General features: G+C 38.0%; 2 protein-coding genes and 1 pseudogene across 8 annotated transcripts; 1 reads left to right on the top strand and 2 right to left on the bottom strand.

Annotated features, from left to right (window-relative positions):
* Positions 1-32,770: 32,770 nt before the first annotated feature.
* On the top strand, positions 32,771-35,776 carry LOC147518512 (uncharacterized). 6 transcript variants are annotated; one of them, XM_086594778.1, is made up of 8 exons: positions 32,771-33,277; positions 33,370-33,612; positions 33,695-34,009; positions 34,158-34,433; positions 34,531-34,803; positions 34,958-35,227; positions 35,306-35,419; positions 35,508-35,776. In XM_086594778.1, the coding sequence occupies exons 1-4, from the start codon at positions 32,803-32,805 to the stop codon at positions 34,211-34,213; spliced, it is 1,089 nt and encodes a 362-aa protein (XP_086450904.1). In that variant the 5' UTR covers positions 32,771-32,802; the 3' UTR covers positions 34,214-34,433; positions 34,531-34,803; positions 34,958-35,227; positions 35,306-35,419; positions 35,508-35,776. The 6 variants fall into 6 exon arrangements, 5 of the variants coding, with proteins under 5 accessions (XP_086450904.1, XP_086450905.1, XP_086450903.1 ...); XM_086594779.1 differs by having other exon boundaries at positions 33,698-34,009; positions 35,306-35,776; XM_086594777.1 differs by having other exon boundaries at positions 34,531-34,757; positions 35,306-35,776.
* Positions 35,777-37,030: 1,254 nt separating this feature from the next.
* LOC147518511 (uncharacterized) lies at positions 37,031-42,106 on the bottom strand. Its single transcript, XM_086590326.1, has 8 exons — positions 41,991-42,106; positions 40,249-40,384; positions 40,076-40,171; positions 39,456-39,543; positions 38,272-38,335; positions 38,072-38,138; positions 37,894-37,983; positions 37,031-37,255 (listed from the first exon to the last, which is right to left on the bottom strand). Exons 2-8 carry the CDS (start codon positions 40,357-40,359, stop codon positions 37,208-37,210), a joined length of 564 nt encoding a protein of 187 aa, XP_086446452.1. The 5' UTR covers positions 40,360-40,384; positions 41,991-42,106; the 3' UTR covers positions 37,031-37,207.
* On the bottom strand, positions 40,891-45,334 carry LOC147518510 (pentatricopeptide repeat-containing protein At1g74630 pseudogene; annotated as a pseudogene). Its single transcript, XR_015211812.1, has 4 exons — positions 45,176-45,334; positions 44,684-44,810; positions 42,161-44,423; positions 40,891-41,135 (listed from the first exon to the last, which is right to left on the bottom strand). The product of XR_015211812.1 is annotated as a pentatricopeptide repeat-containing protein At1g74630 pseudogene (transcript).
* Positions 45,335-72,089: the final 26,755 nt, after the last annotated feature.

Here is a 72,089-nt window from a genome sequence, read left to right as displayed (position 1 = left end):
GCGTTATCTTTTACATTTTGGATGGGTGCCAATTTATAACAAGGATAGACACCTCAAAAATCTAACTTCCCTTTTTCAAAATAATCTTTTTCTTCACCACTCCATCTTTAATGGCCCTCACTCGAAGTTTTTAGGTGCCCGAGCAAAATTTTATGGAAAATTTCCAAAATGGTCTTTTTCATCCTTTTTTACACCGAAATATTACGTCGAGGATGGTACCCACTTTTACACCATAAGCAAGCATTTTATTCCGGAGAATTGGTATTGTTATTTTATAAAAGCGGTTATTTCCAAAGCGGACAATTCTTTTGTCCGTGCTAACGGATCTTGAGCATGAATTGACTATGGAAATCATCTCGAGGTACTTCAAATTCCTATTACAAACCAAGGAGTACACCTTCGGGATTCACCTTTCGATAATATCCGGCATCGATGTTTGCAACTATCCTTCACGGCGAATACAACCGAAAAACCGTATTGTTTTATCAGCGATCTTTGCAAAAGAACCAATTATATGTGATCCAATGGGTAGCTCATAATGTCCTCGGCACGTCTAAGACTTCCGAAATAACCAAACCCCTCCTCCATTTACTCTAGGTCTTGCAGAGTAACTGCAATGATTTTTGCATTATTAAATTTCTGCGGAATGCGATCGCGACGCGTGCGGAAAAAGGCAGCTCCTTTACCAACCATTGTGACACTTATCATGATACATTGGGGTTTTCTAGTACTTCTCCTCATACACCTCTTGAACGGCTAACATTCTTACCATTCACTCGGTATGTAGGAACAGGTTCTCGGAACCCCGCGTTGCAAAAGAACCATGTCGGTCGCGAGAAACCGGCGAAGATTGTTCTCCGACAACATCTTCACTGAAAATGCATTATGCAACGTATTTAATCCCATGGAAGGGCTTAAACTTAATTCAACAAGGACTGATGACATTATTCAAACGTCGAACATTATCATCACCGGCCTTCTTGAATTTCGGGACTGCGGACAATAAGCGAAGAGGAACAAGCACAATTCTTGCACAACCACAACCAATTCTTGGCAAATCACACTCTCATAATGGAGAACCACGCCGAGATTTTACCAAACGAGAAAGCAAAATGTTGCAACAGTACATTTGCCGGGATTGACGACATAGAAAATCTTATAAACGGATCCCTCCCACAAAAGATCCTCGCCGTTACTTGGGCCAATGAAACCATTTAAATTTTGCAATTTTATATTATTTATCATTTTCTTTTTAGTTTTTAATTTTCGTATGGTAATTTGTTTTTACTTAATTATTCTCGTCATACTCTAATATTTGTTTATCCTTGTCTAAACAGGTCACATTTTTTTTCACACATCTTCTACAATGGAAGCTCCAAAGATGATTCCAGAACAATCTTTCCATTCGTTGCAGAATTCTCCGGCATATGGACATCTTTTCAGAGACTACATAACTCAAGTTGGTTGGAACTCTCTTATTCTACACCTGGAGCAGACATACTCCCCAGGTTTGGCAACTTATTTTTATGATCACATGGAAGATCTACCAGCTGTCCATGGTTTCCCTTTGAATGGTTTTACACTACGTATTGGTAACACCCGACACGCTTTTTATGAGCCAACAGTGGGTATGGCTCTAGACCTTCCTCCTCTTCAGCCAGATCTCCCCATTCAATACATGATAGAGAATGACTTTAATGACTATTCTAGGGAAGATTTTGCTGCCGGTATGGCGATGGCCTTGCCCGTCAAAGAACGTGCGAAGGCGGCCGATAGCGGACTTCACTATTCCACTAGCCCGATATGACCATAAATGTTGGAACTGCCATGTTATTTATTCTTCCCGAACATCATGGGGATTGGCATTTTTCCACCGTGATCAAAGTCACGCGTGTAAGACATTCCATGCATTGGCCCAAAGAACATACCGCCTTCGACATTCTGGACCTAGTAATTGAGAATCTTAAGAAGACTTCGATCTTTTGGCAACACTATATCACCCCGCCCGATTCTGACATGCGGGATAGTGAGGGCGTACTTCCCTCGGTTGCTTCCACCTTCGGACCGGGTAAAGGTCTACTCTATGTGTCCAACAAACAAGATAATTCGTTCTTTGCGATTTCGACATGGCGGCATGCAAGGTATCTTAAGAAAGTTCGTTCTTTCCCTAATGATGATAAAATGATAGCTCATCTAGACAATGCAAAGAAGAGGAAGTGGAGTGAAGTCTGGAAAGCTATGATAGATTGGTGGGATGCAAGGGAATGGCATTTCTACAGGGACGAGGCAAGAATGGACTATCCCCCAGTTCAAGGTTGGGGCAATGTGAGTTGATGCATGTACATATTTGTTTTACGTTTTGATGTGAAATAAATAAATAACCTAACAGTGTGCTACTCTAACAGTGTGTTTCTACTTTTATGATGTATAATATATAGTGTGTTACAATAAATTTCTGTGGAAGATGTCAGCTAGATTTTTGCTCAAAGCCTCTCAGGTATACTCTTTCTTCCTCTTAACACTTTGAGGACCGCAGTCCACTTGTTTGGGGTGGTGAGAACCTTTCGCAAAAATTAGGCATGCATAGTTATATATAGTTTACTTGATATCTAACTAAACGTATTTAGTGACAAATTCTCGTTTCCCTTTCTATGATGAAAAATATTTAGAAATCTCACCCTAGGATCAGAATTAGGACTTGTTCTTAGAAACTTAATTTAATATTATGCAATAGTTTTTACATCTTTTCATGAGCATTCATGCACTGACTATCATTTAATGTACACAAAGATGAAGTTTAAGGGACCCACGGTTAGACAACTTAGTTTCCATATCCCGTAAGAATCTAACCAAAAAGCCTCAAAATGTGTGATATATGAGTAATGACACGGAGGAGTAGTTCTTCTGAATAGAGAGTTCACATGTCTACTTACTTGATCACTACCCAAATCCTAGGCGAAATTTAGGCCTTCTTTGGATCGATATAGCCAAAAATTCACACCTGTAAAAAAAAAATTACCGCTAGTTAAGCCCCCATGAACCTTTCATTAATCCTTTCTACTTTACCAAAAAATCATTACCCATCTAGTAACCACAAATAAATAAGCCTACCTAGATGATGAGTATGAGAAATAGGATGAAGTGCAGAAAAATGAAGAGAAAAACCTTGTCACAAATCAAAATCAGTTACCTGTTTCAGAAGAAAAGAAAAAGAAAAAAGAAAATAGAAATATGTTTCCAAAAATCAAAAGAAATATCAAGGTTAGAATTCTCCCCAAAAATCAAATCAAAAGGGAATACAAAAGCTTGAAAAATCCAAGTACGGAAACCCATGTTAGAAGCAGGAAATAAAATAAGGATTCTCTAGTATAAATATCTCGAAGACCTTATTCTCTCATACTTATCATTTTTGAATTTTTCATTCCAGTTTCTTTTACACTACCACCTAAGCCCCATAACACCTAATAAAGACCTCTAGCTCAATTAGGAATAGGATAGTATGATAATAAGTAGTAGTTGTGACTTCTCGACCTCGGTTCCTCTGACTGTCATTGAGTATGTGAGGAAATGTGTGCCCACCGCATTACACCGAGATATAGCAAAGCTTGAGTGGAAAAATAAGAGAGAAATTGTGTTTAGACACATACACCGCGGAGAACCTACTTAAGGACGCTATCCAAAGGATCTAGAAACGTCCCTGCTCGTACATTTCATTATAAGATCACTGCATGTATGCTCATACGTAGATGTTTTGATTATTGTATGTATATTAACTTGAAATTAGAAAGAATTAAATCCTTTTTTCCCCCGCTAGTGAGATGTCTAGATACCTGAGATTAATTAAGGAAACAAGCCTTTGTTACTAAGTCGTTGTAGTATAAATGAAGTTTGTGAGTATCTTCTCTGGAAAACTTTCACTAGGCTATAACTCGTCCACTAGGGAATTCCTAGTGGTTCAAGGCCTTGTTGCATACGGTCAATGCAACCGCACTCTGGGAAATGAGATTTAGCTTAGGACAATACATTTTTTACCACTTATCGTTTTAATGTCTCTTCTTTGCTTGAGGACAAGCAAAGTGCTGTTTAGGGGTGGTGTGATAAGCACCCAAAACTGTAATATTAAACCCCGAGAGATATAGCATTTTGGTCGATTATGTGTTTAATAATCATATAATAATTATATTTTCGTACTTTTGTAGGTTTCCACAATTAAAATGAATATAATGATAAAATATGCATCGAAGTAAGGGAATACTGGAATATTTGAAGTTTCCCACTCAACCCCCGTGAAGCCCAACAAAGTCTGACTAGAGCCGAAGTTTCCAAAAGAACAAAACCAGTGCAGAACGGGTCCACATATAAAGAAGCAGCAAACTTCCGAAGCTCAAATCGGATAAATCTAGATGCCGACGTTGGCTAGTGAAGCTGCCATAGCGACCCGGGCGACGAACTCTGCGCAAGGACAGAAAGTCGTAAAAATGCCAAAATCGGCGCCGCCACTGGACCCACTCTGCGGGCCCAAAGGCATGACGAGTCAGCATAGGCAGGTGGCAAGTGATGGGTTCAATTTGGTGCCACCTTGCAAGAGGAAAGACACGTACCAATTCAATGTTTGAATTAAATTGGGCTAAAAGACGAAAACAAAACATAAAAGGACGAAAACTTAATAAGTAAAAGACAAAAGTTATAACAGATGAAAACAAAACTTTGATTCTCAAAGTTTTGAACAATTCAATTAGCTAACGAACAAAACTCAATTAAGGCTTCACAAGACATCCGCCTATATATATGAAGGGGTCGCCTTCATTATTTCCCCTTCAGCATTTTCATGCTTTAGCATCCACTTAGCTTTAGTTCGTTTTCTTTCAGTACTTACATTATGTCATTTTCATTCCAAAGCTTTTAAATCTCGTAAGTTATTTTACCCTTAATAACATAATTTCTTTTCTAGTTTAATTCATGTCCTGCATTTATTTACTTAATGTATCTGAAAGAGTTTTATTATTCCTTCTATGATCATGAGCTAATCCCCCCTCGGGGAGGGTTATCTTTGCGTGTGAAAATCCGGATTGACTCTTTAATATTCTAGAATCACTACTTAGGATTTAGGCATAGATTAGACATCCGGTCCCAAAATGATCGAGGCAGACCAATTTGGAGTCGATGCTCGTATCAGCCTCGTCGCTGAATCTAAAATGTCTCGCGACGACTCTCGGTGTCGACATACTCTCCAATTTGTCCAGCTGATGTGAAATCGAGCCAGGAGCTGAAATAATATACCAGAGATGAGATATTAGTTAAACTCCTTATGCTAGTGCAATGCGGCCTAGAGATGTGGGCATCGCTAGGGGATCAATACTTCGGCGTCGTCTCGAACACGGTGGCGAATTAGAGATGTAGTGATGTGGTAGTAAACTGTTGAAAAACGATTCTTGCATGAGCATGATTAACTCTCTCCCTGTTTCTCCATCTTTGTTTACCTACATCAAAATCACCGTAGTAATTTACATTAATTGCATTACCGTAAAATTAATTAAACCAACTAAAAAAAAAACCTAAAAATCCTACTCACCAAAAGTTGTAATTCCAGTTGTGAACCTTTTCCGAGCCCTAAGGTTTGGACGATCCCTTACTCGACCTATCCTACCAAACCCACGTGAGTAAGGTAACTTGACGAAAATGTACGACTATACGGACTTTGGACTTGGAACTTTGGTCTTTGGACTTTGGACTTCGGACTTCGAACTGTGGACCTCGGACTTAATTAATCAAGAAAACCAATAAACGTGAAATAAAATGCGTGGTAAATCATAAAACAATATTAATCATCACATACGCACGGTAATAGTTCCTCTATATACAATAATATAAAAACGTGTATACGCAAGTATACACATCTCAAAAAGAATACACGTGTATACGCAAGTATACACATCTAAAAAAGAATACACGTATATTTTATTTATTATTCGGTCTATTTCTAACTAATCACCTCTAACAGATTAATCTCTTATACTTTAAAATATTATTCATCCATTAAAGTGTATGAGTGAGGCGAGATAGTTCCTCCAACACCGAGGCAATTAGTTCCTTACTCAGTACGTCACAAAGTCATCAAATAATATAACTCATTCAATATAGATGAAAATATCTCATTGTTTCTGGAATAATAACATAACACTCCAATACAAAGTTCACAAACATGTTGTCGTACTTAATCAATACTCCATGTGAAAATGAACACCAACAATAAAACAATATTATAGCAGTACACATCATTTTGATCAAATCCGTTAATAATTAACATATTACACATATAACCACTCCTCATATGATAAGGAAAAATAAAAACATTTCATATGCACTCCACCAGAGTAACTAATATAAATATACACATTACACGTACAAACAAATCAAGAAAAATATTGACTCTCTTTATTTCTATATCTCTTTCATTTTCTTTGTAAAAATAAAACAACTAGCGGAAATAGTTTTGAAAATATTACTTCTTAAACACTACCCATAAACCACGATCCGAGAATCACCTAGACTCACCTAAGTCTAAGCTAACCAAATGCTCTGATACCAAACTGTCACACCCCGAATTTCGACAGAATTTGAAAAAACATTATTTGTTCCCGACTCTTCGATCTCCGAGGTGTGACGCACTCTCCACTTCCAAAAACCCATAAACAGTTTAAATATCACGGATAATCAAAAACCAATAAAAATTTTAACTTAAACAAAAGTCCTCTTCATTACAAAAATTAACAAATGAAAATGCAAATAACCTTATCTCAACTGAAAATCTATATCACCTCAAAGGAAAACAAAGCCTATCTTGAAATGCGACGCTAACGCAAACCACAAGCAGCAACCAATCTTCTTCAACACTAAACCTGTCAATACTTATCAACTATGTTCATTTAATGAACACACCCGATAAGCAAACATGCAAATCGGGTCAACATTATAAAAATGCTGGTGTGAGTAGCTCTAAAATACAACATATAACATATACATACACAATCCATAAGGCATTTAGTTCCTCCACCGAGGCGCCTTAACTTCCAACAACTAATACAACACCCTTAAGTACAATAATTAAGGCAGGTAGTTCCTCTACTGAGGTGCCTTAACTTCCCACTAACCACACAACAAACTATACGCATAATAAATAAGGCAGGTAGTTCCTCCATCGAGGCGCCTTAGGTTCTAACTAAACAAAAAACCAACCAAGCATATTATATCCCTATTGCATTTCATGCTCAATTACAGAGTGGGTCGTCTCTGCCCAAGTAATTAGTTTGATCCACACTTCTGCAAAACCATATACAATCATATATTTAAAGATATATAGTTAACCAACATATTACCATAATTATATTATTTATGGCTTTCTTTGCATGTCCCTAAAATCACGTCGTATCTATATCTTACCTAGTTTCCCTAGCTACCACAATCGCTTCCCAACCCCGAACATGTACATCCACATGCCTCCCCTCACATAATGAACCACTCCGTGCGTAACTACCCTGAGCGGGATGCCGCACACCAGGTAACCCTCACATGAAAGCCATTATGCAAGTACTGCCACTATTCGGCATAAAATATCGGCGTCTCGCTCTATTTTGCAAACGGAATAATCAAGCCACTATTCGGCTCGCCGGGGCCATTCAACTTTTATTGAACGCTAGAAGAAGGGCCAATCAAATTACTTACACCCGAAGGCCATTCAGATTCACTGAAACGCCAGAAGGGCCAATCACATTACTTACGCCCGAAGGCCATTCAGATTCACTGAAATGCCAGAAGGGCCAATCACATTACTTACGCCCGAAGGCCATTCAGATTCACTGAAACGCCAAAAGGGCCAAATCACATGAGTTGTGGTAGCTAGGTTCTAGGATTTTCGTTACGTAATTTATTCAAGTGTCATCCATTTATGATTCATAATAATTCCACTATATCACGTGTAGGTCAAATACCTTATTGCACTAAGCCACAAAATTTAGAAATATATCAATATATCTCATAACCATTTTCATTCTTTCACGTGCCAATATATTATTGCACTAAGCCATAATCCCGTGGGAAAATATCCACACATACTATACTACCTCATAGTAGCATCTCACATATAAAATAATGGAGCGTTTATACATTTATTTCTCCAAAACTATTGCCTTTAATATATATATCCCAACATATTATATAATGTCACAATATCAACGTCAAATCTTAATTAGATAATGACAACCAAATTATACCCTTTTCGACAATATTTTATTACTACATTTGTCCATATTCTTAAATATATGAAAAACTGTAAAAAGTCAACATTCCACGGTCAACGGTCAAAGTCAAAGTCAACACATCATTGTCGAAGTCAACACATCATGGTCGAAGTCAACACATCATGGTCAAAGTCAAACTGTCATTGTCAAAGTCAAACTGTCGTTTCCATGTTCGACAGGTTCAGAGTCATAGCCATGGTTCATGGCTAAGGGCAAAGGTGCATGGCTCAAGGGCTCATGACTAAGGAAATGGTTCGGACCCAACTGGCCGAGCCCAAACCAAAAAAACCCGGCCCCAAAAGTTTAAACATTTAAAGACCCAATTAGATATATTTTAAGTTATATGACCAACCCAAAAACCAAAATTAGAAACTGGCTCAAAACACCAATGGGTTCGGCCCGAAGAATTTAACTGAAACTGACCCAACACTTAAACTAAAACTGGTCCACAACTTAAACTAAACTGGTCCGAAACAAAGGATTAATCCGGCCCAATAACAGTTTAACCTAACATGGACCGGCCCAAGCAATACAAACTACAATCGGCCCAACCAAAACCAACTAAGGAATTAGGCCCAAAGCCCAAACCGACCATCAAGTCTTCTTCCTCACCTGCTACCACCACCACTAGCCACCACCTGCTCAAGTCCGGCCACCACTCGTCCTCCCCCCTTAACCCACCAGTTTTAATCCCTATAAAAACCCCTTAAACTTTAATAAAACCAAAAATCTCACCTCCTTAATCCCTCATCTTCATCAAACCTAGATCTAGAAATAATTCCGCGCCATTAACGCTCGTTTCAAAACACCCGCACCATTGTCCAAAATTTACAACCACCACCAAACAATCCATTCCAAAATTCACATAAAAAAAAAAACATCAAGAGCTCAACCAACATCATATCATAACAGTAACGCCATTGATGAACAAAGGCAAGCTTTACCCGCCACCCCAATATCCATCCCGACATTTTAACCACCGATTTCAACCAACAAATACCCCAACACTTCACCACCACCACCCAACATCTTCAATCCTAACCACATCAGTACGGGTTCAAAACCAACCCAAAAGAGTTCAAACCAAAATATGGGACAATTTCTTGCTGTTGGGCTTGCACTGCCATTAACAGCTTCTCGAAGCTTCGACAGTTCAATGTCGATCTCCGAGTCTCAACAAAGTTTCAAAATACAGTTTAACCAATTTTTAACAGTATGAGCAGGACAAAATACAGTCTCAACAGTATGAACAGTATGAGTTTCAAAACAGGACGAATGCTAATAACAAAATAATGAACCGAAAATATGAGCAGAAACTTTTAACAAGATATCGCCAAGACATCTAAAAACTATAAATTCAGTGAAATAGCAAAAATAGCTACTCACCTGTATTAAAACTCAACTCGACGAATCCCTCCTCGTCCGAATCGTCGCGCTCCACCCTCCAGCAAATGAGTTTCGAGCTCTGCCTCCATTTTTATTATTTTTCCTTCTCTAAAAACCCTATTCTCTAGAACAATGTGATTATATACTTGGGTTTGAAACCCAAGCCCAAAACAGACTCGGGCCAAAAAATCAGGCCCGCGTATCCCAAATCCAATCCAGCGAATTTTAAATAAATAATTAAATTAATTAATTAATAAATAATTACGTATTTTAAATACGGGCGTTACAAAGAGTCAAGTTGTTCTTCTGGAAAGCTGTCACCAACAGTCTTCCCATAAGGTTGAACTTGAGGAATAGGACTATTACTAACTCTGCAACTTGCCTGCGCTGCAATAACTAGGTGGGATTTACTTCTCATGCACTTTTCCATTGCAATATGCTAATGCATATTTGGTATGCTTCTAAACTTTCCATTAGAACGGACCACTAGAACCAAACTGATTCAATCAATACTATTATTAGTAATATTTGCTCTAACTTACATGATAAAACCATTTTAAGGAACATTATAAGTAATTTCGCCACTACTATGCTTTCCATTTGGATTAGTAGAAATGACATTGTTTTCAACCAAAAACATACAAATGTTTTCAACATTATACATAGAGCTACAACTTTCATTACAAACAATGAAAAACCTTTCTCCAAAAATAACCATTTACACATGTGGCCACAAATAAACAACAATTGGCACTACCTCACCACAGATGCCTCTTGGGATTGTAACACAAACCAAGTAGGAATAGGTTTTTCCTTATGGAATAACTTTGGTTACTATATTGGTGCAGGACACAGTAAAGACACGGCCTCTGACCCAGAAGAGGCAGAGGCACAAGCTATTCGAGGAGGACTAGACTTGACTAGGTGATTGGAGATCCGATGTCTCACTGTTTTGACTGACTGCAAAAACTTAGCCGAAAATTTGCAACACAGGGGAACACGTTTATCTTGGGGAGCTACCTCAGTAGCACATGATATTTATGCTTGTACTTCATTGTTGAATGTCTGTACTTTTCACTTTATCCGTAGGGATTCTAATTTTGTTGCTCATGCTCTGGCTAGAAGGGGTAGGCGAGTTCCTCCTTATTTTACTTTAAATCCTGCTACAACAAGATCTCTGATTCAGATATGTGTGGATGATGTAAACTCTATAGGAAGCTCTTCCTTAATTTCGGAAATGCCTTCCTTTTATCTAAAAAAAAAAAATTGGAACAAGAGACAGTTTGGAAATATTTTTTGTGAAATAAGAAATGTGAAGAAGAAGTTGGAGAGTTTGATGAAACAAGAGATGAATTAGAGGAATTATAAAAGAATAAAATAGCTAACGGAGAAATTTTGTAGAGCTTTTTGAAAAAGAAGCTAGCATGTGGAGGCAGAGATCTAGTCAAGTATAGGTGAGAGATTATGCAAGAAATACCAAGTTCTTTCATATATCTACCATTTATAGGAGAAGAAAAAACAGGATTGAGAAACTTAGAGAGGATGATGGCTCATGGAAAAAAGGAAGAGAAGAAGTGGGTAAAACCATAAACAATTTCTTTACAAAACTCTTTGAAACGCAATACCCTCAAATTGATAATTATATCCTAGATTTTTTCCAGCCTATTATAACCAACAGGGAAAATGATTTGTTAGGAGTTTGTCCCTTTGACGAAGAGATATGGAGAATTATAAAAAAAAAAAAAGTTACATCCCTTGAAAGCCCCTGGACTTGATGGCTTTCAAGGGATTTTTTTATCAAAGATGTTGGGATATAGTGGGCATCACTATTATCAAAAGAGTGAAGGATTTTTTCTTATACAACACCCTTCCACCAGATCTAATTGAAACTTTAATTACCTTGATCCCAAAGATACCTAATCTAGATCACATATCCAAATTCAGGTCAATCAGCCTATGCAATTTCACATACAAAATCATCTAAAAAATTCTAACTAATAGACTAAAAACCCACCTACACAAAATTATCTCACCCTTTCAGGGAGCTTTTGTAAAGGGGAGATTTATTGGTGACAACATAGGCTTAGCAATGAACTATTTCACAATATGAAAAAGATGAAAAAGAAAAAACAAGGATGGTTAGCCCTAAAGTTGGATATGAAGAAGGCGTTTGATAGAGTCAAATGGTGTTTTCTGTATCAGATTTTTGAAAAAATAGGATAGCTATGATTAAAGTTTGTTTGGAATCAGTATCCTTCTGAGTTCTTTTAAATGGCTCCCCTTTAAGTCATTTGTTTCCACAATGAGGTCTAAGACAGGGAGGCCCCCTGTCTCCCTACCTCTTCATTCTGGTCACAGAAGCTCTCTCTAGAATCCTCAAACAAGTTGAGGATGAGAAAGTGATTAGTGCCATAAAAGTGAGAAGAGGATCACCCCCTATCAGTCATCTGCTATATGCAGATGATCTAATCATGTTTTGCAAGGCAAATTTGAATGAAATAAACAGTGTCAGTGATATCTTATAGAAGTATTGTAATGCATCTGGTCAAGAGGTCAACTGGGAGAAGTCTAGTGTTTTTTTCAGTAGGAATGTGCATAACACACATCAGAAAATTATTCTTAGGAGATGGAAGGTGATATCAACTTTTTACTACGTTAGAGATTGTCTCTCTAATTTTGCGAAAGAGCGAATTCAAAGTTTCCTTACTCACAAAATTTCGTGTTCATATAGTTGGAGTAAAGATTCGATCTAACCTAAAGTCTAGGACAACTACAATTTGGTTTTTACTCTTAGGGAACTAGTGAGTAAGTTAATACAAATACTAAGTTTCTTTCCTACACAAACATTAAAGAAAAACATTAAGATTAGAAATCATGAAAGTAAGACAAAATACAAATTGCTAAAGAAAAATGTGGAGAGCCAATCCTCCTCATGTGAAACTAACTTTTTGATGTTGATTTGAATAGGTTCATTTGATTCTTCCTAGACTCATAGACAAGCCATAATGGAAGAAAACTTGATCCCTAGCATGTATGGCTCATCTCTAAGCTCATACATGTTAGCAAGTGGAACCAAGCAGTGACTTATCTCTAAGCTCATCACTTTGATTCCTAACTAGACACTACACTAACTATCATTTTGGGATAGAATGTAGGTCTAGTTGTTCTTCCTAAACAACTTACCAACCCAACAACAAATATTTTCCCTCACATGAGTTGGATTAACTCCCCTAAAGGGAAGTTAGCTCATGATCCATGGGACAAAGGATTACTAGTTAGAAATACAAAAAGAGAGAGAGAAAGAGGAAAAAGAAAACTAACTATCTAAACTCACTTGATTTTTATTTATTTCCAACTAGAAGAAAACCAAAGTTTCCTCTATTAAAAACTATTACAAGCTTTCTTACAAAACTAAAACTAAATAATAAAAATGGCTAAGGAACTAAAATAATACAAGGTAAGGAAAAGAAGTCAAGGGAGTAAATGGAGTGTCCCCTCCTTGTTTTGTTTTCTTCTCCATTTGAGAGACATCTCATTTCCTCCCATGTGAAACATCAAACCACATTTACTTCATTTTTATCTACCACATTAAAACAGAGTGACACCTTGCCTTTTTTTCACTATTAACACCTAATCTAATTAATTACATGCAAGGTGTCAACTTTGCACCAATAATTTGTCATTTTTGTCTTGACATGCTCTATGATTGATGACTCATCCAATCTTGTAGGCTCGCATAGTGGGTCCTATGTGCAGTCCAGTGGCGGTCCGGTCTTTGGGCAATTTTACAACTTCCGCCTATCGTGAGAGTTCATCGCATACGATTGTCCGAAAGCACTCACTTGTCGATTTCGAGTCTTGGTTCAAAAGGTAGGAGCTTCGGAAGTTTGATGCTTCTGTGCGGATTTGGAAGAATTCATATATATGTCGTTCCTCGTCCTTTATCGCAGGTGTAAACCATATTTCCATGTTTACTGCGAATACCTACAAAAGTATGAAAACATATTTATTTCATGATTATTAAACACATAGTTAACCAAATTTATATGTCTCAACGGGGTTTCATAATACACTTTTGAGTGCTTATCACACTACCCCCAAACAACACTTTGCTTGTCCTCAAGCAAAGAAGAGACATTAAACAGATAAGTGGCAAAAAATGTGTAGTCCTAACTAATTCTCGTTTCGCAGAGTGCGGTTGCATTGACCATATGCAACAAGGCCTTAAACCACTAGGAATTCCCTAGTGAATGAGTTATAGCCTCGTGAGAGTTTTCCAGAGAAGATACTCACAAACTTCATTTATACTACAACGACTCAGTGACAAAAACTCGTTTCCTAAATTAATCTCAGATATCCATACATCTCCTTAGCAGAGAGCGAGGATTGATTTCTTTGAAACTCAAGTTAATATGTATTCAATAATTAAAACATCTACATATGATCATGCATGCAGTGAACTTTTCATTGAAATGTACTAGCAGGGTTGTTTCTGAATCCTTTGGAGAGTGTACCTAAATGGGTTCTCACAGTATGTGTCAAAAACACAATTTCACTTCGAGGTTTTGTTAACTCCAAGCAGTGCGGTGGGCACACGTTTCCTCACATCTCAATGACAGTCAGAGGAGCCGATGTCGATCAATCACATCTACTACTTATTATCACACCACCCTACTCCTAATTGAGCTAGAGGTCTTTATTAGGTATTGTGGGGCTTAGGTGATAGTGTACAAGAAAATGGAAATGGATAATCAAAATTTACGAGTATGAGAGAATAGGGTCTTCATATATTTAGACTAGAGAAATTCTTGTTTTCTTTCCTTCTTCTAACTGAGTTTTCCAACCTTGTTCTTAAGCCTCTAATGGATTTTTTTTTTTTTTTTTTTTTTTTTTTTAAACTATCTTAAGAACATGATTCTATTTTTCTTTCCTGAAACAAGTAACTAACTTTTATTTGGGACAAGTCTTTCTCTTTATTCTTTCCACATTTCATCCTATTTCTCATACTCATCACTTAGGTAGGTTCTTTTATTTGGTTTAATAGATGGGTAAGGATTTTTTTTTTTTTTTTTTTGAAAGTGAAAGGTTTTATGAAAAGTTTAGTGGAGTGACTAGCGATAAAATTTGTATCAGGTAAGAATTTTTAGCTATGTTGATCCAAAGATGGCCTAAATTCTCGCCTAGGGTTCGGGTGGTGATCAAGTAAGTAGATGCGTGATTTTCTCTAATCGGGAAAACTACTCCTCTATGTCATCACACACAAATCACTCATGTCAAGGTTTTTAGTTAGATTCTCACAGGATTTATAGTTTAAGTAACTAACCGTTGGTTCCAGAAACTTACTGCTATGTACAATCGATGATACTCAGTACATGAATGTTTATGAAAAGATGTATAAACTATTGCATACGTATTATCTTAAGTTTCTTAAAAACAAATCCTAATTCGGATACTAATGTGAGATTTCTAGACAATTTTCATCATTAAAAAGGAAACAAGACTTTGTCACTAAGTACAATTATTAACATGAAAATAAAAACTATATACAAGTTACAATTTGCCTAATATTTGCTCTGAGGTTAAAGCACCCCAAATGAATGATGCTTAGTCCTCGAAGTATCAATAATTAAAGAGAGAAAAGTACCCGAGAACCGCGGAGCAAAATTAGGGCTAGATTGTTGGAACAGAAAGGTTGGAGAACATAATATATTATTCAGAAAGAACAATAAAATGTTCAATAGCACACGAAATAATGAAAAACAATAGCACACCAAACATAAGGTTTAACTAGATATATGTACAATGGCAAGCTCAAGTTTACCATCCAGCAAGATATGAAGGTCTGGCGTCCTCTTTAAGGAAATGCATTTCCTTAGCATCGCGCCAAAAGATAATAGTCTGCCAAATTTCTGCCCATTCTTCATCTCCAGATTTCCTCAAATGTTTCTTCATATTTTCATCCTTCGGGTAACAACGAACATGCCTTAGGTACCGAGCGGGATGCTTCCATTGCCTAAACCTCAATGAATGAATGATTCTGTTTGCCGGGCACATAGAATCTACCTTGACCCAGTCATAAAAAGTAGCTGCAAACTCTGGGAAGTGCGTCTTCATGATTCGGCAAGCGGTGACTGGTAAAAGTATATACTGATCCTGAAAAGTGCGAGCTCGTTTCAGGTTGGAGATAACACAACCTAAGATGTTAAATAATGTATGACCTTGAGCTAGTGCACTGAAGACAATGCAGGCAGCCTCATTGGCAGTAGAAAAATGCCAATCTCCCATAATGTTCAGGAGAACAAATAACATCGCAATCCCCATGTTCATGGTCATGCTTGTTAATGGAATGGTGATGTCACGCCATGGCACATGGCCATTTCCTTCTCTTTTAATCTCAAGACCATCACCATAAGAGTCGCAAAATGCTTGCCACTGAAAGGAACGGTAAGAATTATGATAGATGTAATGCCATGATGCAGCAGGTTCGTGGTATGGAAGATCCAAAGTTAGGGCAAGTTGTTGTTCAGAAAAGATGTGAGGTGTGTCACCAACTTGGATTGTGAACCCGTGTAAGTAGAAACCATGCGCATGGTTGAATGCTTGTCTGTCTTCCATATTAGCATAAAAGTATGCAACCAAACTCGGAGAATAAGTTTGGTCAGGTTGAAAAATTAGGGAAGACCACCCGATGTTTGTAATGTAGTCACGGAAAAGATGGCCATAAGTATTGGAATCCAGCATAGACTGAAAGGATTGCTCAGGAATGAGTTTGGGAGATACCATGTTTGATGAAGATGCAATTGATGAAGATGCCATAGTGGATGAAGTAAAGAAATAGGTAACGACAAAGGCAAACTGGATGGATAAATAAGTATGTAAGAGAATAGACCCTCATGTAAGCACATGTTAAACTATATTAGTCACAACACAAATGATGACAATCCTATTAAGCATTTCATACAAAAGAAGACACAAAGGTAAGACAAAATTCATAATACGACGAAAAATGTAATAACATATACGATTATTTATTTATTGACTTAGTAATATTAGAAAATTATGGATTATTTTGTTGATCTTGGAGACGCATATCGTGCACCGTGATGTTTAGTTCTTCCATTTGTTGGCCGCATCTGAATGTCCCCTTGGCTGGCAGAGAGTGTAGTTTGATTCTCCATAAGGAGAGCGTGATTCTGCAAGGACCGATAATGATTTTCCAAGATTTCCTCCTGTTCAACATCATGCTTTGCTTGACGTTCTTGGAAATCCTTAAGAGTTGTAATGATGAGATTCTGTCGAGTGTGTAGTTCCCACATGCCGTGATGAAGAAATTGAATGCTTTCCATGGGGTTAAAAAACTTTAGCATGGCATTTTCATCAAAGAAACGGTCAGGGTTTGAGCTTGGGTCATTCTATTCATCTGTTAGAGTATCAGGAGTCCAAAAACCAGTGGAGTAGTCTATTTAGAGTACGCTAATATGTGCTCTTTGAAGTGGTGTTTCTGGAGAAATGACTGGATAACCCCAACGCATCATAATTTGCGTGACTAAAGTGGGTAGAGGTAGAGGTGCTGACCTTCTTGTTTTCCTGGTGATCACATTCCAGAGGTGTTGGATTAGACAAAAATCATCTCTTTAAGTCTGCAAAATCCAAAGTAGGTGAAGTTGAGTCTTTGTGACTTCTGATTGGTGAGATGTACCGATCACATTGTGTCCCAACCAGTGGAGCACGACTCGTTGATTCTGTTTCAAAGAGCGATGAAGAACAACGTGATGTCTATTTCCCACTTCGCTATAAGATATGGTAGCTCTTAGTAAACTTTTGACAGAAATAAATGATGACTCTAGAAAAAGGCACTCTTGGGTATTCATTGGTATTTGAAGTATGTCGGAGATAATTTCTCTAGTCAATTCCAATCGTCGTCCATAAGCATTGAAGTAGAATTTTCCATTCTCAGGCTCTATAAATTGGTAGAACATCAAAACCAATTCTTGGGAATAAGAAGCTATTGAATGATATAGAAGAGGTGTCCATCCCCGACGTATTATTTCGGTGTCAAAATAAGGATAAAACCGGCCATCTTCCAAAACTTTTAGGTAGTCTTTCTCGGGCATTATTTTTCTTGGTTGATCTATTGGTAGTATTACTGAGGGAAGGATAGTGAGAATTGTTTGAATGAGAATGGCTGAAAAAGAAGAGATTTATAGCCAATCTATGAGTCTGTACCAATCTAGATTCCAAGTGTAGTTAATGACCCATGTGATTATGAACAGCAACAATAGGGATCCATAGTAAGTCTTGTTATGTCAGATTTCCAAAAACAATTAATGAGATGTTTCAATGTTAGAAAATACGGAGGAAAATTTCACAGGGTAATTAGACTTACACGTAATTTTAGAAATAATTATCAAACCTCAGTAATAGCATATGGATAGAATAATCGAGCTGCATGTGTGAAAAGTGTTATGCGTACCTTGTAGCGTGCGCGATCTTCTCTGAACAGCATGAGTATCAATTAATTAATTTGGTGAGTTTTGGATGGTTTTTCTTTGTTATGGTTTTTTTTATTTATTTTTTATTTATTTTTATTATTATTTTTTATTTATTTATTATTTTTTTAGAGAGGAAAAGACAACTAATATACACAAATATTTAATACGATACTTCTCCATTTAATACGTAACCCGTACAAATGTGTGAGAATTATTTAACACACCATACTAATATACAAAATAAAATTCAGGTAAAAAAAAAAAATGGTTACATAGATCTAGATGTTCTGGATCATGTTATGCATGAGTGACAGGAGAATAATGATAAACACTGTTATCACCAATACTGTGATAGTCCATTCGCGTTGCTCCTTTTTCCATCGCTCGATAGGATTCATTATGATCAAGAAAATGAGAATTTGTGTGTGAAGTGTGAAGAGTGAGAGAAAGGGATGAGTGAAGGTGGAAAAGGAGAGTTGTATTTATATTAGATTTATGACCGTTGGGCTTTGAGAGTAGGCCCAATGCATCGAGGAAGAAAGTACAATAATTGCATAACATAAGTAATTTCTCATTCAAACCGTTTGGAGATACAAAATTATGAGAAATCAACCGATATATAATATTTTTATCACAATAGAACTAAAAATGCAATGCATAAGGGAAATAAATGACATAGTCATTTCTAAACTAAGGGAAATAAACAGTTACTGGGAATCTTCCGGGTTAGCAGAAGATGAACCCGGGTTTCTACGTCGTCGGCCACGACGAACTTCTGGCTGAGCTAACTGGTCTGGAATATGGCCTATAGACTGTAGCAATTGATCTTGGAATTGCCGCTGATTTGCTATCATCATTCTCTGGAAACGGCCTTGGCAATTGCGCATTTCTTGCTGGAAGTCATTTTGGGAAGTAAGCATCTCTTCCTGACGAAGAAACATCCTGCGCATACTAGTGTTCATGTGTCTCAAGGCTTCCATGGGAGTGTTGATTCGGTGCATGGTAGCCTCATTAAAATAGTCGGGTGGTGAAGGGGGAGGAGGAGGTACATTATCACGCTCAATATCATCTCGAGCTACTGGGTCCCAGTGGTTCAAAACACAAGTCTCGAAAATTCCAAAATTCTCAAAAGACCTTGTTGGAATGAAAGGAGTAGCGGACTGGAATCCTAAGTTAAGCATAAGCTGAGTAACAAGTACAGCAAGAGGAGCTGACCTATTTGACGTAGTCGTAAGAACATGGCCCAGGAAATGGACCATACAAAAAGTGTGCTTTTTCTCCTGGAGGATCCACAGCAGGTGCAAGAATGTCTTGTTCACGTCAGACGTCTTTGAAGTTCTAATGACGTTGCAAGCCAGCCATTGAGTGACGGCTAGTTAGTTTCGTCTGAGCGAGTGCTGGTACACACAGTTCGAGCCATCATTGTACTCTCCCTCGAGAAGCGTGTCAAACATTAAGTCCCTCGTAGTCGGATATTCTGACAACAACAGAGTCGGACTATCAGAGTTTATTGGAATATGTGCTGTATTCGATATTAACTCCAGCATGAGTTTACGTTCCAACCTATCCGCCGTAATCCAAAATTCATCACCTCGGAAACCTCCATTGTTGTAAAATTTCAACACCAAATCTTCGGAATAAACAGCTGGAATTCGATGCAAGAGATATTCCCACTCTCTACTAGCAATTTCCTCATCAAAAAATGGATGAAACATCCCGGAATTGTAGAGATTTTCAAAATTTCTCTCAACTGTGATTCTCCTTCGTGCTGCCATAGCAAGATCTAAATGAATTTGTGAGGGTGAAAATTGCTAGGAGTGATGGAGGAGATGGTGCTGGAGGGGTTCGAATTGGTGGAGTTTAGCCCACGTGCGCGGGTTGAATTCAGGTCTGTCTAGTCGCGTGCGCGAGGTGAGTGTGAGGGAGACCAAGATCCAGATTTTGGGGGGGAAGAAATGTGAGGGTTGGACGCGTGGGTGCCTCGCGCGTGGGTTTTTGTAACCGGGTTCGTGATTTTGGGTCAGGTCCAATTTTTGGCCCAAGCCCAAATGATTTCCAGAAATTCCCCTTATGTCCCGAAATGTTCTGAAATTTCAAACGTGGAATTTCGATTCGTTTTAATTCTAAATTGAAACAATGATATATCAAAACAATCGGGATTCAAAATGCCATTCACTGGAATATGACAAAATCACATTCAAACCTTTTTATTTATTTATTTATTTATTTTTATTTATTTTATTATTATTATCTCTTTTTTTTAAGTATTTATTTATTTACAATTTTTATATACAAATGTACAAGTCGAGAGGAACGTGTCAACAACACCGGCAGTCCAAATAAAACAACACATCACAACAGCTTAACTCATGCAACTTTCATATCGGCTCTGGGCGAACCCAATCCAGCCAGACTGTGGCTTAACCTTTATGTTTTGGGGGCCTAGGGTTTAGGACGGTACCATCCCTGACCAATATGCAATGGTCTAATAATAATATTACCCTTAGTACATATGGTATAGCCTCAAACCGCCCCTTGATATAGTCACATAGAAAACCGATCGGGGTTGGCCTGGTGGAATCCATTGCCCGCACGAACTAGGAAATGTCTGATGTTGCATATCACGACTCTCTTTGGGCACCATGCTTGGTGCCCAGGGAAAAATAAAAAACGAGTATATACATGTTGAGTCTTTTTACGTCAGATCCTCAAGACGAATGTGAGTCTTTTAACGTCAGATCCTCAAGACGAATCCCAACCTGTGGGATCAACGGGACGACAACGAAGTTTATCCTGCTAAGCTGGTGTCAGACAATAATATACCTTATACCGACTCATCTCGGATAGAAGATCAAGACCTGGACAGAAAGGAGTTTGACAATTCATACACCACCCCATCCTTTTCACTCGTCGCTTTCGAGCAAAAGTACTACGACCATTACCTATTTAAGATGGGTGAGATTTGAACCAAATGATGAGTTGGAGTTCGCGAGGAAGAGAATAGAAAAGGGAGGAGAAAGAAGGAGTTGAAATTTTTGGTACCCATTGTTTTCTAGGAGGCACGTTTGCTCGATTATCAGAAGACATTTATACTCAATTCTGAAGTAGAGTTTTTGTGGACTATCCGACGCTTGCAACCACACACTCTAGGGATGTTTAGGAAAGAAAATAGAAGAGGGCATGGCTACCCAAATGGCGTACTTTCTCTGTTTAAACACATGGAAAGAAGTACACCATCGAATCTATTAGTATATGTAGACTGGATCATTGAGAAGAGTCTCTTCGACATCTGGAGAGCGCAACTCATGATAATCTTTAAGGCGTTGGCCATTTAGTTGAAATTCGCTGTCATCATTTACGTTTTTCAAAGAAATAGCCCCATAAGGGGTGACAGTAGAGACGGTGAAAGGACCAGACCATCGATTTTTTAATTTTCCTGGAAAAATGTGTAATCTTGAGTTGTACAACAAAACTTTTTGACCCACTTTGAAATCTTCTCTTAATATGTGATTGTCATGCACTCTTTTCATGTTGGCTTTATAGGATTTCGAGAGATCATAGGCATTACTCCGAATTTCTTCAAGCTCATTTAACTGCAGTTTTCTCTTCGCACCTGCCGCGTTAGTATTATAATTTATGCTTTTGATGTCCCATAGAGCACGATGCTCAAGTTCAACCGGCAGATGACAAGATTTTCCAAAAACGAGGCGATAAGGAGACATCCCTATAGGTGTCTTAAAAGTTGTTCTGTATGCCCGCAAGGCATCAGATAATCGTAGAGACCAGTCTTTTCTAGATGGATTGACAGTTTTTTCCAAAATGGATTTGATCTCTCTATTAGAGACTTCTACTTGACCACTAGTTTGAGGATGATACGGAGTTGCCACTTTGTGCGTGACTCCATATTTTTTTACTAAAGATTCAAAAAATTTATTGCAGAAATGTTTTCCCCCATCACTAATTATAGCTTTTGGAACACCAAATCGAGAGAAAATATTTTCTTTTACGAACAAAACGACCGTTTTATGATCATTAGCACGACATGCCAATGCCTCAATCCATTTTGACACATAGTCAACTACTACTAGAATGTATAGGAAGCCATGTGAATTTGGAAATGGACCCATGAAGTCGATGCCCCATACATCAAAGATTTCCACAATTAAAATGGGATTTAAGGGCATCATATTGCGTTGAGTAATGCATCCTAGCTGCTGGCAGCGATTGCATGCTTTGCAATGCTCATGTGCATCTCTAAACAGTGTTGGCCAATAGAATCCACATTGTAGGACCTTGGCCGCAGTTTTCTTACCACTAAAATGACCACCACAAGATTGTTCATGACAGAAGGATAATACACCATTGTGTTCCCAATCGGGGATGCAACGGCGGATTAGTTGGTGGAACAATACTTGAAGAGGTAGGGATCATCCCGAAATAAAATTTCACGAAGTGGATAAGAACTTTTTCCGGTCATTCTGAGACCAAGATGAAGGGACTTCTTCGGTAACTAAGTAATTTACTATGTCGGTACCAAGGGGCTTAAAATAGAGTACAAGTGTTCATCTGGAAAGGAATCACAGATAGGTTCGGTATCAATATCAACATCACTGACAAGTCGTGATAAATGGTCTGCAACCACATTTTCGCAACCTTTTTTATCTCTAATTTCTAGAGTAAACTCTTGCAAAAGGAGAATCCATCGGATCAACCTTTGTTTTGCATCTTTTTTCGCTAATAGATAACGAAGTGCCGCATGGTCAGTGTAGACAATAGTTGGAGAACCCACTAGGTAAGGACGAAACTTATCCAAAGCATATACAACGGTGAGAAACTCTTTCTCAGTGGTGGTATAGTTACGTTGAGCTTCATTAAGGATTTTACTCGCATAGTAAATGACAACTGGCTTATCTTCTCGGCGTTGCCCTAGTACAGCTCCAATAGCATATAAATCGCCGTCACACATTAATTCAAAAGGTTTAGACCAATCAGGTGGTTGAATTATGGGAGCGGTAGTTAATGCGGTTTTTAAAATCTCAAAGGCTTGTTTGCAATTGAAACTGAAGTAAAAAACGACATCTTTAAGCAGGAGATTGGTTAAAGGTCGAGCAACCTTTAAGAAATCTTGAATAAATCTCCAATAGAAACCTGCGTGTCCTAAGAATGCGCGAATGTCTCGAACTGATTTTGGTATAGGAAGTGAAGCAATTTTTTCTATCTTAGCTTTGTTGACTTCAATTCCGTCTTCTTAAACGATATGTCCTAAAACTATTCCTTTAGTAACCATGAAATGACATTTTTCCCAATTAAGAACAAGGTTTTTCTCTTCACAACGTGTAAAGACCTTTTCAAGATTTGATAGACAGCTATCAAAAGAATCTCCATATATTGAGAAGTCGTCCATGAATACTTCCATAAAACGTTCAATCATATCACTAAAAATGTGAAGCATGCAGCGTTGGAAAGTACCAGGTGCATTGCAAAGGCCGAAAGGCATTCGTCTATATGCAAATGTACCAAATGGACACGTGAACGTGGTCTTTTCTTGATCAGCAGGGTCTAAGACTATCTGAAAATAACCTGAATAACCATCAAGAAAATAGTAATATGCATGACCGACTAAGCGTTCAAGCATTTGATCGATGAATGGAAGTGGAAAGTGATCCTTACGAGTGACGGCATTAAGTTTGCGATAGTCAATGCATATTCGCCATTTCACTGGGATACGAGCGGAAATGCATTCATCTTTATCATTTCGCACAACTGTAATGCCAGATTTCTTAGAAACAACGTGTATTGGACTCACCCAAACACTATTAGAGATAGGGTAAATAATACCCGCATCGAGTAATTTTAAAACTTCCTCTCGTACCACATCTTTCATGGTAGGGTTTAGTCGACGTTGCGGTTCACGCGACGTCTTAGCATTTTCTTCAAGGTGTATGCGATGGGTGCACACAGTAGGTTCAATGCCTTTAATGTCATCGAGGGACCATCCAATAGCAGAACGATGTTGTTGAATGACATTAATTAAACGAGCTTCCCCGATCGTCGGTCAATTGTGAAGAAATGATAACCGGGTGACGACCATTTGGATCAAGTCCGCGTATTTTAATTTCAAGGAAGAGGTTTTAAATCGTAGGTGGGTGGAGTGTGTATTAAAGATTCTTGAGGAAAGTCATCATCCATGCAAGAAATGATTGATGTTCATCCAAGTTCTTGGACATCACGGTCGTAGGGTCAAATAATGGTATTGACTCTAATAACTCATTTACTTCCTGTGTATAATCATCGTCCTCAAACTCGGATTTGCTAAAGGAAAGAAATTGGTACACTTCATCTTCTGGAAAAGAGTTTGTTAAATACTCTTGCGTAATGCTGTCAACCCTGTTGACCTCACCATCAATGTTAGGCGCTGGGATTTGTTTCATCAATTTGAACACATTCACCTCGACCGATAGATTTCCGAAGGACATGGTCATTGAACCATCCCTACAGTTAATAAGAGCATTAGCAGTTGCTAGGAACGGACGACCTAAGATGATAGGAATGGAATCACATGCAACTTCCGTATCCAAAATAACAAAGTCTACAGGATAGAAAAAGTCTTGGACTTTTATGAGGACGTTTTTCACAATTCCTTTTGGATACTTTATAGAACGATCGGCTAACTGTAGAGTCATGGTGGTAGGTTTGAGCTCATGAAGACCTAGTTGTTTAAATAAGTAATATGGAAGTAAGTTCACACTAGCTCCTAGGTCTAGAAGCCTTGTGAGGCCGTGATATTTGTCACCTAAGGTACATGGAACTGGTCTACCGTGGTCCTTGTATTTGACTATACCATTGTGTTCGGTGATGGATGGAAACTGCTCGGGTGAGAAACGCTTGTTGAGGAACATTAGTTCTCCTTTTTGTGGTGCACATATCTTTCGAAATTTTGCATGTTTTGGTAATAGTTTTAAGGCATCGAGAAAAGGTAAGTTAATTGTCAAATTTTAAAAGTCTCTCGATTTCAAAGCAAAATTCTCATCGGGGTTTATTCTTTGCCAAGCGTCAGAAAAACGGTGCCTTAGGGCTGAATTTGGCAAAGGGGTCTACTTGCTTGTTTTCTACATTCAGAGTTGTTGACTTTGTTGGATCTGGGGAATTCTCTGTAGGTTCATTATTAGAAATAGATTCATTGGAACCTTCGATTCCTTTGGTTGATTATCCGCATCGTGATTTGATTTTCTATTGTTTTTCCGGATCATAGAGTAGTGATTGCATGCACCTCACCTTGGTTGGGGTGCTTGTACCAGTGCATTGGTGAGTTCAAAGGCCGTGTTTGTTTGGTTTAGGGTTTGGAACGCCAGGCAGAAAAACGCCCTTCGACTCTTTTCTTGCGCCAATTGTTAAAGTGATTGTTGGATAGACGTTAAAATTTGAGATTGTTGGTTCATGTAAGCCAAGAAAGTCTCGTTTGTCCTATCTCGTCAGAACGGGTGGCCCTGGTTGTTACAAATGTAGTAGTTCTCGACTATTGCTTAGAAGTTGCTGATTATAATTGGTATCTGGATTAGCTGGAACAAGGCTGTAGTTGGTTTGATAATTAGCATTGGAATTATTTTGAAATTGACCTTGTTGGTATTGTTGATTATTTCCTTGGCGGTATGGAATAAAATTGTTGGTAGGTCGAACAGGTGGATTTGCGAAACTTGGAAGAGCCCCCATTTGTTGGTTATTTTGGCACCAAGCGAAATTCGGATGTTGTCTCCACGGTGCATTGGGAATGTTGAATGCACATGCCTCCTCCGATTATTGAGTAGGGGAAGCATATAACAAGGGATAATATGCATCAGGGTGGTCAGGACTAAGACAAAGGACACATGGGGCGGTGTCAACGTTCATGACTGGTTTTGGTAGTTGATAGTTTACTTGAACTGCAAGGGCATCTACTTTTTTAGTTAGGGATTCTATCAAATTTTTTAATTCGGGATCGGGTTTTACCTCAAAAATAGATGTGGCCTTTGTAACATTGTCCTTTGATGACCTAGACGACTCAGTGTTACCCCAGTGTGTACCTTTTTTCGCTTGTTTTTCAAGAAAAGTATAAGCTTCAGTAGCTCCTTTGTCCATGAAGCAACCTCCGTTCATTATATCAAGAGTTTCTTTTTTATGATTAGACAGACCATTAAAGAATGAACGAACAAGGACAGCTTTGTCTAGTTGGTGGTGAGGACATTCTAACAGAAGATCAGTGAAACGACTCCATTCTTCCGTAAATGATTCATGCGGATTTTGACAAAAGAATTGAATTTTTTGAAACATTTAAGTTGTTTTCTTCTGAGTGTAAAATTGAAGCATGAAAGCTTGAACTAATTTATTCCATGTGTCTATGGATTGTGGCTGTTGGCCTGCTAGCCAAATTGACGCTTTCTCCACTAAAGTGAATGGAAACAACCGAAGCAAAAGTTGTTCCTTAGAGACTGCTGGATGGTGAAATGTTGTGGCCATTTGTTGCAGCCTACGAAGATGATTGTAAGGTTTTTCGTGATCCAAACCATGATATATAGGTAACAAACTAAAAACGTTTGGCGGGATACGAAAATCACCGACAATGTCCTCAAGTTTGATGCAGGAAGAAGGTCCTTCCTGAATGCAATATAGAAGTCCCACGGGGGCTTCTCGGTCACCGGTGGAGGATCGTTGGCCATAACGATGAAGTTAATGGCGGCGAAGGATCGTGATGAAGGTAATTAACGTAAGAAGAACAATTTTAGGTGAGAACTTATGCAATTGCTTATCGATTTTTTTTTTGACGATAGGTATGTTCAATTTCTTTAGTGGAACCAGACCTTAATCTCATGCAAGCATAAAATTAGATCTAATTTACAGAAGGAATTTAGTAGTACTCGAATTTTATTATTATCTTTAAGCATTAGAGTTTATTCAACGTAGGCCTAAGCTGCTGCTAACATAGCAGTGAAGCTAGGAATACGTGTGCATAAACCAACAGCCAGGTCACAAGAGAGATATGAGGGAGGCTTTCCGTGCAAGCACGGTTCTAATTAAGTAACCTCAATCTTTCAAGTTTCCTAGACACCGTTGGAATATGATTAAGATTTATGGAATTAAAATTTATACAAAGTCGGTATTAATTTTAATTTAATTTGTTTTTTATTTTTTTATTTTTTTATTTTTTAAGATTTATGCGAGGGTGAAAATACAAACATGCAAATACGATCTACTCATACAATACTAGGTGCAGTAACATGTGAAGATACTCTACTCATACGTATAGCTATACGAATAGGCAAGCTTGTGTCATCGATAAATACTTCCATAATGCATGCAAATATACATCAAGAATAATGATATGTACACACTAATTTGTAAATCGATATTACGTAAACGATATCAACAAGAATAATGCAAATTTGAATCACTCATAATGATCTAAATACATTAGCATGCGAAATATAGTATACGTGACGCAGATAAATATGACAAAACTAAACATGCAAGGTATTATACATAAACTAAAATATGACTCTTGTATTGCATAATAATTCAATTTCGACAATACTCATTGAGATTTCGAAAGTGTCATATAGAGAGCGACTTTTACCCGTAGGTTTAGAAACAACTTACCCAACTCAGATTTTAACCCTCGTTGGAATGTTCTCCTCTTTCTTGACAAAATCGACTTATTAGGCAATACCGTGTACTTATACGTAGAGAAATACTAAACATGCAATAATAGACACTTATACATATAAATATAGATAACCATGCAAAACAGTACCATTGGTATGTACATATACATTAATATGCAATTCATACCCACTTAATCGGATATAAATATTTACGGGCGTATTAACATAATTCATGCATATTTCTAGCCTAAGACGTAAATAATAATCCATAAACTAATTTATAATAACTACGTACATGGCATTCATGCAACAAAATAAAAATAAAAAAAATAGTAAAACTTTGGAACCTGTAGCTTCCCGCTAGTCCGCCCAAAAAAATGAAAAAGACGTTTCAATTCGTCGACGTGATTAATCCCAATAGAATAGTCGAATTTTCAGTTACAGGTCTAGAGAGTGAGTCCTGGATATGGATCAAGATAGATCAGGGGATGCTAGAGGTAAATTATGAGCACCAACAAAACAAATACACCCGCGGACGCGGGTTAGACCTGCGGACGCGTGTCCAATACCGCGCACGCATGTCAATGATGCCACAATGAGTTCAACTTTTCACAGAACTCTTATAATCGCATACAGTGTACTTTCCCAGTCCTAACTTTTGGTACCTGGAAATACAGCCAAAAATTCGTGAGCGAACAGGTTGTTTTCGAGACAAAATACGAAAATAACAAAAAAACGTAAGAAAGAACGAAAAGGAAGAAAGGAAGAGAGTGGGGGTTCCCCCTTGATGCAACTTCCAATCCGTAACACAAGTCCTATGCCTTTTTTCCCGGCAGCGGTGCCATTTTGATATCCACTTTTTACTACGTTAGAGATTGTCTCTCTAATTTGGCGAAAGAGCGAATTCAAAGTTTCCTTACTCACAAAATTTCGTGTCCATATAGTTGGAGTAAAGATTCGATCTAACCTAAAGTCTAGGACAACTACAATTTGGTTTTTACTCTTAGAGAACTAGTGAGTAAGTTAATACAAATACTAAGTTTCTTTCCTACACAAACATTGAAGAAAAACATTAAGATTAGAAATCATGAAACTAAGACAAAATACAAATTGCTAAAGAAAAAGGTGGAGAGCCAATCCTCCTCATGTGAAACTAACTTTTTGATGTTGATTTGAATAGGTTCATTTGATTCTTCCTAGACTCATAGAAAAGCCATAATGGAAGAAAACTTGATCCCTAGCATGTATGGCTCATCTCTAAGCTCATACATGTTAGCAAGTGGAACCAAGCAATGACTTATCTCTAAGTTCATCAATTTTATTCCTAACTAGACACTACACCAACTATCATTTTGGGATAGGATGTAGGTCTAGTTGTTCTTCCTAAACAACTTACCAACCCAACAACAAATATTTTCCCTCACATGAGTTGGATTAACCCCCCTAAAGGGAAGTTAGCTCATGATCCTTGGGATAAAGGATTACTAGTTAGAAATACAAAAAGAGAAAGAGAAAGAGGAAAAAGAAAACTAACTATCTAAACTCACTTGATTTTTATTTATTTCCAACTAGAAGAAAACCAAAGTTTACTCCATTAAAAACTATTACAAGTTTTCTTACAAAACTAAAAACTAAATAATAAAAATGGCTAAGGAACTAAAATAATACAAGGTAAGGAAAAGAAGTCAAAGGAGTAAATGGAGTGTCCCCCCACCCCTTGTTTTGCTTTCTTCTCCATTTGAGAGACATCTCATTTCCTCCCATGTGAAACATCAAACCACATTTACTTCATTTTTATCCACCACATTAAAACAAAGTGACACCTTGCCTTTTTTTCACTATTAACACCTAATCTAATTAATTACATGCAAGGTGTCAACTTTGCACCAATAATTTGTCATTTTTGTCTTAATATGCTCCATGATTGATGACTCATCCAATCTTACGGGCCCGTATAGTGGGTCCTATGTGCATCCGATGGCGGTCCGGTCTTTGGGCAATTTTACAACTTCCCGCCTATCGTAGAGTTCATCATACGATTGTCCGAAAGCAGCTCACTTGTCACATTCGGAGTCCTGGTTCAAGAGGTAGGAACTTCAGAAGTTTGATGCTTCTGTGCAGATTTGGAAGAATTTATATATATGTCGTTCCTCGTGCTTTATCGCAGGTTTAAACCATATTTCCATGTTTACTGCGAATACCTGCAAAAGTATGAAAACATATTTATTTCATGATTATTAAACACATAGTTAACCAAATTTATATGTCTCAACGGGGTTTCATAATACACTTTTGGGTGCTTATCAGAAGGTAAGGAGCTTCACAGAAAAGGAGAAATACTTGGGAGTACCAATCATATTGGGAAAGAAGAAGGGAGAGGACTTCGAGTATCTTTTAGAAGGTTTACAGAGGAGAGTCGGTGGTTGGAAAGCAAAAATCCTTTCACAAGCTAGCAGAACCACCCTAGTCAAATCAGTAGGGCAATCAGTGTCTATCTATACCATGGGAGTTTATGCATTACCTAGCAGAATCAATGAAAGGATAGATAGACTAAATCGAGATTTTTAGTGGAATGGGACCACAAATTCTATCTCTTGACACACTATGAGTTGGGAGAAACTATGCAAATCAAAGGCAAATGGAGGTTTGGGTTTTAGGAAAGCCAGAGAAATGAATTTGGCCATGTTGGCTAAACACAGTTGGAGACTTATTAAAGATGAGAATTCAATATGGTCTAGAACTTTTAAGAAAAAATTATTCAGATAGATACTGAACAATAGTGGATTTTACATTATGGGTATTGTATTATTATTTTTGCTAAATAGGGTACCGTAGATTAGAAATATTGCTAAAATGGGTACCGTCTATGTATTTTGTGAAGTATGTATACATATTTGGTGATTTGGCAGACATAATGCGTACACATGGCAACTCAGCCTCCACATAAGTAGCACATGCACGAAGCACGTGAGTCTCAATCTTCACCTCATTCCAATATTCTTCAATTTACCACTTATTGCCCCTTCCCCATCTTAAAATTCCCATTATGTCCCAAACCCATTAAAAGAAGAACATTGATTTTATCAAAATCAGCTGAAACAAAACTCTCAATTACAGACCAAAACAAATTTGAAGAGAAGACGAGGAAAAAAGAACATAACCAAATCTCAAAAGATTCTATTAATTGCAATGCCAGGTCGTAAAAAGTAACCATAATATCCCGAGCTATTTATCAATTGATAGCGAGATGGGATATTCCACACCTCCTCTATCAACTAATACTCTATTATCTACGGTATACCACCTCCATTGGAAATAGTTTTTATATATTTGGAATGTAAACTTTACACTCTATACGGTTTACACCCTCTATTGGAGATGCCCTAATAAGTTAACTTTTCAAAGCTCTCAGCTCTCTATTCGACCACCCGCACCTGGAATCACGTTTTAGTTAGTGCATTTTGTCCCCAAGAGCTCAGTTAGTTCTCACCTAATTTCATATTTAAAAAAAAATGATTGATATGGATTCAGAATTTGGATATATTGAGCCGTCCAGATTTTTGTTTGATGAAATGCCTAAGAGAAGTAAGTCGTCCCTGGAGTACTACACTTCCGGGTTATGTTGGAGCTGAATTCTATCTGAAGGCTGTTGACTTGTTTCACAAAATGTAGGTTAAAGGAATTGAGCAAAAAACCATATATATATATATATATGTATATATATATTATTTAAAAGGGCATACAAGTCACTTTAGCACCAAAACAAACTTGGGAACAAATTTTTTTATTTAAAAGGGCATCCAAGTCACTCTAGCACCAAAACAAACTTGGGAACAAAGTTATCACTGGTTCAAAGTCTGGGCTTCTTACAACCCGAAACGATACCAAAGGCGCGTCTCATCAACCGAAACACCCCGATACTACTATTCCACGGTTCGTTCTTCTTCTTCTTTCCTTACTTACTGCTATGGTAGCTCTCTGTTCTTCATGCATTTCATTTAATCACGCACTGAAAATCTCTTATTGGGTTCTCATTTGCTCTGTTGTTCTTGAATGCTTGTAATGATCCTTATTCTTGGTATCTTTTAGAGATTTAATGCATTCTAACTCAGTTTCTTGCCACAGTTTCAATCTTGTTTGTTGAATATGCATGAACAAAAGTTAGTTTAACTCTGTTTCTTGCATTCCTTTCTTGAAAGTTTTGTTACGGAGTTCAGTTGTTCTTTTGCGATTTGGTTCAGTTTGTTGAAAATGTTCTTGAAAAACTTAGTTATGTTGATCAGAATTGTGTTCGTTAACTTGTTCTTTGAAGTATATTGTTTTATGTTGTTGTTCAGAAATTTTAATGTTGAAAGTTTCTCGTGATATTCTGCTTTTGAATAGTGATCGTATGGTTTTTGTTTAGTTGATAGGAGATAGAATTTATGATACTGTAATTTGAATCACATTGATCTTGTCTTGTTGTATTAATATTTTCTCAGAATATTGAAGTTCTTGATGATTAAAGTTGGTTATCTTTGTATTTTTTTGTTTTGAGAATCTCGAACATTGTTTTCCTGGTTCACAGAAATTGTTGCCATATGGCTTAGAATCAAAAGAATTTTAATGTCATTGGTTGTTCTTTATTTCTTATTTGGTTGAAAATCTGAAATGTTCTGTGCGTTTCGTTGGATATATTCTTAGTGGTAATGTCATTGGTTGTTCTATGTTTCTTATTCAGTTGACTAGTTTATAGTTTCATTCATTTGTGTGTGTTGGGCTTAAAGAAATTCTACAGGCATTTAGTCTTGAATCATTTTGAATCAAAAAGCTGAAGGAGCTATAATCTCTTTACTGCAACACCTTATGCTAGTTTCCATTAGATTGTTTTTTAGTTTTCCTTTTTCTTTCAAATGTCACTGATTGCAGAGTTCTTCCTAGTCGAGGCTGATTCTCCTAGTGTCTGGAAAGAGGTGCTGAGAGGCTCTAGAGCTTATTTCTTTGTTTTTAAGGATGGATAGGTCAAAAGAATCTGCAACTGGAGATGCAACTAATAACAACACATCACAGAGAGACCACAATTATGGAAGAGGACACGGTAGACCGCCTAGACTGCCCACAACATATTCTCAAGAGGTTGGTGGACCTTTACGTATTCAAAATACCAGTCCACGCCGCCGTAATGAACCCAGAGGCTCCAGGAGTCATCCTTACAGTTCTGTAGTTCGTACTACTGCCCACTTCGTAGAAAGTGTTGGTTTCACTGCAGGTCAAGGTGGTCCACTACTCTCTGCTACTACTGTTGAAACGGGTCATGCAGAAGGATCTACCACTTTACATCAAATTGGAACACAGAATATGATCTCAAATACTAATCAGGCTATCTCAAATGAAGCTAGAAGACAAAATTTAGCACCGCAATTCTATAGTCAGTGGGATGGTCGAGGATTTCCACAACAGGACGCTACTACTCTTCCAACTGCACAAGGTTGTTCAGGTTCCCCGTAGCAGTAATAATATGGACTTCAATTTTCTTGGATTGTAACCTTTGTTTATTCTAATCTTAGTTTATTCGTGTAGGATCTACCAGTTTACACCAGTACGGAACGCCCAATGCTCCACACCAAGGATGGGTTACTCCAGTAGGATATACATGCTTATCACTTCCCGACGGAACAGCCAATGCTTCATTGCAAAATATTATGTCAAATACTAATCTATTAAATATTACTCTAGCAACCTGGGCTTCTAGTCAATGGAATGGTGCAGGAGTTCCACGACTCGATGCTACTAATACGCTTCCAACTGCACAAGGTCACTCAGGTATTCGGCGGCAGTAATACTATCCTTCCATTCTCCCTGCATTCTAATCTTTGTTTATTCTAATCTTCGTTTATATATGAAGTAGGATCTACCAGTTTACATCATTACGGAACGCCCAATGCTCCACACCGAAGAGGGGTTAATCAAGTAGGATATACCAGGTCATCACGTTCTGGCGGAACTGGCAATGCTTCAATCCAATATATGAGCTCAAATACTAAGATTCTGTTAAACGAAGATAAAGGACAAACCTTAGCACCCCAGTTCGGTGGTATGAGAGATGGTCGAGGAAATCCACGACTCTTGCAACTGACTACCAAACTGGGGTGGGTGCTAAGGTTTGACCTTATGCAGATGCCAGTTTCCCACGCATTAAAGCTATTTTACCCAGAAGAGGGTGAGATAGTTCACACTTTCCTTGTTTCAGGATAACTTTCATATGGTAGGATGAAATGTTATAATATTATCTGTTTAGGGCTTTACGCTTACTATTTGTCCATAATTCATGATGGTTAAAATCATACCTGCAAGTGTAACTGTTGCAGATGTTGATAACAAGGAATATGACATCCTGATGAATGCTCTAGGACAGATTGACTAGAATAGTGTATCTGCATCCGAAATAACCGCTTTACAGGTTGGTGCTCAGCAACGAAACAGTGGTCCTGACACTGACACACTTTCATGTCAGTTTATTGCTGAACATAGGAACAACAGTGTGGTATCTGAAGCACACTCCCAACAGGTTGGTCAGTATATATATAGGCAAGTCCCTGCGTCTGTAGAAGATTCACAACAGGATGTTGGTCAGCAATGGAACGGTATGATCTTGTACCTAGAAATTTCTTTTGTGGAATTTTACACACAACTTTTATGCCTTTTTTTCATAGCTACTTATGCTCGATTGGGTATTTGAAGGCCCAAGAGTGAGGTGTAATTTCTGTGATGGTGCTGCGTGCGGTCAGGAAGTTGCGAGGAGACATGATTGTGGCCATTTCTACAACTTGCGCTGTAATTCCTTTTGTAGTCGTCCGCATTGCATCATATGCAGTGGTTCCGCCGCAAAATTACAATCTTATGCTCCTCCACCAATACCTGCAGCAAATGTACAAGTTTACGCTCCTCCACCAATACCTGCAGAAAATGTACAAGCTTACACTCCTACAACAATATCTGCAGAAAATTTGAGCTGTATTATCTTGCCCCTTGAATATATATTACATGGATTTTTTAGATTGTTTTACACTTAATGCATTATTACTTATGTTTGAAAGTCTCTATACGTAACAACTTTTAAGCTGTTTTTCTTTTTCATTGTTACTTATGCTTGATTGGGTATTTGCAGACCTGGTGATGAGGTGCGCTATCTGTGACGGTGTTGCGTGGGGTCAGGAAGATTTGAGACGTGACTGTGGCCATTACTACAACTTGCGTTGTAATTCTGTTTGCAGTCATTTGCATTGCACCATATGCAGTGGATCTGCAGCAAACTTACAATCTTATGCTCCTCCACCAGTACCTGCAGCAAATGTACAAGTTTACGCTCCTCCACCAATACCTGCAGCAAATGTACAAGCTTACACTACTCCAGCAATATCTGCAGAAAATTTGAGCTGTATTATCTTGCCCCTTGAATATATATTAGGTGTTTCCCTTAATGCATTATTACTTATGCTTGAATGTGTATTTCCAGACCCGCCACCAAGGTGCAACATGTGTAACGTTCGTATGTGGGGAATTTGGAGTCACGACTATCGGCTATTTAACTGTGGCCATATCTTCCACACGTGGTGTATTAAATCCAATTGTGGTGATATTCTTCATTGCCCAATTTGTGGAGGTTAAGAAAAGTTAAATGGTAATTGATGATCCATCTACTCTTTTCCCAATTTCAGGCCTACGACGAAGATTTGAATGATGAGATAATGGAGGTTGCAGTTGGGCAATTCAGATTCATGTGCACATGTATTAAATCTAGATCAAAAAGATGATTTTACTGATATATAAATGAACCTGTCGATAATTTTCTCCTCAAAATTGAAACAGCATAGGAGAAATTATTCATAATATAGCCAATGTCTATTTCAGTTTCATGTATTTGGAATAATGCAGCATTGCAGCTGCTCTTGGTTCCCACATCACTTTATTATTCTTTCTATGCCTCTATCCATCGTATACAGGTAAGTGTTCATCTTTTTTGTTTCACACGATGGAAAATGAGTTAGACCGTGAAATTTAAAAAAAAAATGTTATATACACATCACCCCTCAGTTGGCCAAAGTAATGGATGTAATGGTAGATACTTGGATGAAATTTTTATGCATATATGTATCTAGTGGAGTGGAACTATAAGTCTATAATATGGTTTGTCGAAATTTTGTATATTACAAAATTAGCAAATTAAAGACTACTTAAGAAAAAATGTTTAAAGGCTAAAGGGATGACAAAAAACTGTAAGACTGTAATTGGCTCATCTAGTGGGGGTAATACTAGTTAACCAGCTGGCTAATAAGCTCACGTGGAAGCTGAGAACTAACTAACCAAATTCAAGCATAGAAATGAGCTGACTAATAAGTTCACTTCAAAGCTCTGAGCTCTCAACTCAATACTATCTTCAATTGGTCGGGATAAGTTCAAAGCCTAATTGAATCTTAACCGATAAGACAAAGACTTAATTAGACTTTATATTTAGTCTGATAGGATTATTGGGCTAGGTTTGGACATATTATTGTCCGGTCCGATAATGACCCAACCCGAAATCCACGGTAGATTTGTGTATTTTATAGGTAACATTAGTAATATATTTACTATAGTGTAAAAGAAAATTGGAAGCAATGTTGGTTAGTCTTGTGTTTACCACACAAGAGATGAGGGTTTGACTCTTGCTACTTACAAATTTGATTTATTTTTACAAAAAAAAAAAAAACGGTTTCCATGTATTATTATGGAAGTTCACACCATTTTTTTGAAGGGTTGTAAACTAAAATGCAGATAAAAAATCAGTGATTCAAACTAGTGAAAAAACATGAACACCAAAAAAGTTCACGGCGATGTCCTGGGCTATTCTACCGTGCATAATTAGCATCTGAGAGAAAAAGCTCTGCTATCGCATTATATTTCCGTGAACTATCAACTGTTAGACCTATATTAGCTCCAGATGTATGGCGCTGTTTATTTATTTACTTCTGGTAAAAATGGCATGTACATCACTATGAAGGAAAAAATCGCAGGGAACGAGATAATCACTTTTCCTATATTCCAACATAAAACGTCATTAGTTGGTGATATTTTGCCACATTTTCGGCCTCACTCTGATGAGGTTTGCCAAAGTTCTCTTGAGGCGGTAAGCCAGCTTCAAAGTAATATAGTTTTAAGAGAACTAGCATTAGCAAGCTTTAGACAAAGTGACGCCGTCAAAGAAACCAAATGATTCCCCTTCAAGGGAAAATAAATGTTCATTGCTTGTATTTGTTGTTACATTGGTATATACACTGAAACAAAGAAAAAAACAGAGGAACATACTACTTCAGAGTTCAGAGCACATGCTCCTCCAGATGCAAACTAGAAATCCCCAATTCCTTCTGTGAAGATACCCCTACACCCACCAAGAAATGGGGCCTAAACCATCGAAGTCAATTGACGCCTGCCAAAACACGTTAACATGGTTAGTTTTCAAGGCTTCACACAGTATATAAATGGAATCCCGCATTTGTTGTTTTGTTCAAAAAAAGTTTATTTTCATAAGCATGTCATAGTGAATCACGCAGTCCTTGGTTGAGTTGTGAAACTACTGACACTAACTTGAGCATCATCAAAATGATTGCTTGAGTATTGAGTGGGGAAACAGTACATTGGTGACATGTACCCGAATACAAAGGATAAGACTATTGATGGTAAGTTGGTAACAATGATCAGACATTTGTCTCAAGATTGGTGCGTCTGTGTGTGCTTCTGGGGGGGTTGAATTCTGATATAATGATATTTGACCAAAAAATGGCAAGAGTGAACAGTAAAATCATGTTTTGGGTAGTCCCTCATAAGTCGAAACTAATAATGTATAAAGTGCAGGGTTGTTTCCACTAAAATGGTCACTATTTTCTCCAAAATAATATTGTTTATGTTTTGCAAATTCAGCTTCGGGGAAACAATCTTTACAAGCAATTACCATTTTAAGCATTAGCAATAATACAAAGACAAACAAAAAATACTGTATTAGGTATTTCGGCTAACACAAGAAGCGTACAATAGTAATTCACATAAATATGAATGTTGTGTACTTACTGTAATCACCATAGGAGCAAATGGCTTCACATCTTTTTCTTGTTCAACTGGGATGGGAGGGTATCTAATGCTATGGACTTTGAAGTGAATCTGCAATTGTGCCACATAAGTTAATGCACACTCCTTTCCATATTCTGGTAAATTAAATTTCAGAGAAAACAACACACAAAATTCAGACCTCATCTTCCTTTTCTATAGGAAGCTCAGTACCATTAAAATCCCAAGTCCATTTGCCATCTTCACCACTGCATTTTTCAGAAGAGCATGCATATGCATATTAAAAGTATCACTTTTTTTTTTGTAAGTAAGATTTTGTAACAGACCATAAACGAAATTGTATTGCAAAATCAACTGAACTTCAAGTTGCAGGTGCCTTACAATTTGGATGGATTGGGCAAAAGATGGGCAGGTAAAGTTATCTCTTTAAAGAAACCAAGAGACACTGCCATAAAATGAAGTCATTGAACCATCAGAATGTAAATATGCATAGATGAAAACTGTTCATTAAGAAATTCAAATACAACATATTAAACTAAAGAGTCATTCTAAGGCGTTAAAATAATTTAAAGGTCAAGAAAACTCAAGATTAGACATGAAAAGAAAATTGCACCATTGAGTGAAAAATTGCCTAAACTTCATGCAAAGAGAAAACTCAACTACAATATTCAGCAACAAGAAAGCCATTTTCTACTATGAAAATGTTTACAATGAGAATTAGCTATTGTTATGGACGTGATTCAATTTTTAGCAGAAAAAAGTTTACTACCGCCTTCAATATCTTTGAGCAAACACATAAAAAAGAAGCTCAAAGTTATAAAATTGGCATGTACATGAGTCTTCACAACTACTTGAAATGTGTCTTCTCTGAAAGCACGCTATTTGTATAAATATGTATAATGCAAAATTTCAAACTATAAGCTATCTGCAACACATATGGTACCATGGAAGTTATCGCCAAGATCCTCCAAAGAAAATCCATATCAATACTTATATATCGAAATGTATATCATTTATAGGTTTTAGTAGTATTTACAATCTTTTTAATGTGAAAAATGTGAAAAGAGGAGCAAACTAGGGCAGTTCCCCAACCTGGAAGAATATAGAGTGCCCTGATATAACAATACTACAAAGACCCATTGGATCGGCTAACTAGAACCTAAAAACCAAACTAATATAAACTTACGCAAAATGTGGATAAAGCACACTGCGTTCTCTCAATGGTGTCTATTAAAAAAACATATGCAAGTTGCAAGAGAGGGAGAAATATGTCAGTCTCGCTGAGAAAAAGATGTTTTAAGGCTTCTCTATAAAGCATACTCCATTCTTTCAGTGGTGGCCATGAAATTGTTATATTGTTTATCCAATTGCTTTTTCAAGTATTGTATTTCCAAGAAAGTTTACAAACTTTATTTTAAGTCATAATATCTTTTATCTAGTACTTCCCTTTGATATTTGGAAAAACTAAACAAAATGAAAGGAAACACTATACATGTGTGTGGTGTGCGTGAGAGAGTCTACCACAAACTCGAAATGAAACAAGTGAAAGATCTTGTAGAACATACAACGTAATCCCTTAGCATCAGATTCTTCAACCTCTCCCGAAAGAACTTCTCCGACAAATGGACGAAACATAATCCACCTAAAATTTACCTGCCATAGAGTACATGTACAAAAGTAAGCTTAAAAAAAACAAAAAAAACTTAGTAGGAATTTCTTCGAGTTTTGTGGAAAGACACAATTACTTAAATATTTTTTTAGCAAGGAGAGGATATACAACATATTACCCTAGAAATGAAGGGGGCTTTACTCGAGTGGGTACCCGAGAACCTTACCCTTGGGAGACTCGAGTTTCAAAAATATGATTGCTTATGGTCAGGTAACTTGTTGTACTTGGGTCGTATCACTTTCCTCAGTGCCTTGCTGAGGAAGCAGTAGGAGGGACAGCACATCATGTGTGGGCTAAGGTGTGCAAACCTAGTATCGAGACAGCTTAGTTTCCATATAGATGCCCCCCACCCGTCGGATCTTACTATACTTCTTTTTTAAAGGAATTTCATTTCATCAATAATGAAAGGCTAATAAATCAGTTTCACTAAGCTGATTTACATCAACAACTATACAGAACGAAAACAGGAAACACAAATAAACCTAACAAAGCAGAGAAATAGACGTAGATACACACCGTAAACGTTGAAGCACCATCTCCTGGAAATATGAACCCACCATCAATATTCCTAATATCGTAAATAGACACGCAAAGTCCCAAATTTGCGATTACCTTCACCAAAACAATCACACACAATTTAGTCAAGCCAGTACCAAACTCCAAGAACATGAATTGATCATTAAAATTACCTTATCCCAAAACAGAGTCTCGAGCTCTCCTTTAATAGCTTGATCAAGAGGAAGATTAAGGAGATGAGGAGGCAACCTCAAGGTGTGCTCAATTAGGCTAAGGAAGAACATTGGGCCTTTCGTTCAAAAATCAGAACTGAGAATCAAGTAAAGCATAACTTGTTAAAAGTGTTGTATTAAGGATGCCATAAAATAAAGTATTTTTTGACAAAACATAAACAGGGAACAGAAATACAAAACATAACTATCAAAATGTCATGCATTTAATAGAACTTCTTAAACACCAAGAAAAGGATATCCATGCAACTCACTCATCTGAAATCAGGATTTTTAGATGTGATTAATGGGGGCTATCTAAGCATGCAATGGGATAACTAAATTCCCTCTATTTTATTTGGGGAGAACATTCACGAGGATTTTTGTTTTTTTTTTGAAAAGGATTAATAGGGTTAGGCAGACCCTTACCTGCATTAGAAGATTATAATCTTACATAAACTTCTCCTCTTACATCATTTGTGTTTATCTCAGTTAACACACTAGTGAGAGGAGGACCATTACATAAAACTCAATTCAACATGTAAAGAAAGCCTTGCTAAATGATCAGCACTCTTGTTCACTTCTCGATACACATGTGTATGTTACCTCCTGCAACTGATCTGTTGTGTGCTTTATGGCTGCCCGTAGGTTGCTGCAATACCATGGGGCATTCTCCTGACCTGTTAAGATACGGATAGACCCTTGTGAATCTGAACACACTGAAATCTTGTTGAAGCCGTGCTGTTGACATAGTTGTAGACCGACTTCGATTGTCATGAGCTCTTGGTATAATACCGATCTTTTGTTTCCATCTCCAGTGAATGTGAATATCACAATTCCATTATGGTCTACTGCTATACCACCATAGCCAACATACTGATCAGTCATGACTCACGAGGAAAGTTTCTTAGTAACTAACACGATTTCTAGGACTCTTACTCTTTCCGTCTCTTTCTATTTTCTCTGTTTGAGTTTAGGATACATTGAGAACAACAATAAACAAAAACCAGACTAATTTTAATTCCTGGATCAACATCTCTATCATCACATAAACATCCACAATTGTGCTTATACCCCACCGGCCCACCCCAAAACCGCAATCTATCTGTATGCTATAGTAATAAAACAATCTTCTTCAACTGAAAGGAACAATTCATAATTCACAAACTAGAGCTCATTTTCAGAATCAAACAACAATCAATCAAAAGACAAGTAACTTTCTGAACAAAGATCACAGTCAAAAGCCCATGGAAGTTCTAACAGATAGATAAGTATCCCAACCAGAAACCAATTTTCTGCCCTCCCACCTATAATATAACCCCTGTTTTCTACCCGTCTTGATCGAAACAACATGCTCTAAACCATTTATATAGAACGAAAACCAAAAATGAAATGACCAGGGATTGCTAAATTCTTTTCCAACTAGTAAGATCGCATAAATGACTGTAAAAATTAAGTTGTAGTATAAAGGAGGACAAACTTTGATGAAGGTCCAGGAAAAACGGAGTTTAGTAATCTTATTAACAAAATAAAGAAGTCTGACTTCTAGAACATTGCGGATGAGTTATCTCATAACCACCACCTCGGCATTCAGAAGCCTTTAACTAAATTTACTGCAGGATCCATCAAGTAGCACGAGCAATAGAAACAATAACAGTATTATTAAGAATGACAATGATAAACGAATCATAGTTGTGTCTCAAAACCTGAAGTTGTTAAAGAGGTTGACTCATAAGACCATCTATATCATATGCTCCTAAGAAAGTGCTTAAACTACCAAAGCTGGCTTGAACATGATCCTCAGAGACAGAATTCGCAGAAAACGTTCTAACTATTTAAAAAATAAAAAAAAAAATTTTCTCAGACGGTGTATTACCTGTTTTGTGTTGTCGGTGCCGTTAGCACGATATTTTACATAGCTTTCGACTATCATTTCCTATAAAGGTTAAGAAATATATTGCACACCCCATCCTTGACGGTATAAAGCATGCTCAACTCAGACATTAGATGTAGGTCCAGCAGGCCAGCACACACCAATAGCTACATTCTAGGCTGCAACTAGATGTAGAGAATTATGGGGGAATGCAAATGCAATTAACATGCAAGTGGGTATTACCAAAAGTCCCTACAAGTGCAAGACCCTCCAACAAAATGATGAAAGCGGTTATGATCCCTAACAATTATCTCCCGTTCATAGATGACAGATAAAAGTTTGAAGGCCAAATGGCAATCTTCACAGACTTGGAGATTCTTTACAATCCGTATTGGAGACCCAGGAGTAGTGCTCAAAAGTCCAAAAGCAAATGTCAGCTTCTCACTGTGATAAGCCAATGCATGTTCTTTAGCTTTGTCATTCATATCTTGCAGTACTGAAGATATCAATGGTTTGTATCCCACGATATACAACCGATCAATCATCTCAGCCAACATTTCATATATCTCCTTTGACTTGGGGTGTGACCTATCACCTGCAATGAACTCATAAACCACATTATCAACTTCAATAGAACTACTCCCAGGAATCTTATGAATGTTTTTATCTCTCATCCTCCTCCTAACATTCACAACATCATCCCATTTCTTGTCTTGAGCATACATATTTGACAATAGCACATAGTTTCCATCCATATGAGGTTCCAGTTCAAAAAGATTAACAGTGGCTTCTTCTGCTAATTCCATGTTCTTGTGAATTTTACATGCACTAAGGAAGGTCCGCCAAACAATGGCATCAGGAGCAAAGGGCATATTTCTAATAAGCTCTCTTGCTTCTCTGAGGTGCGCCATTCGACCCAATAGATCAACCATGCATCCATAGTGCTCAATCTTAGGAGTGCTCAATCTTAGGAGTGACACCATATTTATCGTTCATCGATGTGAAGTATGTCCAACCCCTATCAACAAGACCAACATGGCTGCATGCGCTTAACACACCAATAAAGGTGATATCATTGGGTTTAATTCCTCCATAAATCATCTTGGCGAAGTGATCAAGTGCATGCTCCCCAAATCCATGATTAGCAAGTCCTATAATCACAGCACTCCAAGTGAAGACATCTTTCACACCCATACCATTAAAGACTTTGAGTGAGTTCTCTATATCCCCACACTTTGCATACATGTCCACAAGAGAAGTCCCAAGTTTCACATCAATCTCAACTTTATTTCTATCTATGTATTCATGGACAATCTTACCCATTCCTAATGCACCCAAGTCGCCACAGGCAGACAACACACCAACCATGGTCACTCTATCAGGTCTCACATTGGCTGACTGCATATCATGAAATAATATTAATGCTTCATTAGATTGCCTGGTTTTGGCATAGCCTGCAATCATCGAGCTCCAAGAAACCAAGTCTCTCTCAGAACTCATATCGAACAATTGCCTAGCAGTACCCACATCACCGCATGTTGCAAATCCATGAATCATGGTATTCCAAGAAACCAAATCCCTAGCTGGCATCTTATCAAATAACTGACGAGCTAAATCAACTTTCCCAATTCGAACACACTCAGCCAGCAAGACATTATATGAAACCATATCCGATTGATCCATTTCATCCAAAATATTTTTTGCAACGTCAACAGTACCAAGCTTCGCATACATCTCAATAAGAGTCATTTGCACAAACAAATCCGAAGCAAATCCAAGTTTAACAACATGGGTGTGTACCCTTATACCACTTGTATAATCTACAGATCTCCCACACGCTTGAAGAACCAAAGAAAGGCTGAAACTATCAACAACAATACCATCTCAAAGCCGCATTTGGAAGAAAAGTGACAAAGACTCTTGGGGGTTTGGGACATTTAAGTAAGCTCGAATCATAGTATTCCATATAAAAGTATCTGGAGACTGAATTTCATCAAAAATAGATCGTGCATATTGCAAGTTCTTAAGCGACGAACAAGAAAAGATTTGGCGCAATAGCTTAGCTAAAATGAAATTATTTTCACTAAGAGAAGTTTTGACGACGTAAGCATGGATTTGAATGAGATGATCAAATTTAGTTGATTCTTGGAGAAGGGACATGATTTTCTGCTCTATGGTTTTGGTCTGGTGGTTAAAAAGTCAAGACACGAACCTCATGTAAATTTAGTCAAGTTAACGCGATGAGGAATAACAGACAGGTTCAAACCTGTAAATTCAACAAAGAAGAAATACTCATTCTACTGTTCCACTTATGGAATGACCCCATTCCTACATATGTCATTAGGTGTATGTATTTCTTATAAAAAAAAAATGTCTTATAAGCATTTCTACAAGCACATTCATGCATTAAACCAACAACTTCTTATAAAAACACATACAAGCTAAAAAAAAACACAATGTATTCAATTCAAGTATTAAGAGGAAAAAGAAAAAAAAATAAGTACTTGAATGAAAAATATTACTTACAGTTTGTTGAACGTAACACGTGTATGTCAACAGAGAATTCTATGAGGGTTGGGAGAAGTTTTTGAGACTTCTCCTTCTGCTTGTTTTTCTACTTTTGAGTCACTGCCAATTTTTCTCTCTTTAAAACCTGCACATGTCGTAAATATTCATGAGATATTTCAAAATCTCATGAAAAGTGTCTACATATATAAATTTCAAAATTTGTTTCGAAATATATTAGTATACTGCTGTGGGCACTGGGGCGTGATTGGACATGCAGTTTCTACATAAGTATTGCCTTACAGAGTTTCTTTTACCGTAAACAAAGCTAAGTAATGGAAATTGAGCTTAAACATAATCAGTTTTCATCCTCGCCCAAAAATAAATGTCCTTAGCCATAATGACCCTTTGCCATAATGAAGCTATAATATGCATATAGTTAGTATTACACATCAAAGTTTGTACTGTGTTGTTTTAATTTGAATTGGGGTACCACGTTTCAAGGTGTCTTACAATTTGTAATAATCAAAACTGAAGTAGAAAAAACAAAGTAGAAGGAAGGAGAAACGCTGGATTCGAGTTCCTTTTTCCGTTAATTCAATTGTTGTTTCATGTTTGATTGTTGGTTTCGAGTTCGGGCTTGAAGAAAGTGGACAGTAAGACCCAATCGCATTTTAGGCCGAAACCGTTCGGTCCGCACCTAATGTAAAGTTGTTGTCTGTTTGGCTAATTTATTCATGTAAAAATAAATAAATAAATAAATAAATAATAATAATAATAATAAAAAATAAAAAATGTCTAGCAACTTCAAAACTGGCACCATGTCCCTAATTAACTGTTTTTGTTGTGCAGCAGCAGTGTCTAGTGTTGGACACTAGCAACACAACACACAAGCTCACTTGGAGGCTGAGAACTAAGTAACCAAATTCAAATTAGAGCTGACTAATAAGTTAACTTCTCAAAGCTCTCTATCCGACCACCCGAACCCGAAATCATGTTTTAGTTAGTACATTTTGTCCCAAAAGCTCAGTTAGTTCTCAGCTAATTTCATATTAAAAAAAAAAAAAAAAAAATGATTGATATGGATTCAGAATTTAGATATATTGAGCCGTTCAGATTTTTGTTTGATGAAATGCCTCAGAAAAGTAATTCATCGTGGAGTACTATGCTTTCGGGTTATGTTCGAGCTGAATTGTATCTAAAGGCTATTGAATTGTTTCACATAATATGGGTTTGTCACGCCCCGAAACCCATCACACATCCCGAAGACGTGGAGATGAATCTCGAGGCAGTCACTATCCCAATTCTATTGAAATTTCGGCAAAGTTTTCTTTGTTTTATCGACGTTTCGTATACGAAAAAAACCTGTCATAAAACCTGGACATCGCATAATTCATCCTTCCAACAGCCATATATATAAAATCTTAACTTTATACACAACAATGATGTATATAAACATATCCCCAAAATATTTACAGTAACTGCTACTCAATTACATCGAGTATTACATCAAAATGAACTAGCTCTCTATATATATACATCAAAAGAACGAACTAGACTCTCTATACAACCCAAAATGAATTTGACTCTGACCCTCGTCAAACATAGGGGAAATCACCCAAATCCCCATAACCATCATCACTAGTGGTAGGGAAAGTCTCCTCTGCAACTGGTTCGTCTGAAATGTTAATGTAGGATGAGCAAAACAACTATGCCCAGTAGAAACGCACATAATCAATAAATAGACTACTTATAACAAAACATTTAAAACATGCAGGTTTTCTGTAATCATAATCAAAATATCGTGACTATAGAATAAATCACTAACTAACATCAATCATATCGGCATGCTTCTTTAATATTCAAAATAGAGTTTTCACAATCATCATACAACTATTGTGACCGCTGCATCCTATTAAAATGGTAAGAGTACTGTTTCGACCCCCACATACGTGGCAAACGTCCATTAGTAAGGGCATCTATTTTATTCGTTTAATCAACAGGGCTAAAGCCCAATTCGCAATATCATAGATCAATGTACAGGCCCATTAACTCATGTGTCTAAGGCTGAACCTTAGCCACATGGCTTGCCACCAATATACGTTGATTTATGTCCAGATTCATTTCTTATCAAAGAGATAGTTATCGGTTAGACGGTTATACTCTATCACAATTACTCAAGATACAAGATTACTTGAGCTACAAGGACTCTCTACTCTACCTCTATAAATATCAAACTATTTTTCATAAGGAACTACGTGGAAACTTGATCCCTAGAGAACATATCTTGGGTACGTAGGCAGCCATTATTTGGTTCAGTTTCATCTCCCCCAACATCAAATTCCTCTGTTTCTTAGTGCGTTCTTTACCATTTCTCTCGTTGTGTTGAAGCAGTTTACTGCCAAAACATAATTGGTGTCGTCTGTGGGGACTAGAGAATTCATTATCACGTGAAACAATCAAGATGGTAAGCACAAGAAGCAGACCAAATAGTCGACATATTCCTCCTGCTAATAATACTCGCAACCCTCGAAATTCAAATCGGCTAATGCAAGAACCATTGAACAATCAAGTTGCTCCTAGTGGTAGGATAAATTCTCAACATCCGATCAGAAGCGCGGTAAACCGCCACCGCCTCCTCATCGCTATCGCCAAAGGCGTTACAAAACCGCACCACCAACCCTAACACTCTTTGCAACAAGAAAACCGACAAGTCGGTAATCCTCCATGCGGTCCGCCCCGTCCATGTCGATCCTTCCGGTTGACATGGATATGGACGTGGACATTACTCTCACACCAACTAACGTAGAAAAGGTGATAGTAACAGCCAATTCACCCCTAATACGGTTGAGCGTGAGTTACGACGAGTCAAAAATTTAAATAGGAACTTGAGAAGGAAGCTGGCAAAGAGGCAAAGGCAGGTGGACAATGCTGCAAATTCAACAACATCAAGGCAACCACAAAGTAACGCAGGCCATTCCAGTGTATGGGACCGTCTTGAAGATCGATAGAGAGTCAAGGGGGGTAAGAATGAAAAACTTGACAATCAATGATGGCGTACTTCATAAGTTTTTGCTCGACATTCAAGAAGCTTACCACCATCCCGACTTCAAACAACCCGATTTTGAACTTTATGATGAGTCGGAAGGAGATCCTGGCTTGCATGTTCTATCATTCAAAAATAAGTTGGTGTTATGGGGTGGAGATGATCCGCTCATATGTAAGCTCTTTCCATCCGCTCATATGTAAGCTATTTCCATAAACTCTAAAGGGAGAAGCATTACGCTGGTTTAATGAGTTGCCTTCAGGATCAATTCACCAATTCAATGAACTAGAAAATTAGTTTGTTAATCGTTTCCGCCACAATTGCAAGACGCCAAAAGATGTCGACTCACTTCTGAACATCAAGCAACAACATGACGAAAAGTTACGTACTTTTGTTACTAGGTTCTGGAAGGCAGAAGCACCGCCGCCGCCACTACCGCAAATGGCAATACAAATGCCTCCGAAAGAAAGTGTCATGGAAGAAAGTATAAGGAAAAACTTCATCCCAGACTGGACCGACTTGACAGGGAAGGCCGACCTCGCAGATTTGCGAAAAATCGCCATCCTAGACAGGTCCATCCAGATAGGGAAAAAAGGCGTCACAGAAGAAAGTATAATGAAAACCTTCATCCTAGATTGGACCGACCTGACAGGGAAGGCCGACCTCGCAGATTTGAGAAAAAATGTCATCCCAGACAGGTCCGACCAGGCAGGGATGGAAGGTGTCACAGAAGTAACTAGAGGGAAGACCACAATCCCAGACAAACTACCGACCTAGATAGGTTGGTTACACGCAAAGAAAAAGACAATCTCCAGTCGGACCCAAAAGTGTGTACCGCCTAAAATCTCTAACTCTTGTAAGAGGTAATGGCAGGTGTCATCTTCCACATAGGCTCGACCCGGGCCGCCCGCTGTCTATTTAAATCTTCTAGGTGAAATGGATTTTACTCTTCAATACAATTTTTTCGACCGTTGGGAAAAATAATGGAGGCTTATATCGATGATATAGTCGTTAAATCGAACAATACGGGTGATCATCTTTCCGATCTTTAACTTGTTTTGATAGGCTTAACAAGTATAATATGATACTCAATCCCGCCAAATGTTCTTTTTTGGCCTCTCTTACGAAAATTTCTGGGATACCTCATGACTCGTAGAGGTATTGAGGCTAATCCCCGATCGATATGGCTATTATTGATATGCCATCACCCAAAAAATAAGAAGAAAATTCAACGACTTTACCGGGTCGGCTTGCATTCTTTCATAGATTTATTTCTAAATATTCGATCGTTGTCATCCCTTCTTCCAGACTTTAAAGAGGGTGGCAACTTGGAACATTGATTGTGAGATGGCATTGCAACAACTAGATCGAGAAATACTTGGTCAGTCCTCCTATATTGACAAGTCCTTCAACGGGTCAACCTAGTGGCATATACCTGGCAGCTACAACTCAAGCTGTTAGTGCTGTTCTTTTCATTGATGATGGAATGAAGAATCTATGGAAGACATTCTGCCAATAACAATAGGCGGCGAAGACCAACTTGAAAATGCAATTCCTAAACCATTGACCTATGTATTGTTTGCTTTCGGGATGGCTCCCATATAAAATGGTCGGAATTGGATGTGTTTTGTTAAACCCAAATGGATAAAAAAAAGATTGGAAATCTCAATGCGACTTGGCTTCGCCGCTTCAAATAACGAAGTCGAGTATGAGGATGCCATTTGTGCCTTGAGAACAGCTTTGACGATCATCGGGCCGAAAAGCTCCAGTTATACACGGATTCTCGCCTTAATGCAAATCAGTTTGGTGGGTCTTTTGAAGCAAGAGATGAGCATATGGCGGCTTATCTTAGTTTGATACATAGTCTTGCTCGACAATTTGATAGTATCTCTATCACTCAAAGACCCCGAAATGACTTACGTCATGCAGATTCATTAGCTTATCTCTCCGCCGCCGTTAGAAGCGAAGGTCAAGACACATCACTTTTCGCGGTCATTTTTTCGGTTTTAAGTTTAAACGCTTTTCACGCCGCTTAGTTCATTACTATCATTACTTAAAAAATCGACGGTTACCACATTTAGCTTTGTCAGTTTACGTTTGAACGTTTTTTTACGCTTGCTTAGTTTATTACTATCATTACGAAAAAATCTGACGAAGTTACCACATTTAGCTTCGTCAGTTTACGTTTGAACGCGTTTTTACGCCGCGCTTTATTACTATCGCTACAACAAAATCGGCGAAGTTACTACTTTTAACCGCTTCGGTCTAAGTTTGAACGCTTTTAATCATTACTATCGCTACGACAAAATCTGACGAAGTTACTACTTTTAACTTCGCCAGTCTAAGTTTGAACGCTTTTACGCTCGCTTAGTTCGTTACTATTGTTCAGACAAAATCTGACGAGGTTACCACGTTTAGCTTTGTCAGCCTAAGTTTGAACGTTTTTATGCTCGCTTAGCCTAATTTTGCAAAGTTAAGTATGCATTGGGGGCGTTTTTCTCTACGTGGCGGCATCTCGTTCTAGTTCATTTCAACTATATAAATCAACAACATTGTCAGTTTTCCACAGGTATGTTATCTATCACAACAACAACATTTAATAGCAAACGCATACTTTATTTTTATTTATTTTTCATCAAAAGAAGTTTTAGCTCTATGGTATTACATTCACACAATTACCTAATCAATTGTCTCTGTCAATTATCTTACGGTCGCTCAATTAAATCTTTATTTTCTTCTTCAAAATCTGCATCCGCTTCGCTTAGCACTTTCGGTTAATTATCTTCCGCATTCATTATTTTTTCTAAAGCATTGCGCCGCTCTTTCTCAACGAAACTTTCCGTCGGCTTCTAAAAGCGCAAGGGCGATATTTCGAGAGACACTTTTCGTTAATTTTTCTGAGCGAAAATTTTCTCTGACTTCTTTATTTCTTCTACGGCATTGCGGCGCGATCACCCTGAGCAAAACCTTTCTTCATCTTCCTTATTTTTTCTAAGGCCTTGTGCCGATCTTTCTGAGTACAACTTTCCGAGTTAAACTTTCCGACAGTTTCATTATTTAATTTCTTCTACGACATTACTTGACATCTTTTTGCGCGAAACTTTTCTCTGTCGACTCTTTGTAACTATATTTTGCTTGTAATTCCGCCATTTCAACCTGTGACAAAAATACAAATCTTTTCGTCAGTTTTTCAGACTTAACCACAATTTTACGATAACTGATAAATAAAAATACTAACATACCTGTTTCATGCTGTCAATAATCATTGGCACCGCTTAAAGTATTTTTCGAGTTCATCCACGGTGAACGACACTTTTTCTTTAGCCATTGGTTTTCGAATAGTCACCCCGACATTCTCTATCATTCTTTCCTTTACAATCCAGTTCTTTTATTTTCCGCTTTCGGTTAACTATTTTCCGCTATCGAAATATGCATTAAACTTTTTTAGCTTTCGTTAACTATTTTCCTTGATCATTCTTTTTTCTAAGGCATTGTGCCGCTCTTTCTCAACGAAACTTCTGTCAGCTTCTTTAATTCTTCTACGACATTAATTGATGTCTTTCTGCGCTAAACTTTTCTCCGTCGACTCTTTATGAATATAATTTGCTCGTAATACCGCCGTTTCTCCGTGCGGCGAGAATTCACATTACGTCACCTTTCTTCGCGAAAACTTTTTCCAGCTTTATTATTTTTTATAAGGCATTAAGTCGAACTTTCTGAATGAAAAACTTTCAGAGTTAAACTTTCCGTCAGCTTCATTATTTTTCTAAGGCATTGTGTCGATCTTTTCTGAAAAATTTTCCGAAAATTTTAAAATTTTCGGCCGATATTTTTTTTCTATAGCATTGTGCCGATCTTTCTCCTAAAAAATTTCCGAGCGAAAATTTTCGTCATTATCATTATTTTTTCTAAGGCATTCTGCCGATCTTTCTACGATAAATTTACCGACTGAAATTTTTTGACAGCTTCATTATTTTTTTTCTAAGGCATTAAGCTAAGCTTTCTGAGCGAAACTTTCCGAGGCTCGTACAACTGTTGTTTCTCCGTGCGGCAAAAATTCACATTACGTTAACTTTCTAAGCGAAAACTTTATTTAGCTTTTTTATTATTATTTTTTCTACGGCATTGTGATCTTTCCGTTCAAAACTTTTCGTCAATATTTTTTGCCCATAATTCCGCCGTTTCAACCTGTGATGCAAATACAAATTTTTTCGTAAGTCTTTCAGACTTAACCAAAATTTGAAGCTAACTGGAAAAAAAAATAAATAAAATACTGACATACCTGTTTCATGCTGTCGAATTTTTTTGCCACCGCTTTGTCATATTCTCCGTCTTCTTCGGTAGCTCAAAATAACTCAATAATTGCTCAATTTCTTTGATTAAATTGCACTCCCGCAACTTAATTGTGAGTAAGCCGTTACTACTTCATCTTCTTCGACTTTCGTTTCAAATTCGTACACTTCCTCAATTTCAAATTTCTCGAGTCCTAGTATTTTTTTTTATTTCCTTAAGCGACCATCGACGCGGTTCCAGGTAGTCGCTGTATCTGTCACCTTCTTTCCACCTCACCAAGTCTGCGATCGTCATTGAGTTTTCTTCTCGAGTATTTTTCGCCCGTATAGTACGGTAGTTACTACCTGAAAAAAGAAGAAAAACGGGTCAGATGGGTCAAAAACCGAGTCAGCTAGCTCAAAAATCGGGTTCACAAGATCCGGTGTAATTAACAATACCAAAATCTCATAATCTTATATGATAATAATTCACACGTGACTGCCCTTCCCAATGGGACTAGCTTATTCTTGGCTGACACTCATATTATGGGCATTCAGCAATTCAAGGACGACCAAACATCCATCCATTAAAATTTTATCTTCATCAATTAAGAAAGTAATCAGGACCTTATGGATAAAGTTAGAGTACAGTACAAAGTGATACATCACGGCCCGAATATGGTAATGTCGGGTTTGAGCTTGACATTGATGTCAATATATTCTAACATTTTGATTTTTTAGTTATCCTAACTAAACAAACACCATACTAACCTTTTCTTCAAAACCCGTAACTTTTCTTCATCGAAACTTCTCTTGCCCTACGATGTAAAGTGTTTTTATGGAGTGGGATATGCGGCCCCAGCACTTATATAGGATTACGCTGGTTTTCCAAAGGTTTGGTGGAATTCTTCTCCAATTCCGACTTCATCTCTACTCTCAATTCTTATCTCATCCGAACACTTTGAGTTCAATTACTGTTTAACTTCCTTTTATTATTATTATTACTATACTGCCCCTACGTTTAATTTTTAACAAGATAATCCAAATATCGCTATTCCGTTGGCACGCCGTGAATTCAGATTTAGCGTTATCCGTGGCGCGTTGCTCTGATTTTAAGCCAATCAATTTCTTTTGCAATTTTATTTATGTGCATTTTTTATTTTTTCTGTACATTTTCGGCCATCTTTTCTTTAACTACGTCATTGCGTCCCGTCTACATTTATTTGACATTATTTCGTTTCCGATAATTCACGAATTTTTTCCGAATGTTCATTTTTCTTATCGTTTACGTTCACACAACACTTTGTTATACACTCCGCTTACTCTTTTATTATTTCACGTTTTCCATGATTTATCTTTTCTTCTTTGCCATGAACTTTGTTCGCCGACAAAGAGAAGTGATTTTGACCCCCCACCTTCATTGGCAAACATCCATTAGTAGGGGTCTCTATTTTATTCATTTAATCAGCGGGGCTAAAGCCCGATTAGCGATATCATGGATCAATGTACATGCCTATTAACTCATGTGTCTAAAAATCGAACCTTAGCCACATGGCTTGCCACTAATATCGTTGATTTATGTCGAGATTCATTTCTTATCAAAGAGAGTAGTTATCGGTTGACATTTATACTCTATCACAATTACCGACAAAGATTACTTGAGCTACAAGGACTCTCTACTTTACCTATATAAATACCACATTATTTTTCATAAGGAACTTCATTGTGAAACTTGATCCCTAGAGTAGATCTTGGAGTGCGTAGGCACCATTATTTGGTTGATTTCATCTCCCCAACATCAAATTCCTCTTTTCTTGTTTCTTAGTGTTCTTTTTACCATTGCTCTCGCCAGTGTTGAAGCGGTTTATCGCCGAACATATTGTTGTTGTTGAAGCGGTTTTACTACCGAAACATAATTTAGTAAACCGCTTCAACACAACGAGAGAAATGGTAAAGAACGCACTAAGAAACAGAGGAATTTGATGTTCATGAGATGAAACAACCAAATAATGGCTGCCTACGCACTCCAAGATCCGTTCTCTAGGGATCAAGTTTCCAATGAAGTTCCTTATGAAAAATAGTTTGATATTTATAGAGGTAGAGTAGAGTCCTTGTAGCTCAAGTAATCTTGTATCTTGAGTAATTGTGATAGAGTATAACCGCTAACCGATAACTATCTCTTTGATAAGAAATGAATCGACATAAATCAACGATATTGCGGCAAGCCATGTGGCTAAGGTTCAGCTTTTAGACACATGAGAGTTAATGGGCTCGCACATTGATCCATGATATTGCGAATCGGGCTTTAGCCCCGGCTGATTAAACGAATAAAATAGAGGCCCTTACTAATGGATGTTTGCTACGTATGTGGGGGTCGAAAATCACTTTTCTTTGTCATATGCGAACAAAGTTCACATGGCAAAGAAGAGAAGAAAAAGCAAGGAAAAATGGAATACTTAAAATAGTAAGCGAAAATGCATAATAAAGTGTCGGGTGAACGTAAACGATAGGAAAATAGATAATCGGAAAAATTCGGAATTATCGGAAACGAAATAATGTCAAATTAACGGTAACGGACGAATGACGAAGTTAAATAAAAAATGGCCGAAAAATGCAATGATAAAATAAAAGATGCACATAAATAAAACTTCAAAAAGAAATTGAGTGTCGAACATCAGACCAACGATTTCGTAACAAGGCAAAAGTGATGTTGATGACGCTGCACGGAATAATAGCAATACTAGGATTAGACCGTTGAAAACTGTGGAGAAAAATCCGCGAATTATCCGACGGAACGGACATAAATCGGTGAATTACTGTGAACGAAATAATTGGAATTCGAAAAATGTACAAGAGTCAAAAATTTGTTCCGAAATATGAATACGAGTAGCGTGATAAGTGAGCATAAAGAAATATAAAAGAAGTGTACATCATATAAAACTAGGATGCTAAAATAAATCCGGATTGGATAAAGGTTAGTTATCCACCTTAAGTCGGTTTATATAGTAGACTTACAAAAGGACTTAGACATTTGGACCACGCAAGTTTCGAAAAGAAACTATAAAAACGGATGGTTAGTAATCGTACCCCTACGCACCGCAAACCTCGAGAGAGATAATCGTGTGATCGAGGTAGCAAAGTGTTAACCGAGAAGAAAAGACAAGCAAACCATAGTGAGAGTGATCGATCGTCCGTCTTTGGACGTTGTCGGTGTCGAAGACGAAAAAGGTTAGTCTTGTGTTTATCCACCTATACGCCCTATGGTTCCGTGTAACTCCTCTCCTCATCGTCTTCATCTATTCTTACTATCGCACCAGTAAAAAGTTGATCGGAGTGACCACGAAAAAAAACCCGCGTATCGGCAAAAAACTCAACCTGTTACTGGGATGCTGGAAAAGAAAAGAAAAAAAGAAAAAAAGAAAAAAAAAAAACGTTTTGCATCTTGCCCGAAAACGAGAAGATGTGAGAGGCGTCATACATACAAGGTCCTCAAAGGAACCAAAGCAAAGAAACATGCGAGAGAAAGAAAAAAAACGATGGCGCTCATGTTTCAAACTGATATCAAGAAATATGATTCGGTGCAATGCTAGTTAATAAAGGGCACCGTACCTGCTCTTTACTAATATGGCCAGGTCCATCCGAAATATGAAATAACAAACAAGATACGGTGCAACACCAGTAAAGGAAGGGCACCGTACCTGTGTTACATTAATCCGCCCAAGAACCCGGTTTTGAGCTTCGACCCGATTTTTGACCTATCGACCCGGTTTTATTTGCTTTTTTCAGCAGAAACTACCGCATCTATAACGAGGGCTTAAAAACACTCGAGAAGAAAACTCGATGACAATCGCAGACTTGGTGAGGTGGAAAGAAGGTGATAGATACAGCGACTATCTGGAACCGCGTCGATGGTCGTTTAAGGAACTACAGAAAATACTAGGACTCGAAATTTGAGATGGATGAAGTGTATGCGAATTTGAAACGAAAGTCGAAGAAGATGAAGTAGTAATGGCTTACACACAATTAAATTGCGTAAGTGCAATTCCGTTGAAAGCAAAGAAATAGCGCAATTATCGGAGTGGTGGCAAATTGCACCGGGACAACCGCCAATATCGCTCGTTAATCTTTACGAGAGCGCACCGCTTACAAAATGAATTTAACGTAAGGTTCGGGCTCAAGAAATCTTTATGTTGATACGACCGAAAAGCCATACCGACGAAAGGGTACATAAAATTTGAAGTTGAATTCAATGATTCAAATAGAAGTTTTAAAGGGTTTTCCAAAAGTATACACCGGATGGGATAGATTTCTGTACGCTTATGCGGGAAGTGGAACTCAAACCGAGTTTAAAGTGCCGAACAAATTTCGAGGTAAGCCAAAACATAAGTATTGAAAATAGTACTATGAGTAAACCGTTGACTAACACGAAGTTATTTTTGTGTCTAACAGAAAACGCGAAAGTACACTACCGATATTGAATTGACAAAGAAGTAGAAAACAACCTTCGTTTCTTTTTCATGAATGCTCGACGAAAGATTGGTAGATCCGAGCTACTTTGATGATATCGTTGATTTCCGACATTATGAGGGTATCGAACAACGGCCCGATAGGTCCAAGGAGACACATAGCTTAAAATGGCGAAGAAGAGTAAGAGTCTCGTAAATGCAATATTCGGCAAATGACAACAGCGATAGTGAAAAAAGAAGATGGAACGGAGTTAACACAAATGAGAACTAGTGCTGAGTTTGCCAAGCAAAAAAAGTGAATTGTACAAAAGAAGATGTGCCACAAGAAAACGGGCAAACGGAGACCAAGAGAGACAACCAACGTTACAATGTATGATGCCTCGAGGGATGAGACTACAATGCACCAAACATCCCAGACGAAATATAATACATACGCAACATCAAGAGGAAAATGTATGTACCGTAGAAAACATAGATATGTAAAAAGTGTGGTGAAATGTAATATCTCGCTACGGTTTTGGTATATACAGAAAAAAATGAAACAAAGGATACTTACAAAAGATAGTGCAGCGGAGAACACAAAGTCGGTGAAGGTGAAAGAAAATAAACGGCAAAGCAAAATGTAGGAGCAAAGAATCCAACAACCACTGGCAAGTGGCGTCAGGGGTAATACTACTCATGGAGGAAAACCACAGAATCTGCTAATGGTAAGTTGACGTTGATTTTTACTATTGCGTTAGGACAGTAAAGAAATTTGTGTCCAACACTAATCCGATGAAATTGGTAGATGAAGCAGAGATGTTCAAGTTTGGAAGACGAAGCGAAGGGATCGCCCGGGATTACGCCAATGGAAGGGCTCGAAAAATATCAAAAATGTGACCAGAATACGGAGAATATCGGAGAATATGACAGAGCAGTGTCAATAATTTTCGATAGTATAAAACAGGTATGATAGTATTTTTTTTATTAGTTATTGCAAACTTGTGTTTAAGTCTGAAAGATTGATGAAATCAGATATTTTTCGCCGCAGGTTAAAACGGCGGTAGTACGGGCCAAAGAAATTCATGAAAAAGTCGCGAAGAAAAATATCGTTCCGAATGAAGTCAATGCCTTAGAAGAAATAGAGAAAGTGAAGATACTCAACCAAAAATTGGAAGGGGCAAACAAAGCGTTAAGCGGAACCATTAGAGAGTTAGAAGACGAAAACAAAAACTTAACCGAGCGGACGGAAGAAGCAGAGGAGAGATCGTACGAAGAATTTGGGAAAGCCTGTGAGGCAATGGAGGAACACAAACACTTAAAAGCAGATCTGATAGAATTGAAGTTACTCGTGGCGACCAAAGATCGAACTTAAACGTCGCAAAAAGAGGTAGAAAAAAATAACAAGCTTAATGACGATTTAAACGAAATGCTCGCCCAAGATCACGCGTGCAAATGGCACAATCGTGAATCGTCCGTAAGACAACCGACGAGACTTTAATAGAAACGGGAGATGAACTAGAACGTGAGAAGATGAATTACAAAGATTTGTAATGAAGTTGTATATCGCGAAAAGTTGGGAAGAAACCATTGGATTTTCCCAAACCAACGATCATGTGATTGCGAAAGTATGTAATACCATAGAGCTAAAAATTCTTTTTATGAAAATAAAAATAAAGTATGTGTTGGCTATTGAATATCATTGTGATGTCGATAACATACCAGTATAAAACTTAGTGTTGTTGATTTACTTAATGTAAAAGAATGAGAGGCGCCCCATGTAGAAAAACCTCCCAATATAGAACCATTGGAGAAAATTATTAAAAGGCAAAGGGGACATGATTGTCCTCAATGAACCTAGCTATTCAGGTGTTAAATTATTTGTACCGAACGTGAATCAAGGCCCCAACAAGCTGGAGTTGTCACAGTTCAAAGTCGCCACCCGCCTTAATCGGACCAAACTAAAACACAATGTCATTGCCTTAGTAGTGGAATCAGCACGGATATTGTATTGTGGGAGTATTGCAATAATTGTTCCGAGCAAGAATAACTATCTTATTGACTCGAATTTCCGTCAAGTAGGCATGAATGCGACTTACTTTGACCGAAAAAGGCATAATATGGATGACCTTTCTGGAATGAACATTAATGAATGACATTGTTGAACGTAAGAGTACAGACGAATAGAGTAATGTAAAACGACAACCAAACTAAGAGAATGGAAGTTGAATGTCTTTATTGATGGATAAAATAGAACGAACTACATAGATGGATAGATTTGTTATTGATGGAGTAATGTAAAAATGCAAAAAATTTCCTAACGGTAAAACTTGCGCAGGTGGTAAGCATTCCATGGCTTCTCTATCATTCTTCTAGAAATAGTACGGAGGAAATATGACCCCTTAGATGCTGGACGATCTATGATGTAGGGTCCTTGCCAATTTTCTCCAAACTTTCCTGATTCTACAAGCTTTGGGTTTCTACAGAGAACCCAGTCTTCAGTAGCAAAAGACTTAGGATGGATCTTCTTGTCGTAGTTCCGTTTCATGTCAGCTTGATACTTAATAAGCTGTTGTAGTCCCTCAGAACGAACCTCATCAATAAGAGCTTTTGACCGAGCCAAAGTAGTGTCATTGAACTGTTTCAACCGCGAATCGACCGAGATGTACCGAAATCGGTTACAGAGGTAAGATCGCTTCAAAGACCATATGCAAGGTTAAAAGGTGATAATGCAAATGAATATTTTGGCGTTGTCCTATAAGCCCACAAGACACCGGCAACTCCTTGACCCAATTTCCTTTGGCCACCAAACGCTTCTTTAGGTTGGCCAAAATCACCTTATTGGTGGCTTCGGCCTGCCCATTGGCTTGCGGATGATAAGGTGCGGAGAAGTTATGCCGTATCTTCAAATTAGCACAGAACTGACGAATTTCTTCAGCATCAAATTGTTTACCATTATCTGATACAAGTGTCGCAGGGATGCCAAAACGACAAACAATATTTCTCCATAAAAACATTTTGACGTTGGAAGCATGGATTTGGACCAAAGGCTTTGCTTCTACCCATTTGGTAAAGTAATCGGTTGCCACAAGAAGGAATCGTATACTACCTGGAGCTTTAGGTAAAGGACCAACAATGTCTAAGCCCCATTTGGCAAATGGCCACGGGCTTAGCATGGGATGCAACTCAGTAACAGGTAATTTACTCATATTATCGCGTGCTTTTGGCATGGCTCACACCTCTCGATAGGTGTTTTGCATCCTTTTGCATCTCCGCCACCAATAGCCCCGTCATAGCCTTATGAGCTAAACTTAAGCCCCTTTGGAGTGGCTTCCGTGATAAGCCGGAGTGAATCTCTTCCAAAACTTGAAGTCCTTCCTGTTTTGAGAGGCATTGCAACATAGGGTTTAAGTCCCAGCCTTTGGCGATATAAGTGCAAACTTCCGCCAAGAATGATATCACCAAAAACTTCCATGCATCGCGCTTTGATTCTTTCAAATGAGTTTTGGTTCCGCGAAGCGAAGAAACTTGCAAGTAGTCTATATAAGGTAGACGCCAATCTTGGCGATCGGAGATTATCATCAGCTCTCGATAGTATTATATCGAAACTTCGGGACTATCATCCGCTTCATGTACCAACTCACTATCCGCTTCGAGAGCTTAATTCAGAGGAACAAATGGATCTACAGATTCTAATGGAAGATCCAAAGTATGGTCATGTTGTGAATTTTCCATCTCCCTTTTCCGCTTCCTAGTCATGATTGGTGCGATTATATCGGGTCGATTTCTCATTGCGTCTGAAAGCAAAACAAAACAAGTAATTGCTTTCGTACATACAAGTCATGCAATTATTTTTCGGTAAAGTCAATGCTTGGCTCTTTCGAACTCCACAGTGATGTGTCTTGACTCTTCGCTTCTAACGGCGCGCGATAGATAAGCCAATGAATCAGATGACATATGTCATTTCGGGTCTTTGAGTGATAGAGATGCTATCAAATTGTCAAGCAAGGCTATGTATCAAACCAAGATAAGCCGCTATATACGGTCATCTCTTGCTTCAAAAGACCCGCCAAACCGATTGGCTACAAGGTGAAACCGTGTATAACCGAGCTTTAAAGCTTTTAAAGTCGTTCTCAAGGCACAAATGGCAGCCTCATACTCCGGCTTCGTTATTTGAAGCGCGGCCAAGTTGCATAGATTTCTCAATCTTCTCCGCCGGGTTTAACAAAAACGATCCAATTCGCACCCGTGATTTATTATGGGAGCCATCCGAATAAACAATCCATAAGTTAATTGGATTAGGAATTGGCGCTTGCAAGTTGGTCTTCGTAAGCCCCCCGCCATTGGTGGCGTAATGTCTTCCATAGATTCTTCTTGGCGCAAGAAATCGCCAATAGAGAATCATCAATCGAAAATCAGCTATCAAAGAAGCTAGAGCATGTCCTTTTTCAGCAGTACGACTTTCAAAGACAATGCTATATGCACTAAGATAACTTTCCTATTCGGCTAATCTGCTTGATTCTTGTGCATTACGAAAGATCTTGCGTAAGGGATACTCAGTATAAACTCTGACCAACCTCCCCTCGAAGTATGGTTTTTTAACCGACGAAATGCATGAACCAATGCAAGTGCCATTTTTCCATCTTTGAATAACGACTCAACTCGGTTAGCGCCTTTATCGATAAAAAGACGGGTCTACCATCATCGACGAAAAGAACATCACTAACAGCTTGAGTTGTAGATGCTAGGTACATGCCAATCGGTTGACCCGTTGAAGGACTTGTCAATATAGGAGGACTGACCAAGTATTTCTTCACCGCCGCAATGCCATCTCACAATCAATGTTCCAAGTTGTCACCCCTTTAAAGTCCGGAAGAAGGACGACAACGATCGAATATTTAGAAATAAATCTATGAAGAAGATGCGTCGACCCGATAAGCCGCTGAATTTCCTTCTTATTTTTGGTGATGGCATATCAATAACGGCATCGTGATCCGATCGATTAGCCTCAATACCTCTACGAGTCATGAGGTATCCCTTAAATTTTCCAAGAAGAGGCCAAAAGAACATTTGGCGGATTGAGTCTCATGTTATACTTGCTAAGCCTATCAAAAACAAGTTGAAGATCGGAAAGATGATCACCAAGAAGCTTCGATTTAACGACTATATCATCAATATAAGCCTCCATTATTATCCCCAAAGCCAGATCGAAAAATTGTATTGACAAGCTTTTGGTAGGTTGCACCGCATTTTTCAGACCAAAAGGCATAACAAAGCAGCAGAAAATGCCTTAGTCGGTAATGAAAGCGTGAACTCTTGGTCATCAACATTCAAAGAGATCCGGTAGTACCCTCAAGAAGCATCCATGAAAGATAGGCGTTGAATCCGCCGCATCTACTAGTTCGGAAATTCGTGGGGGATACGGATGAATCGGACAAGCTGCGTTAAGGTTTGTAAAATCAATACAAATTCTAATTTGTCCGTTCTTTTTTGGCACTGCGACGACATTAGCAAGCCATTCCGGGTAAGTAACTCGTCGGATAAAGTTAACCGCAAGTAGCTTATCAATCTCCTCTTTAACTTTGAGCTTCCGATCAAGTGCCATTCTTCTTGGTTTTGGCTTAACCGGCTCGAAACTTGATCAATGTCAAGTTTATGACAGCAAATGTATGGGTCTATTCCCCGCATTTCCTCAATTTTCCAAGCGAAGATACGCTTTATTTCACAGAAAAGGGAAACCAACTCTTGTTGTTCTATCGAAAAGTTCAAATGAAATAAAAGTGGTTTCTTCCAATAATCACCTACTTGCACTTCCAAAAGTCGATCCATCGCCGGGCCCCTTGCACATGAGCCTCAATATTATAGATGGAGGGCACGCCGCTTGGTAATCTGTAGAATCAAGGTGGCACTTGCAAGGATCGTATTACCTCGAACTTCAGATTTTTATAGCCATCCATTGCTTTGTCATGACAGAATGGGCAGATACCGGTCACTACTTAACCTTGCAAATATGCCCGTGAGAATGGGAACTTGACACACCGATGAAATGTGGAGACTACAGCCCCCATGGAATGTATCCAATCTCTACCCAAAATCGCGTTATAGTGGATCGACAAATCCATCAATAAGAAATCGAGCTCAACTTCTTTGTTCATTAATTTGATTGGTAAGGTAATTCTTCCAACCAATAAGATGTTGTCCGATCAAAACCGATGATAGATTGTCTTCGGCGATGATCATACCCTCGCGGTTGCATCCGAGAATAACATCCACCGAAAATGACGCTGGAAGTGGCCCCTCGTGGTCGATCATTACCCGTTGAACACGAGAAGCACCTATAGACACGTAAATTATAACTGCGTCATAGTGAGGGTGATATACACCACGGAGATCATCATCGAATGAATCGAGGGGCTTTTCTTCAAGTTTTCGTCCGATTCCTTTGACAAAATCGACTTTGTTGATACGGTTAAACTCACCAACATAACTAACTTTCAAACGCTTTTGATTCTTACTCGACTTTTGGAAAGAGACTCAACATGAGAATGGGAAACATTAATGACATGCTCATAAGTTGCAAAGAATCACCGTTGAGAGTTTTTAATAAGATATTCATTTAAAAGTCCTTTCTCCACTAATTTCTGAATCCGACCGGAGAGAGCTTACAAAGTTCTCGTCTCATGGCCATAGTCATTATGGAATTTACACCACAAAGCTTTGTCCCTTGTCGCTTTGGTATCTTCTCGAAGTGGATAAGGTGGGGAAAGAGATTCCCACTTTTCAACTTCTCATATATAATGAGTACTTTGGCATTGGAAAGGGTCGGTTTTAGCTCAGGTAGAGTTTTTCCATCACGATTGAAATTGACTTGCTTCTGACTGTCATTCTTTCCATCGTTATGTTGTTGATCTGACTGTCCTTGCTTCGGCTTAAAATTTTTGCTCTCAGAAAAATCTTTACTCCGAATATCTTTGTCCCTTGCTGCTTTCGCCGATAGGTTCTCCTCGATACGGATGTGTTGTTCAGCCCTAACATACAGATCGTATCGAGTTTTAGGGACATCTTTAATTAGAGAGTGGTAAAGATCCCTTACAATGAAGTTCGAACTTCTGTCTCTTTCATAATATAATGCTTCTTTAAAGGCTTAAAAGAAGCATCCCATCGTAAACTTCGAACATCTCGCCGCTTCCTTTCGAACCTAGTAACAAAAGTACGTAACTTCGCCACGCTGTTGCTTGATGTTCGTATGAGTCGACATCCTTTGGCGCCTTGCAATTGTGGCGAAAACGATTAACAAACCGATTTTCTAGTTCATTGAATTGGTGAATTGATCTTGAAGGCAACTCACTAAACCAAATAATGCTTCTCCCTTTAGAGTCGATGGAAAAAGCTTACATATGATGAGCGGATCATCTCCACCCCATAACACCAACTTATTTTTAACGATAGAACATGCAAGCCGGATCTCCTTCCCGACTCATCATAAAGTTCAAAATCGGGTTGTTTGAAGTCGGATGGTGGTAAGCTTCTTGAATGTCGACCGAAAAAAACTTATCAAGCACGCCATCATCGATCATCCAAGTTTTTCGCTCTTACATCCCTTGACTCTCTATCGTTAAGTTCTTTTACAATCAACTCTTTCAGCGTTGTTATGTTAGAGTTAAAGTATTGGCTCGAACAACCGGCACCCCCGGGCCGTGCCCATGTGGAGACGGATACCTTCCATTATCTCTTATTGGAGTTAGAGATCTTTGGCGGTACCTACGATCAGCCCGACCGGTGATTGTCCTTGTCTATCCCCTAACCCGAACCGCCTAGGCGGTAGTCACCCTTGGCCGGGTGGTCGGAATAATTATACCACTTCTCCATGTTTTGTTGCTCTTATCCGATGCCCGCCTTCCCACCGTGGTCGACATATCTCGGATGGCGGTCTTCCCCGAAATTGCTTCTCGAGGTAAATCTTCCTTTTGAGATCGGACATGTCCAGGGTAGTAGTTATCCCCGCCAATCCGATTCTCCCATAAGTACGGGTAATAGGTCATTACTCCTAGAGCGCAGCAATCGTTGATTGTGTTTGAGAAATAGCACGCTGTCGAGGACGACGTGGATCGTCAAGACGGTCCCATACACCGGAATGGCCTGTCCCTTCGCGGGTCGCCTTGATGTTGTTGAATTTGCAACATCATCCACCGCCTTTGCCTCTTTGCCGCCTTCCTTCTCAAATTCCTATTTAAATTTTTGACTCGCCGTAACTCCGCTCAACCGTGATTAGGGGTGAATTGGGCTGTTACTATCACCTTTTCCGCTAGTTGGCGGAGAGTGATGTCCACGCCCATATCCATGTCAACCGAAGGATCCACATGGACGGATCGGGCGGACCGCATGGAGGATTACCGACTTGTCGATTTTCTTGTTGCAAGGTCATAGGGTTGGTGCCGGGCGGTTGTAACGCCTTTTTGATGGCGAGGGCGGTGGCGATTCTTACCGCTACAATCGGGATGTTGAGAATTGATCCTACCACTAGGATCAACTTGATTGTTCAATGGTTCTTGCATTGGCCCATTTGAATTTCGGTGGTTGCAGTATTATTAGCGGGAGGAATATGTCGACTATTTGGTCCGCTTCTTTATGCTTACCATCTTGATTGTTTCACGGATAATGAATTCTAAGGTCCCCACGAGACGGCGCTAATTATGTTTCGGCAAGAAAACGCTTCAACACAACGAGAGCAATGGTAAAGAACACACTAAGAAACAGAGGAATTTGATGTTGGGGGAGATGAAACTGAACCAAATAATGGCTGCCTACGTACCCAAGATCTACTCTCTAGGGATCAAGTTTCCACGTAGTTCCTTATGAAAAATAATGTGGTATTTATATAGGTAGAGTAGAGAGTCCTTGTAGCTCAAGTAATCTTGTTGCTTGAGTAATTGTGATAGAGTATAACTGTCAACTGATAACTATCTCTTTGATAAGAAATGAATCTGGACATAAATCAACGTATATTAGTGGCAAGCCATGTGGCTAAGGTTCAGCCTTAGACACATGAGTTAATAGGCCTGTACATTGATCCATGATATTGCGAATTGGGCTTTAGCCCTGTTGATTAAATGAATAAAATAGAGACCCCTACTAATGGACGTTTGCCACGTAGGTGGGGGTCGAAACAAGTACGACTGGTACTCAGCCCCAGTCACAGGCATATCTCGGTTCAGTACTTCCCAGTGTGAACCATGCACCGTTGTTTTTATGATTTTACTGACAAGGAGCTGAAATGTCGTTGTTGTGTTCGTACACAAAAAATCCCCAAAGCTTTTAGGGCTCAGGTGGGCCCTGTAACCACGACCCGTCACCTAACTTACGGTGGTCAACCGCTTGACGACTGCAGACTACTCAGGATCCTGACACACATCCAGGAGTGGACTAAGCTCTCACTCCTCGCATCTAAACCTCATCGAGGTAACATGTAACCTCACACAAGCTAAGCACCATACATCATGACACGTGCAAACATGGTTATCTAGAAAAGTAGAAAAGGAATTCCCGGACTACATCCTGTGATGCATCCCTTTAGGCCCTGTTTGGTAGTATGTATGGGCCAACCTGTACATGGGTTAGGGTGCACTATCCAGGTTTTTATGTTTGGTTCTTATATTTTGGGCCCAATTCCGTAGACCGTAGGCAACTAGTTGGTTGGCCCAACCACAAAAGCGTGTATACTGGTATCCCTTGTGGAGCACTAGATTTTGATCTACAGATTAAGTCCATAAACAAGAAAATAAAAGAAATAAACCACGAGAAGAAAAAAAAAATGACCGCGATAAAGAAGTGAAGAAACAACCTGCTACCAGTTCGCTCCCACCATTTTTATCTATTGATCTCTCTACCTTAACGTCTTTTGATCCAAACTCAGGTATTCCTTCTCTCTTACTTTTATATTTCAAGAACATTGGTAATGGAAGTGTGAGTTTGAACAATATAAATTAGTCATTGAACTTTTCTCTTCGCACTGAACTACTGTCTTGGGAACCAAATTATGAGTAGTAGTTTGGTGTTTAGATAAAAGCAGTAGAAATTTCAAAAAAAATTATCAAATTTAGAAATGTTGGGCCTTCCTCTGACAATCACGCTGCCATTACTAAACAGTAAAAAAAAAAAGGGTAAAAGCAAAGAAAGAAGCGCATATAGGCATTTCCATTCGTACAGTACTAATTCCACTCTAACAACAAATTTTATGTTGAGAACACCATTAAGAGTTGTAACAGCAACGTCTGCGCCAACTCGTAATAACGCAATGGTCATACTCGTTGTTCACTTATGATGGCTTTCAGACACTTTATATTCATTTGGATTCAATCAATACTGAAGTTGTAGTTCAAAAAGTTAGTTTCTTCTATTTCAGTACAAGTTCCCGATTAGTAACAAATTACTCCACCAGTATTGCTATAAAATTTTATTGTGGAATCTACGTTGTACCTATCTTCTGTATACATGTTTGTATGATATAATTATGCACGTAGTTATTATTGAAAGGGTTTCAAAATTTGGGAATGTTGGTAAATTGAAAACACAAATTTACCCTCTGAAATCCATAATTTTTCTGCAGTTATTGTACGTTCTATTCTTTTGTTAAAAGTTTGAGCAATTTGTTAAAAGTTTGAGCTTTTTGGTAACACTAGTTAGCTCGTACATTTTTCTTGTAGCATTTTGTTTCATTCTTTTGTAAACAAGATTATTGTGACAAGTTAGCTCATATATTTCGCCTAATGATGACCGGTTGCATCAATTTGTTTTGTATAGCAAACTTGACATCTGCTTTTAGCTATAATATTGTATCTGTATGATATTGTCTTTGAACTATCTGTATCATATTGTCTTTCAACTAACTTGAGTTATACTCTTTGCACCACTCGACCACGCACTGAATTATTATCGTTCTAACTTAGAAAGAATGGAGAAAGAGACACAAAATGTTAAAGGCCAAAGCAGTAGGAGGACAATGTGGACGCCTCCAACGGATAAAAAATTTATGAAGCTTATGGTGGCACAAGTGCATGATGGACAATACCTTGATGGCCAATTTAGTAGACATGCTTGAAAGTGTATAATGGAGCAGTTCAAAGCTAAATTTGGTCCGAATTATGATATGGAAATTTTAAAGAATCACTATAGAGCATTAAAGAAGAACCATAGTGCTATAAAAACTTTAATTGATCAAAGTGGATTTGGTTGGGACAATGATAGAGAAATGGTTTATGCCGATGATGACCAGGTTTGGAATGATTATGTCAAGGTGATTTTCTTACTTTACTTTAAGAACTTATTGTCTTCCAAAAGAACCATGATTCACTAGAAAATTATGTCCACATATGCAGGCACACCCGGATTTCGGAATTTGGAGAACTAAGTCTATTACAGGATATGAGGACTTGTGCATAATATTTGGTGATGGTGGGGCTAGTGGGAAACATAGTCGTGCACCTAGCGAGAAAGTTAAGAACCATGGAAAACATATTCCGAAAGATGCGGGGAATATGATTGGAGAAAATCTGAATGGAGAGAGTTCCCAAAGTCCACTTGTTGGTTCTAATTATTTGGGTAAAGGTACTCTAGAACCGATAAATTTGGACAGTGAGTTTGAAGGTTGTGCCCAACTCAAAAAGAGACGACCAAAGATGACGCCAATCCCTCACAATGCTAAAAAGCAGCGACCTAAAAGCACTGGAGAGGGTATGGTAGAAGCCATTCAGGGTGGCAACAGCATTTACTGAAATAGCAAACAGGAAGAAAGAAATTGCAACACCTAATTCTGAACCATCATCTGAAGCAAAGTTGATTGTTGAATTAGAAGCCATTCCTTATCTTCATAACCGTACTTTCATGTGTGCTTTAGATTTTCTAGAGGATGAAAAGAAAGCAAGGGTATTCATGGGGCTGCGTATGGAAAGGCGAAAGGAATGGTTGCTTTATCAGCTTGAAGAAAAGTGATCAGCAAGTTTAGGACTTACTTTTGGTTGATCCCCAATATACTTGATGTGGAAAAATGTATATTTTGTATGTTGGCCTATTGGGGATCATTATGCGTCTAGGTGTCGTAGACTTCACAAGTCTAGTAGTATATATTTTGTAAGGGCACAAACTGGATGTGTATTCTTTTTGTTAATTATGTTGGCTCATGGGAATACAAAACTTGATTGAACATGTATTTGTTCTATGTATTTAACGAGAATGTATCCATTGTTTCTTGGCAGACTCCGTTTTTTTGTTATAATTTTTATTAGGGACTTATTCCTATAATTTTTATTGGTGACTTATTCCTATAATTTTCTTTTTAACATTGTTATTAAATGTGTGGACAGGGCTATATCATGTCTGACGACTCCGATGAAGAAGGTATGATAATAACAGCAGCGTGTGTTACTACCATGCTAACGGCTACATATTATCAATATTATGTTAGTAAAATTCCTTATCGCACTTCAGCCCTTAGTGGCGCCGAGTGGGTGGAAGAAGTGCTCACTAGACATGATGCACAGTGCCAATAAAACTTTCGTATGGAAAAACATGTGTTCTTGCGACAGTGTGATATTTTACAAACAAAAGGTCTACTTACTCACTCCGATGGGGTACATGTCGAGGAACAACTAGCAATGTTTATGTATACAGTTGGTCATGACGAACGTAACCGAATTCTTCAAGAACGTTTTCAGCATTCTGGAGAAACTATTAGTCGCCACTTCAACAATGTCTTAAATGCAATAGTAGCACTATCCGAAGATTTTCTACAACCAGCTGGAACTAGTACTCCTCCTGAAATTCTTGAAGGTGGTTATAGATTTTATCCATATTTTAAGGTATTGACTACATGTGATTATCTTTTTTCTTATTTACTTAAATTTCATGACACACGTACCTTAATTACTTGGCTTGAAATATACTTTTATTAGGATTGTGTTGGAGCAATAGATGGAACACATATCCCCGCATTGATTGGTTCAAATGAGAGAGTTCCATTTATAAATAGGAAAGGAAATGTTACGCAAAATGTTTTGGTGGCATGTTCGTTTGACTTGCAGTTTCAATATGTTCTTGCTGGCTGGGAAGGTTCGGCTACAGATTCACATATTTTAAATTCAGCACTAACAAGGGAAGACAAATTACAAGTACCTGAAGGTAACATAATACTTATTATTATGTTAAATCAGTGTGTAGCTTCATTAACCTAGGCTTTTATACTATTTGAACATGTTTATGATCATATTAATTTAGATGTTTGGTATTGAATTCAAATCTAGTGCGAGCTTGATGATTTGGTATTAAGGATAAATTGTGTAAAAAATAGAAAATTTCCAGTTCTGCGGTCATATTTGAAATTCCGTCTAAAATTGAATACTTAGTCTTTTTTACCAAATCCAACTCTGAATGAAACTTTATTGAGGCCTCTATCCAATGCAGCAAACCAAAGTCCTTTTGGATTTGTGAGGAGATAGTTATGAACTCGAGAACTTAGGCTGTCAGAATTTTCTGATTGCAGAACCCAGGTTGTGTGCACTGGATTGGATCCACGATTTCACATGATTAAGTTGAGATTTAAGTTTTTGATAAAACATGAAAATATAAGTTTTGCGTGTCTTCTTTCTAATCCAATTGGCCTCATCCCGTTCCGAGGCATGTGGAGAGAGTTATGGACTCGAGAACTTAGGCTGTCAGAAGTTTCTGACTGCAGAACGCAGGTTGTGTGCACTGGATTGGATCCACGATTTCACATGATTAAGTAGAGATTTAAGTTTTTGATAAAACATGAAAATGTAATTTTTGCGTATCTTCTTTCTATTCCAATTGGCCTCATCCCGTTCCGAAGCATGTGGAGAGAGTTATGGACTCGAGAACTTAGGCTGTCAGAAGTTTCTGACTGCAGAACTCAGGTTGTGTGCACTGGATTGGATCCACGATTTCACATGATTTAGTAGAGATTTAAGTTTTTGATAAAACATGAAAATGTAATTTTTGCGTGTCTTCTTTCTAATCTAATTGGCCTCATCCCGTTCCGAGGTATGTGGAGATAGTTATGGTATCTAGAAATTTGGTTGGCAGAAAAATATTGCGTCAGAATACAGTTTCTACGCACTGTATTTGAGCCCCGTTTTTGTATAGTTAGCATAAGAGTTAGATTTTTTGTAAAACATATAAAAGTAAGGTTTGTGAGTCTTCTTTTCAACTCAAAAGGCCTCATAGTTTTTGGACATATATGGAAAGACATGTGCTATCCAGAAGATAGTCGGTCTGATTTCTAGTATGTAGAAATCAGGATTTTTATCGAGTTTGTGCTATATTTACTTCTAGATAGGCTGGCATTGGGATTTTGTGTTCAATATGAAAAAATAAGTGTACATATTCTAGTTTCTAAATAATCAAGTCACGTGTCATTTGGATAAATGTAGGAAAAGTTATAGCTTCATCAAGTTGGCTAGATAACATACTATGTTGTCGTTGTAGGTGCATAGACCTATTTTGGGAAATATTTCTAGTAATAAACTAAGAGTTTCTTAAATCTTTCTAGGGTGTTTTGTATACTATTTGTAACCTAATTTTATTTAATTTGCAATGTAGGTAAATATTATTTGATGGATGCAGGCTATGCCAATGCACCAAATTTTATTGCTCCATTTCGTGGCACTCGCTATCATCTAAAAGAATTTGGAGTGTTGCATCCTACAAATTACAAAGAGTTATTCAATCTTCGTCATTCATCTTTGAGGAATACTGTTGAACGTATCATTGGAATTTTGAAAAAGCGGTTTGCTATTTTGGCTCTTCCACCTCCATATCCGTTTGAAACACAAGTAAAGATAGTAATAGCATGTTGCATTCTACACAATCACATACGAAGAGAGAAACTTAATGATGAATTTTTTGATAAGGATCGGAAAGAGCAAGAAGAACTTGAAGGAGACTCTGGAATGAGGAGACAAGATCTAGGAAACCTTAGTAAAAATAGAATACGAGAAATGGCATCAAATTATAGAAAGTCTATTGCCATTGCAATGTGGAATGACTATTGTGACTATCACAATGCAGATTGATGTAATAATTTTGATTTTCCTTTTGAATTTGTTTCATGTTAAGAATGAAATGATTGATGATACATGTTTCTATTTAAATATTTTGTGGAGTTTTTTTTTTTTTTTTTTTTTTGTGAGAATATGGACCATTTAAGTTATTATTTTTCATTTGCTTTATAATGTTCTATTATCTTTTCAAGTATGTAACATGTTATCATTATAACAAATACAGTGTGAACCAAACAGCGAGCACACTAAACTTGTGACAGAACGAGTAACTGCCAAACAGCTTCCAGGTTACTCTGCTTTAAGTTGCACATCTATAGAATTAGATCAGCTAAACAAGGTTGGCTACTACGAATTTTTCTACTGCCAAACAGAGCCTTAAAGATGGCCCACCACCTCGAAAGATGTATACAACAATTGGAATCCTAGAGCGAACTGCCGTCTCCGGAAATGTGACAACAGTTCCTTCTTTATAGGAATTCACAATTCTTTTTCTAAATCCCCTCGTGATAAGCATAGTAATATATATACTCATATTACCGGTTATTTCCAAATACTATAGATACATATTTAGTTTTTCTTTTAAAACTATTGGTT

The sequence above is a fragment of the Coptis chinensis genome, chromosome 2, assembly GCF_015680905.1.
Source record: "Coptis chinensis isolate HL-2020 chromosome 2, ASM1568090v1, whole genome shotgun sequence".
Classification (NCBI taxonomy): domain Eukaryota; kingdom Viridiplantae; phylum Streptophyta; class Magnoliopsida; order Ranunculales; family Ranunculaceae; genus Coptis; species Coptis chinensis.
Note: the sequence above shows the minus strand (reverse complement) of the source record. Positions and strands in the feature narration are given on the sequence as shown.

Bases quoted from the DNA above. Each gene is read 5' to 3' on its own strand.
- LOC147518511 (XM_086590326.1), bottom strand. From the start codon at position 40,359: ATGTTCTTCCTTAGCCTAATTGAGCACACCTTGAGGTTGCCTCCTCAT. The intron at 38,336-39,455 runs GTATGTTCTACA...ATTTTATGGCAG, and splicing joins TGATGCTAAGGGATTACGTT to TGTCTCTTGGTTTCTTTAAA. The intron at 37,256-37,893 runs GTAAGTACACAA...GTGTTTTGGCAG, and splicing joins TTGCTCCTATGGTGATTACA to GCGTCAATTGACTTCGATGG.
- LOC147518512 (XM_086594777.1), top strand. From the start codon at position 32,803: ATGGATAGGTCAAAAGAATCTGCAACTGGAGATGCAACTAATAACAAC. The intron at 33,278-33,369 runs GTTGTTCAGGTT...TTATTCGTGTAG, and splicing joins TACTCTTCCAACTGCACAAG to GATCTACCAGTTTACACCAG. The intron at 34,010-34,157 runs GTGAGATAGTTC...TAACTGTTGCAG, and splicing joins GCTATTTTACCCAGAAGAGG to ATGTTGATAACAAGGAATAT.